This window comes from Salmo salar, chromosome 17 (genome assembly GCF_965601325.2).
Source record: "Salmo salar chromosome 17, fSalSal1, whole genome shotgun sequence".
Taxonomy (NCBI): domain Eukaryota; kingdom Metazoa; phylum Chordata; class Actinopteri; order Salmoniformes; family Salmonidae; genus Salmo; species Salmo salar.
Window position 1 is genome coordinate 86,105,260 of NC_138307.1, and position 68,606 is coordinate 86,173,865.

Below are 68,606 nucleotides of genomic sequence, written 5' to 3' on the forward strand. Positions count from 1 at the left end.
TTTTACTCCCCCGTACCTGCTTCGTCTCTCCAGCGTCATCCCATGTGACAGTAAGTTTATGTCCACCCAGCTCCTATGGAGTGTCAACGGCTAAATCAAATATGAGCGTGATGTTTTCAATAATCACTAACCCATGCTGTCAGTACATATCAGAACACATATATAACCTGCAGGAAAAGTCATGTTTGCGCTTTTTCATAATAGTGTAGGTTAACAGCAAGGACAAACAGACATGACGATATACCTTGTTCATATCGATATCAAACGATATCCATATCATACAGAAGGATCAATATTCGTGCCCACTAGTAACATCTCTGTAATATTATGTCATCGCTGTACATGATATCATGGATGATAGGAAACAACAGTGTTTAAAGTACCATGACTTTCTCAAGTAACCTGGTGGTCCTCTGGTCCTCTTCAGGTTGAAGAGGCAGAGACCATCGTCGACGCCCTGACAGCGGGGATGTTCAGCAGGTTTGGAGCTGCGGAGTCCATCCACAGCGACCAAGGTAGAAACTTTGAGTCCCGTGTGTTCGCCACCATGTGTGAGAGGCTGGGTATGCACAAGACCCGCACTACTCCTCTCCATCCTCAAAGTGATGACCTTGTAGAGCGCTTCAACAAAACGCTTGGACAGCAGCTGGCCATCGTCTCTGCCAAACACCAGCGTGACTGGGACAAGCACCTGCCTATGGTCCTCATGGCATGCCGTTCCGCTGTCCAAGACTCCACCTCCTGCACGCCTGCCCTCCTCATGCTGGGGAGAGTGATCCGCACCCCTGCGGAGATGGCGTTTGGTCGGCCCCTGGATAGCCCTCATGTTCCCCCGGGGCCGGAGTATGCCCGGAGACTCCAGGACCGCCTGGAGACAGCCCACAACTTCGCCAGAGAGCAGCTGGTGAATGCAGGTGTGAGGCAGAAGAGGAACTATGACGTGCACACCCGGGGAAGGCACTTTGTGGCTGGGGAGCTGGTCTGGGTCTACAGCCCCCTAAGGAAAAAAGGCAGATGCCCCAAGTTGGACAGTCACTGGGTGGGGCCCTGCAGCGTCCTGGAGAGGGTAGGGGAGGTTGCGTACCGGGTGCAGCTTCCTTCCAGGGGGAGAAAGGTGGCACTGCACCGTGACAGGTTAGCCCCATACAGAGGGGCCGCTTCTCCCCAAACCCCAGGGACCCCCACAATTTCCCTCTCTGGCAATGACATTCTCCAGGCACCCACCCCCATGTGCCGTTGACAAGGCTCCAGACGGCCCACTCCCCCTGTCTCCCTCCCTGTGTCACCGCGTGGTTCCCCGGAGCCACGGACTGTATTCCCCGTTCCCGCTTCCTTGTCCCCCATATCCCTTCCTTCATCCCCTGGGTCCCAGAGGGACAGCCCCCTGCCACGGATGGAGCCCCCTGTTTCACATCTGGACTGCAACCATCACGGCCACGCAGGCAAAGGAGACCTCCGGGTCGCTTCAGAGACTTTGTTTGTTTCCTCGGGGACGAGGGACTTTGTGGTGGGGGGGGGGGGGGCTGTGTAGCAACCCGCACAGACAGTTGTGGGTTATGTGTTAGGCTATTAGTGGGTTGTGTCGTACTTACCAGTGTTCGCGGGGTCATGCCAATCAACCTGCTAACACCACATATGAGGTGTTCTGGTCCACTGGACCCCCCTACACATTTATATTACATATGTGGTGTTCTGGTCCACTGGACCAGAGGGTAATAAAAGTGTGGAAGTGTGTGTGTGTGTGTGTGTGTGTGTGTGTGTGTGTGTGTGTGTGTGTGTGTGTGTGTGTGTGTGTGTGTGTGTGTGTGTGTAGGTGAAAACAATTAAAAATGAAACAAATGTTTGTTGTGTGACTACACTCTGTCTTCGTCTTCCCTGGGCCTGCTGTTTCAATATAGCACCAAAACCTGTTTGTCTCCCTGCCTTGTCTGCCCGTCTCCCGTTTATCTCATACTCTTAACCCTTTGTAGCGTGTGAAACTACACAATGTCTTGCAGGAACCTTTTCAATGTTATTACAATACATTACTTCAATACATTATTCCAATACATTGTAAAACTCTCTACCCCAGCCAGGTGCAACTTGGAGGAGGGAAACAACAAATAAATAGCTTTGCATGTGTGGCTCATTACCACAATCAATCAGTATGGCAAAAATAATCTCTGCTCAGAGGACCTTAGAAAGATTTTTGAAGATAGAGAAGCTAGTGTGGAAGGAGCGCCTTCCCACCTTGCAACATTAAGCATTTTATGAATATGATGATCATGTCTCTGTCAATTAAACGAGGGCACTCCGTTCATCCACCTCTGGCCTGCTCGCCTCCCTACCTCTGAGGAAGCACAGTTCACGCTCAGCCCAGTCAAAACTGTTCGCTGCTCTGGCACCCCAATGGGTGGAACAAGCTCCCTCACGACGCCAGGACAGCGGAGTCAATCACCACCTTCCGGAGACACCTGAAACCCCACCTCTTCAAGGAATACCTGGGATAGGATAAAGTAATCCTTCTAACCCCCCCCTTAAAAGATTTAGATGCACTATTGTAAAGTGGTTGTTCCACTGGATATTATAAGGTGAATGCACCAATTTGTAAGTCGCTCTAGGATAAGAGCGTCTGCTAAATGACTAAAATGTAAAAATGTAAAATGTAAATTCGGAGTCTGACAGTGAGTTGGACGAAGAGGATGAGATTGACCCTCAGCTAACTCCAGGACCAGCCCTTCAGCAGCCAGCCCCAGGACCAGCCCTTCAGCAGCCAGCCCCAGGACCAGCCCTTCAGGCGCCAGCCCCTGAACCTGCCCGTCAGCAACAAGCCCCAGGACCAGCCCGTCAGCAACCAGCCCCAGGACCAGCCCGTTAGCAGCCAGCCCCAGGACCAGCCCATCAGCCGCCATCCCCATGACCAGCCCATCAGCCGCCAGCCCCATGACCAGCCCATCAGCAGCCAGCCCCAGGACCAGCCCATCAGCAGCCAGCCCCAGGACCAGCCCGTCAGCAGCAAGCCCCAGGACCAGCCCGTCAGCAGCCAGCCCCAGGACCAAGCCCATCAGCAGCCAGCCCCAGGACCAGCCCGTCAGCAGCCAGCCCCAGGACTAGCCCATCAGGCTGGAGAAATATGGATGTTAAAAATGTTTGAAAATGAATGGTCTTCTTGGACAAGGCTTAAGACACCCCGGTTGCCAATGTGATAAGGATGTAACAAGGGCCGACATGGATGGAGGTTCCTTATGTACACAACATAAAGTCTTCTTTTGAACTGTTCATCCCAGACACCATCCAAAAAAATAATTCTGGACTGCACAAACTTGGAGGGGAAGGCGTGTTTTTGGAAAGAGATGGAAGGAGGATGGACCAAACTCATTTACATGCATACTTTGGGGGTCTTATCCTTGCTGGTGTTTTCAGATCCAATGTGAATCCACAGAATCCCTGTGGGATTCAGAAACTGACAGAGAACTTTTCTGTGCAACAATGTCTCTGGAAAATTTCCACATAGTTTCCAGGATTATCCGCTTCGATAACCGAGACACCAGACTAGCTCGGCGGCAGAGAGACAAGCTAGCTGCAATCAGGTCAGTGTGGGACAAGTAGGTGGACTGCTTTCCCCTGTTTTAAAAACCCTGGGCCCAACATTACTGTTGATGAGCAGTTTATGCCATTTAGGGTCCGCTGCCCCCTTCAGACAGTTCATTCTGTCTAAACCCGCAAAATATCGAATACAAGATCTGGGCTGCCTGTGATGCTGCTTCATCATATTGCGTGGAACTTGCAAGTGTATACAGGGAAGCCAGATGGAGGAGCCCCTGAGAAGAACCAAGGGATGCAGGTTGTCCTGGACGTGACACAGGGACACAGTGGCCCCAACATCACATGCAATAACTTCTTTATTTCCCAAAAGATGGGACAGGAGCTCCTCAAGAGGAAGCTGGACGATGGTAGGAAACAGTATGAAAAAACAAGCCAGAGCTCCCACCTCAGCAGTTGAATAAATGGAACAGGCCTATCAATTCCTCTAAGTTTGTGTTCACGGCCGACATGTCCCTAGTGTCCTACCGCCAAAGAAAAGCAAAAATGTGGTACTCGTGAGTACGCTGCATAGGGGTGGGAGAATTTTATGTAAAAAAATGTATTTAACCTTTATTTAAGAACAAACCCTTTTTACAATGATGGCATACCGGGGAACAGTGGCTAGGGGGCAGTATTTTCACGGCTGGATAAAAAAAACGTACCCGATTTAATCTGGTTTACTACTCCTGCCCAGTAACTACAATATGCACTATAATTGTTGGCTTTGGATAGAAAACACTCTCCAAAGATTTTCTAAAACTGTTTGAATGGTGTCTGTGAGTATAACAGAACTCAAATGGCAGGTCAAAATCCTGAGAGATTCCTTTACAGGAAGTGGCCTGTCTGACCATTTCTTGAACTTCTTTGCCATCTCTATCTTTTACTAAGGATCGTCTGCTCTAACGTGACACTTCCTACGTCTTCCATGGGCGCTCAGAGCCCGGGAAAAAAGCAGAATGTCGTCATCCAAGCCCCAGGCTGAAACACATTATCGCGCCTTTCTCAAGTGGCCGGATCAAGGGACTGTGGGCTTAGGGCGCGTGACCTGGCCACCCCCGTCTTTGTGATTTTTCCTCTGTTTGCCGAAAAAGGAGATTCCCCGGTCGGGAATATTACTCCCTTTTTTACGAGAAAAAATGGCATAAAAATGGATTTTAAACAGCGGTTGACATGCTTCGAAGTACGGTAATTGAATATTTTGATTTTTTTTGTCTCGAATTGCGCCATAGCGCACGACCCTGATTTACCATTTCGGATAGTGTCCTGGGACGCACGAACAAAACGCCGCTATTCGGATATAACGATGGATTATTTTGGACCAAACCAACATTTGTTATTGAAGTAGCAGTCCTGGGAGTGCATTCTGACGAAGACAACAAAAGGTAATCAAACTTTTACAATAGTAAATCTGATATTGGTGAGTGCTAAACTTGCCGGGGTGTCCTAAATAGCTAGCCCGTGATGGCTGGGCTATGTACTTAGAATATTGCAAAATGTGCTTTCACCAAAAAGCTATTTTAAAATCGGACATATCGAGTGCATAGAGGAGTTCTGTATCTATAATTCTTTAAATAATTGTTATGCTTTTTGTGAACGTTTATCGTGAGTAATTTAGTAAATTGTTAGCAAATTCCCAGGAAGTTTTGCGGGGGGTATGCTAGTTCTGAACGTCACATGCTAATGTAAAAAGCTGTTTTTTTTGATATAAATAATGAACTTGATTGAACAAAACATGCATGTATTGTATAACATAATGTCCTAGGGTTGTCATCTGATGAAGATCATCAAAGGTTAGTGCTGCATTTAGCTGTCTTCTGGGTTTTTGTGACATTATATGCTAGCTTGAAAAATGGGTGTCTGATTATTTCTGGCTTGGTACTCTGCTGACATAATCTAATGTTTTGCTTTCGCTGTAAAGCCTTTTTGAAATCGGACAGTGTGGTTAGATAAAGGAGGGTCTTGTCTGTAAAATGCTGTGAAATAGTCATATGTTTGAAAAATTGAAGTTTTTGTATTTTTGAGGAATTTGTAATTCGCGCCACGCCTATCATTGGATATTGGAGCAGGTGTTCCGCTAGCGGAAGGTCTAGATGTAAGAGGTTAACTGCCTTGTTCAGGGGCAGAATGACAGATTTTGTGTCCAGAAACATCAAAATCCCGAAATCATAATGGATCACAATGCCACAAAAGGAGGGGTGGAAAATTTGGACAAGTTGGTGACTGGCTACATCTGCAAAAGAAGAACCCTACGCTGGCCACTTGTGATATTCTCCAACATCTTGGACATCTCGGTGAACAACGCATTTGTCATCTGGATGGAGTTGAACCCATATTGGAACAGAGGGAAGCTCCAGAGGAGATGGCTCTTTCTCGAGGAGTTGGGCATGGCATTGGTAAGACCTCAAATCCAGAGGAGGCAACATATCCCAAGGACCCCAGCTTCTGCAGCCATCGTGAGGAGGATTCAGGAGGAAGATGCTGGTGTCACATCCGCCCAATCGATTATTAATGGATAATGATTTTACCATTATCCTTTACATGTGTTTAAATCAGTCATTTTGACTGTAAAAAGTCATGTTTTGTTAACCTCTACCCAACAGCCAGTGGAATCCCGTGGCGCGATATTCAAATACCTTAGAAATGATATTACTTCAATTTCTCAAACATATGACTATTTTACAGCTATTTAAAGACAAGACTCTCGTTAATCTAACCACACTGTCCGATTTCAAAAAGGCTTTACAACGAAAGCAAAACATTAGATTATGTCAGCAGAGTACCAAGCCAGAAATAATCAGACACCCATTTTTCAAGCTAGCATATAATGTCACAAAAACCCAGAAGACAGCTAAATGCAGCACTAACCTTTGATGATCTTCATCAGATGACAACCCTAGGACATTATGTTAAACAATAAATGCATGTTTTGTTCAATCAAGTTCATATTTATATCAAAAAACAGCTTTTTACATTAGCATGTGACGTTCAGAACTAGCATACCCCCCGCAAACCTCCGGTGAATTTACTAAATTACTCACGATAAACGTTCACAAAAAAACATAACAATTATTTTAAGAATTATAGATACAGAACTCCTTTGTGCAATCGAGGTGTCCGATTTTAAAATAGCTTTTCGGTGAAAGCACATTTTGCAATATTCTCAGTAGATAGCCCAGCCATCACGGCTAGCCATTTAGACACCGACCAAGTTTAGCCCTGAAAAAACTCCGATTTACTATTACAAAAGTTTGATTACCTTTGTTGTCTTCGTCAGAATGCACTCCCAGGACTGCTACTTCAATAACAAATGTTGGTTTGGTCCAAAATAATCCATCGTTATATCCAAATAGCGACGTTTTGTTCGTGCGTTCCAAGACACTATCCGAAGTGTAAATAAGGGTGACGAGCATGGCGCAATTCGTGACAAAAAAATTCTAAATATTCCATTACCGTACTTCGACGCATGTCAACCGCTGTTTAAAATCCATTTTTATTCCATTTTTCTCGTAAAAAAAGCGATAATATTCCGACCGGGAATCTGCGTTTAGGTAAACAGAGGAAAGAAAACAAGCATTCGGTCGACGCGGGCATGCGCCTGAGTCTCACAGTAATGTAACCAGCCACTACCCAAACGCGCTACTTTTTTTCAACCAGAGCCTGCAAAGTCACGATTCAGCTTTTTGCCGCCTTCTGAGAGCCCATTGGAGCCGTAGGAAGTATCACGTAACAGCAGAGATCCTTTGTTTTGGATAGAGATGACAAAGAAGGCCAAGAAATGGTCAGACAGGGTACTTCCTGTAAAGGAATCTTCTCAGGTTTTGACCTGCCATTTGAGTTCTGTTATACTCACAGACACCATTCAAACAGTTTTAGAAACTTTGGAGTGTTTTCTATCCAAAGCCAATAATTATATGCATATTCCAGTTACTGGGCAGGAGTAGTAACCAGATTAAATCGGGCACGTTTTTTATCCAGCCGTGTCAATACTGCCCCCTACCCCTAACAGGTTAAAAATGCTAACTTCAATTTCTCAAACATATGACTATTTTACACCATTTTATAGACAAGACTCTCGTTAATCTAACCACATTGTCCGATTTCAAAAAGGCTTTACAACGAAAGCAAAACATTAGATTATGTCAGGAGAGTACCCAGCCAGAAATAATCACACACCCCATTTTTCAAGCTAGCATATAATGTAAAAAAAAAAAAAAACACAGCTAAATGCAACACTAACCTTTGATGATCTTCATCAGATGAGTGTCATCTGTTTTGTTCAATCATGCATGTTTTGTTCAATCAAGTTCATATTTATATCAAAAACCAGCTTTTTACATTAGCATGTGACTTTCAGAACTAGCAAACATACCGAAAACTTCAGTTGAACTTATTAAATAACTCACGATAAACGTTCACAAAAAAAACATAACAATTATTTTAAGAATTATAGATACAGAACTCCTTTATGCAATCACGGTGTCATCACTGGCTAGCTAATTTGACACCCACCAAGTTTGGCGTTCACTAAACTCAGATTTACTATAAGAAAAAATTGGATTACCTTTGCTGTTCTTCGTCAGAATGCACTCCCAGGACTTCTACTTCAACCACAAATGTTGTTTTGGTTCAAAATAATCCATAGTTATGTTCAAATATCCTCTGTTTTGTTTGTGTGTTCAGATCCCTATCCGAACGGTGACGTGCGGACGCATGTCGTGACAAAAAAATTCTAAATATTCCATTACCGTACTTCGAAGCATGTCAAACCCTGTTTCAAATAAATTTTTATGCGATTTATTCTCGTAAAATAGCGATAATATTCCCGACCGGGAGACGTTGTTTTCGTTCAAAGACTCAAAGAAGAAAACGGACTCTTCATGTGCACGCGCGTATATTTCATTGTTCTCAGATCGACCACTTTCCAAATGCGCTACTGTTTTTCAGCCAGGGACTGCAGAGTCATCATTCGCCCATTCGTGCGCGCCTTCTGAGAGCCTATGGGAGCCTTAGAAAATGTCACGTTACAAGCAGAGATCCTCTGTTTTCGATAAAGAGGCTATAGAAGGCCAAGAACTGGTCAGAGAGGGCACTTCCTGTATAGAATCTTCTCAGGTTTTGGCCTGCCATATGAGTTCTGTTATACTCAGACACCATTCAAACAGTTTTAGAAACTTTAGGGTGTTTTCTATCCAAATCAAACAATTATATGCATATTCTAGTTTTTTGGGCAGGAGTAAATAACCAGATTAAATCGGGTACGTTTTTTATCACGGATGTGAAAATACTGCCTCCTACCCTAGAGAGGTTAACTACAGCATATGCAGCAGCTGTAGGTGGCTTGCGAAAGTATTCACCCCCCTTGGCATTTTTCCTATTTTGTTTCCTTACATCCTGGAATTAAAAGTTTGTGTCATTTGATTTACACAACATGCCTACCACTTTGAAGATGCAAAATATTTTTTATTGTGAAACAAACAAGAAATAAGACAGACAGAACTTGAGCGTGCATAACTATTCACCCCCCAAAAGTCAATACTTTGTTGAGCCTCCTTTTGCAGAAATTACAGCTGCAAGTCTCTTGGGGTATGTCTCTATAAGCTTGGTACATCTAGCCACTGGGATTTTTGCCCATTCTTCAAGGAAAAACTTCTCCAGCTCCTTCAAGTAGGATAGGTTCCGCTGTGGTACAGCAATCTTTAACCTCTTACATCTAGACGTTCTGCTAGCGGAACACCTGCTCCAATATCCAATGATAGGCGTGGCGCGAATTACAAATTCCTCAAAAGATACAAAAACTTCAATTTTTCAAACATATGACTATTTCACAGCATTTTAAAGACAAGACTCTCCTTTATCTAACCACACTGTCCGATTTCAAAAAGGCTTTACAGCGAAAGCAAAACATTAGATTATGTCAGCAGAGTACCAAGCCAGAAATAATCAGACAAGCTAGCATATAATGTCACAAAAACCCAGAAGACAGCTAAATGCAGCACTAACCTTTGATGATCTTCATCAGATGACACACCTAGGACATTATGTTATACAATACATGCGTGGTTTTGTTCAATCAAGTTCATATTTATATAAAAAAAACACCTTTTTACATTAGCATGTGACGTTCAGAACAAGCATACCCCCCGCAAACTTCCGGAGGAATTTGCTAACATTTTACTAAATTACTCACGATAAAAGTTCACAAAAAGCATAACAATTATTTTAAGAATTATAGATACAGAACTCCTCTATGCACTCGATATGTCCGATTTTAAAATAGCTTTTTGGTGAAAGCACATTTTGCAATATTCTAAGTACATAGCCCAGCCATCACAGGCTAGCTATTTAGACACCCGGCAAGTTTAGCACTCACCAATATCAGATTTACTATTATAAAAAGTTTGATTACCTTTTGTTGTCTTCGTCAGAATGCACTCCCAGGACTGCTACTTCAATAACAAAATGTTGGTTTGGTCCAAAATAATCCATCGTTATATCCGAATAGCGGCGTTTAGTGACAAAAAAAAATCTAAATATTCCATTTACCGTATCCTCGAAGCATGTCAACCGCTGTTTAAAATCCATTGTTTATGCCATTTTTTATCGTAAAAAAGCGATAATATTCCGACCGGAGAATGTCCATTTAGCTAAACAGAGGAAAGTAAACAAAGCTTTCGGATCGACGCGGGCACGAGCCTGAGTCTCACAGTACTGTAACCAGCCACTACCCAAACGCGCTACTTTGTTTCAGCCAGAGGCCTGCAAAGCCACGATTCATTATTTTGCCGCCTTCTGAGAGCCTATGGCAGCCGTAGGAAGTAAGGTCACGGGACAGCTAAGATCCTCACTCTTCAATAAACAGAGACAAGAAGAACGACACCTTGTCAGACAGGCCACTTCCTGCATGAAATCTTCTCAGGTTTTTGCCTGCCATATGAGTTCTGTTATACTCACAGACACCATTCAAACAGTTTTAGAAACTTTGGAGTGTTTTCTATCCAAAGCCAATAATTATATGCATATTCTAGTTACTGGGCAGGAGTAGTAACCAGATTAAATCGGGTACGTTTTTTTATCCAGCCGTGAAAATACTGCCCCCTAGCCATAACAGGTTAAGTCATACCACATATTCTCAATTGGATTGAGGTCTGGGCTTTGACTAGGCCATTCCAAGACATTTAAATTGTTTCCCCCTTAACTTCTATGGGCTAGGTGGGACGCTAGACCTGCGGGACACAGCCAGTGTAATATCAGGGCGGCAAATTCAAAAACAACAAAATGTCATAATTCAACTTTCTCAAACATACAACTATTTTACACCATTTTAAAGATACACTTCTCCTTGATGTAACCACATGTGTCCCGATTTCAAAAAGGCGTTACAGCGAAAGCAAAACATTAGATTATGTTAGGAGAGTACATAGACAAAAATAATCACAAAGCCATTTTCCAAGCAAGGACATGTGTCAATAAAACACAAAACACAGTTAAATGCAGCTACTAACCCTTTGATCTTCATCAGATGACACTCCTAGGACATTATGTTATACAATACATGCATGTTTTGTTCAATCAAGTTCATACTTATATCAAAAACCAGCTTTTTACATTAGCATGTGATGTTCAGAACTAGCATACCCACCGAAAACTTCCGGTGAATTTATTAAATTACTCATGATAAACGTTGACAAAAAACATAATTCTTAAAATAATTATAGATACAGAACTCCTTTATGGCAAATCGCGCGGTGTCAGATTTTAAAATAGCTTTTCGGTGAAAGCAGACATTTTGCAATATGCTGAGTACATAGCCCGGCCATCATGGGCTAGCTAATTTGACACCCACCAAGGTTGGGCCCTCACCAAACTCAGATTTACTATGAGAAATATTGGATTACCTTTGCTGTTCTTCATCAGAATGCACTCCCAGGACTTCTACTTCAACAACAAATGTTGTTTTTGGTTCGAAATAATCCATAGTTATATCCAAATAGCTCCGTTTTGTTCGTGCGTTTCAAGTCACTATCCGAAGGGTGACGCGCCTGCACCATTTCGTGACAATATTTTTTTAAATATTCCATTACCGTATTTTGAAGCATGTCAAACGCTGTTTAAAATAAATTTGTATGCTATTTTTTCTCGTAAAATAGCGATAATATTCCAACCGGGCGACGTTGTATTCGTTCAAATACTGAAAGAAAAAAAAGGAGGTACTCTCATGCACACGCGCTCCATTGTCATTGTTCTCAGCAGAACCACTCACAAAAAACTCCTGCTGTTTTTCGCCCTGAGACTGGAGAGCTCTCATTCCACTTTCTGGCGCCTTCTGAGAGCCAATGAAAGCCTTAGAAAATGTCACGTTACAGCAAAGATTCTGTATTTTTGATAGAGATGCCCTAGAAGGAGAACAAATTGACAGACAGGACACATCCTGTATAGCAATCTTCTCAGGTTTTGGCCTGCCATATGAGTTCTGTTATACTCACAGACACCATTCAAGAAACAGTTTTAGAAACTTTAGAGTGTTTTCTATCCAGATCTACTAATTATATGCATATTCTAGATTTCTGGGCAGGAGTAGTAACCAGATTAATTCGGGTACGTTTTTTATCCGGCCGTGAAAATACTGACCCCTATACCATAACAGGTTAACATGTTTTTATGAAAAAATATTAAATCCTACTATCACCAGTCTTGGAGAGAGAGAGAGAGATAGGGAAACAGAGAGGACTGTCCATCTACCACTCAGTAATACAGGAGCAGGTAAGAAGTCACTGGTAGAGCCACTCACTACGCACACACACACACACACACACAACACACACACACACACACACACACACACACACACACACACACACACACACACACACACAACACACACACACACACACACACACACACACAACACACACACACACAACACACACACACACACACACACAGCACACACACACACTACACACACACACACACACGTTTGGAGGTAGTGGTTGCGCTAACCAATAATTAATCATTGGAGCGAATTCGGGGCTCATGTTCTACCAACATTGACACACTCACAGACACAGACCTGGTATGGAATCCTGACATCAGCTGCTGTATTCACTCTAGACTCATTGATTTTCTGCTTATTTTTTCTTACCGTGCAAATTTTATGGGAGAAACCATCGGGCTTCTAACTATCCTCTGTCACGCCCTGACATGAGAGAGACGTTTTTCTCTGTTTGGTTAGGTCAGGGATGTGACATGGGGTGGGCATTCTATGTGTTATATTTCTATGTTGTCTTTTTCTTTGATTGGCCTAGTATGGTTTCCAATCAGAGGCAGCTGTCTATTGTTGTCTCTGATTGGGAATCACTACTTAAACAGCCTTTTTCCCCACCTGTGTTTGTGGGTAGTTTTCTGTTTAGTTTTCCTGTACATAACAGAACTGTTGGCTTGTTTTCTTTTTGTTCAAGTGTTTCATAGTGGAATAAATCATGAGCACTTACCACGCTGCGCTTTGGTCCTCTCGTTCTGAAGAAAGCCATGACAACAGCTTTGTGGAAGTTACTTGTGGCGCTGATGTTTAGGCCGAAGTATGTATAGTTTTTGTGTGCTCTAGAGCAACAGTGTCTAGATGGAATTTGTACTGGTTGTCTTGGCAACTGGACTTTTTTTGATCTACGTTTTGAATAGATAACTCTTCCTTTTGCTTGTTTAGTGTTTTTTTTTCCCCACAGTCAGTTGAGGGAGTCTTGTCTTGGTGTTACATGTGTTTACACGCATAGCTTTTCGTTCGTTGTATTGTTTGTTTTTGCTGGTTCACATTGAAAATAAAATAATGAACCCAACTCGCGCAGCGCCTTCGTCTACCCTTAATGACGAACGTCACATCCTCGCTCCTCGCCATGTAAATCTGTCATTGTCATCCAGACCATAAATTCTGATTTAAAACCCTCTATTTTTTCTCAATCCACTCGTCAGGATTGGAACTTCACACGTTATACCCAGAAGGGTGAAAGTGTTAACAGGAGTTACGTTTGGTACTTCCCAAAGAGAAAGGGTTTGATCTATTCATTTAAGAACAGGTTTACATAGAAACCATAATGTTAGCCAAGTTGTTTTGATTGTAAATCCAGGAAATAATTAAAGACACAGAAATTAGGCGTGATAAGGACAACTATTGTCTAATTTGTTTGAAATCAGTGGATCCAACATGAATATAAAAACATGAACACAGGAAAAATACAACAGTTTATATAATGGAGAATTCAAATATTGGCCAAGTGCCAGTCGGGCAACCTTAGCTTTTTCTGATTGGTCAATTCTTGGAAGAAATACCATCTGTTTATTGGCTAGCCAGAGCAATTCTTCTGATTGTGGAAGAGAACAGCAATGTGATTGGCTGATATAATATTCATATTGCAACACCCATAAGAAAATACCATTTTACAGTTCACACAGTTTCATTGATTTTATCTAAATGTTTTTTATTTTATTGTAGCTCCTTTGTTGACATTTATTAGATGTGTACATTCATTGTGTTATTGCATTAATACAGTTTAAACAGTAGTTGTTGGGGAGAAGTTTCAAACATAAAAGTGGAATATTGGGAATATGTCTGACAAGAGGAACAGTCCTGCCCAGTGTGAAAACCAACACACACAGCCAAACACACACAGCTCCCTGTATTATACAGCTGCACTGCTACAGCTTCACCTAGAGAAGAGAGACAGAAACAACCAGATTTAAGGGACAGGACAAACAAGACCAATGAACGATAACACATCTTATCTGAAAGGCTCTCCTGACATAGCTGTCCCTAGAGTCACTATAAACCAGAAACGAACTGGCCATAAGACAGTTTGGGGCCAGATGGGCCGGTCCATCTTTAAGCACAGTGGGCTGGTCTAAATTGGGAGTTTTTGCAAAGAATAACTGTTTTGGGAGGGGGGGAGGGGGGGTTGGGAGGGGGGGACCGTGTGTTAGAAAATAAATGTGAAAGTTAAAAAGAAAAACTCAGTCACATTATCAGTTGTACACAATCCTCGACTGATTTCAATTACAAGATAAACATGTCATAAGTAAATACGTCACTCACGCTAACGTCAGGTCCAGACTCCACAGGTTGGGTTGGTCTTCCACTTCCTCCTCGTCACCAGTGGGAAACCAACTAGGATAATATTACACAGACCGGATTAGATTACATCAGATATTAATTGATTTATAGAATTGATTTGATATTTAACCTCTTACACATCTAGACGTTCCGCTAGCGGAACTCCTGCTCCATTATCCAATGATGGGCGTGGCACGAATTACAAACTCCTCTAAAATACAAAAACTTCCATTTTTCAAACATATGACTATTTCACAGCATTTTAAAGATAAGAACTCTCCTTTATCTAACCACACTGTCCGATTTCAAAAAGGCTTTACAACGAAAGCAAAACATTAGTATTATGTCAGCAGAGTACCAAGCCAGAAATAATCAGACACCCATTTTTCAAGCTAGCATATAATGTCACAAAAACCTAGAAGACAGCTAAATGCAACACTAAACCTTTGATGATCTTCATCAGATGACAACCCATAGGACATTGTGTTATACAATACATGCATGTTTTTGTACAATCAAGTTCATATTTATATCAAAAACCAGCTTTTTACATTAGCATGTGACGTTCAGAAGCTAGCATACCCCCCGCAAACTTCCGGGGGAATTCGCTAACATTTTACTAAATTACTCACGATAAACGTTCACAAAAAAGCATAACAATTATTTTTAAGAATTATAGATACAGACCTCTATGCACTCGACATGTCCGATTTTAAAATAGCTTTTTGGTGAAAGCACATTTTGCAATATTCTAAGTACATAGCCCAGGCATCACGGGCTAGCTATTTAGACACCCGGCAAGTTTAGCACTCACCCAATATCAGCTTTACTATTATAAAAGTTTCATTACCTTTTGTTTGTCTTCGTCAGAATGCACTCCCAGGACTGCTACTTCAATAACAAATGTTGGTTTGGTCCAAAATAATCCATCGTTTATATCCGAATAGCGGCGTTTTGTTCGTGCGTCCCAGACACTATCTGAAATGGTAAATCAGGGTCGTGCGCATGGCGCAATTCGTGACAAAAAAAATCAAAATATTCCATTACCGTACTTCGAAGCATGTCAACCGCTGTTTAAAATCCATTTTTTATGCCATTTTTCTCGTAAAAAAGCGATAATATTGCGACCCAGGAATCTCCTTTTAGCTAAACTGAGGAAAGTAAACAAAGCTTTCGGTCGACGCGGGCACGAGCCTGAGTCTCACAGTACTGTATACCAGCCACTACCCCAAACACGCTACTTTTTTTCATCCAGAGCCTGCAAAGCCACGATTCAGCTTTTTACCCGCCTTCTGAGACCACTATGGCAGCCGTAGGAAGTGTCACGGGACAGCTAAGATCCTCACTCTTCAATAAACAGAGACAAGAAGAACGGACACCTTGTCATGACAGGCCACTTCCTGCCTGAAACCTTGTCAGGTTTTTTGCCTGCCAAATGAGTTCTGTTATACTCACAGACACCATTCAAACAGTTTTTAGAAACTTTGGAGTGTTTTCTATCCATATGTAATAAGTATATGCATATTCTAGTTACTGGGTAGGAGTGGTAACCAGATTAAATCGGGTATGTTTTTTATCCACGCCGTGAAAATACTGCCCCCTAGCCATAACAGGTTAAAAGTATTAGGACGCTCCAGCCAGAGACAACATTATATATGACCTCAGTTATATTACGCTGCCAGCTAGTAATACAGAGATGAACATCACAGAGATATTTAACATTAATACAGAGATCACGTGGTTAATGTGATACACATGTTCTACTGTAGTGTTTGACTGAGAGCCTGAAATCCAGACCTGTTTTGTGCTAACATCCCAGCTAGCGCATAAAGTTGCGGCCCTTGTCCTATTTGTGCTTGGACTTTAAAAAAGTTAAGCCAAAAAAAGCTACAACTTTTGTTAAAAGTATTATTGAAACATTCAGTGAACGTTTTAACGAACAAAAAAAAAAAATCAAAATAACCAATAATTCCGTTTCTCTGAGCATTAAAATAAAACCTCACAGGAAAATGTTCGGGGAACCATAGTAAGACATTCTCAGAAACCTCCCTGGAACCATAGTAAGACGTTCTCAGAAACCTCCCTGGAACCATAGTAAGACGTTCTCAGAAACCTCCCTGGAACCATAGTAAGACGTTCTCAGAAACCTCCCTGGAACCATAGTAAGACGTTCTCAGAACCTCCCTGGAACCATAGTAGAACATTCTCAGAACCTCCCTGGAACCATAGTAAGACGTTCTCAGAACCTCCCTGGAACCATAGTAAGACGTTCTCAGAAACCTCCCTGGAACCATAGTAAGACGTTCTCAGAAACCTCCCTGGAACCATAGTAAGACGTTCTCAGAAACGTCACTGGAACCATAGTAAGACGTTCTCAGAAACCTCCCTAGAACCATAGTAAGACGTTCTCAGAAACCTCCCTGGAACCTAAAACTTAACGTTCCCAGAACAGGCTTTCAGAATTCCGTTTTACCGTTCAGTAAAGTTATTGCTTCCTCCCCAGAACCAATGGTAAACCAAAAATGTACGTTCCCACAACTTCAACATCCAAATTCCCTGGTTGGGATTCCACTTCCTGTACTCCATGTCATATGCCAAATTATGTTGACAAGGAGTAGAATGATATCACAAATTAGACTGGCACCCAGGCTATGGAGATCCGTAGGGTTGAGAGCCTGTTTTGCGAGGGAGACCTGGCAAGACTTGTTTAGCAGGACCAAGCTAACTGTATACTTAGTAAGCAGGACCTGGCTAACTGTAGAATTAAATAGCAGGACCAGGCTAACTGTAGAATTAGATAGCAGGACCAGGCTAATTGTAGAATTAGATAGCAGGACCAGGCTAACTGTAGAATTAAATAGCAGGACCAGGCTAACTGTAGAATTAAATAGCAGGACCATGCTAATTGTAGACCTAAGTCGGGCTAATTGTAGACCTAAGTCGGGCTAACTGTAGACCTAAGTCGGGCTAACTGGAGACCTAAGTCGGGCTAACTGTAGACCTAAGTTGGGCTAACCGCACCTGGAGGTGAAGAGAGCCTTCTCGTTGATCATCTGGACTCTGAAGATGTTGACAGCCTTAAAGACATCTATCACATCCTGGTACTTCTCCAGTAGAAGCCTGGAGAGAGAAACAGGTTAGAAAAGAGTCACTCCACAATATCACCACACTTGACAAGATTAAACACAACAATGTTTTGTGAGTTGAGTTGAGACACTATAAACCTCCATAGGCTATAAACTTCAAGATACCTGTAATATGCCCCTGACTTGTCTTTCTGGTTCCTCTGGTCTGACTTCATGTCCTCTCCCCCCCACTGGTAGCAGGGGCAGGGGAAGAGGCTTAGCCAGGGGTAGAGGCAGGGCCTGGGGCCTGGTCTGGTCCTCTCTCCCAGGGGCAGGTTCTTTGCCAGGTAAGGTCTTAGCAGGGCTCTGGGCAGCAGAGACACCAGCCAGTAGATGGGCTCCTCATTCACAATGTCATGGAAGCTCTGGAGGTACTGACGCACGGCTGCAGAGGGCTGGATGGAGGACAGGTTCTGTAGGCAGGAGGAGGAGGAGGAAGAGAGACAGGGAGTTTACTATGTGGTTATGGAAGGTGTGAAGGTACTGAAACACAGCTGCAGAGGGCTGGATGGAGGACCAGTTCTGTAGGCAGACGGAGGAGGAGGAAAAGAGAATTACATTTATTTGTCACATGCGCTGAATACAACTGGTGTAGACTTTACTGTGAAATGCTTACGAGCCCTTCCAAACGATGCAGAGTTAAAAAATAATAACACAAATAAAAGTAACAGGAGGAATAAAATAAATGTGGAGCTATATACAGGAAGTACCAGTACCAGATCAATGTGGAGCTATATTCAGGAAGTAACAGTACCAGATCATTGTGGAGCTATATACAGGAAGTACCAGATCAATTTGGAGCTATATACAGGGAATACCAGCACCAGATCAATGTGGAGCTGTATACAGGGAACACCAGTACCAGATCAATGTGGAGCTATATACAGGGAGTACCAGTACCAGATCAATGTGCAGAGGTATAAGGCATTTGAGGTTGATACAGTATGTACATGGAGGCAGGGTAAAGTGACTATGCATCAGGACAGATAATAGTAAGGTATTTGAAGTAGATACAGTTGAAGTCGGAAGTTTACATACACTTAGGTTGGAGTCATTAAAACTCGTTTTTCAACCACTCCACAAATTTCTTGTCAACAAACTATAGTTTTGGCAGGTCGGTTAGGACATCTACTTTGTGCATGACACAAGTAATTTTTCCAACAATTGTTTACAAACAGATTTATTTCACTTATATCTATCTCACTGTATCACAATTCCAGTGGGTCAGAAGTTTACATACACTAAGTTGACTGTGCCTTTAAACACTTGGGAAAATTCCAGAAAATGATGTCATGGCTTTGGAAGCTTCTGATAGGCTAGTAGAAAGATGAGGAAGGGAAGCGCTACTAAGGTACACAATAGTACATTTTGGTAGACAGAAGGTGCTCTTTGGCAAAAGGGGTGAATTGGTCATCAAAAAGAAAGGAGGACCAAGGCACTCTTCATATAATTAATTAAAATACCTTTATTTGTATGGCATGTTCAATAGAAAAAGTTTTAAAAATCCGACGTGTTTCGCCTGCATGGCCTTCGTCAGGGAGTACAAAGAAATAATACAATGTCCTCTTTTGAACAGCTTTTCCAATTAGCCATAATTTGAAGAGGGAGTGGTTACAAAATTGATTGGACACACCTAGTAAGCAATACTATGCACATTAAAAAGTGAAATACTGTAGCTATGTTATCATAAAAATACAACTCCAAGCTAGAAGTATCAGAACACTTAGAAAGGTAGTTCTAACCTTAAATATGACTGGGAGAAGTGTGAAGAATAAGAAAGAAATATATTCCATAGTACACTAGACCACAGCCAAACATGAACAACAGTCTAAACATAGCTGAGGGCAATTGAGCAAATTGTCCACTAGATGACAGCAAATTGACTTATCACGACCCTACAGGAAGGGTGGGAAATCCATATCTTCATTTAAACCAGGGTACTTAGTGGCCTGTAGTTTATAAATCCCAAAACTTTCCCTTTGGTTTAACTGTTTAAGACGGTCCCCTTTTCTAATAGAGGCCGGAACATGATCAATACCCATAGCTTGTAGGGAGGCAGGGTTGCCATGGTGTAAGGACTTGTAGTGCCTTGCCATGGGGTAGTCTTTATTGCCTACCCGTATGGCATACTTGTGTTCCGCTAAGCGGTCTTGAAGGCGTCTCTTTGTCCGTCCAATTTAGAACACCTTGCACTGTGGACATTCCAATCTATAGATGACATGAGTGGTTTTGCAGTTAATGAAATGCTTGGCGTAATACTCCATTTTGGAAGCAGTCTCAACAAAACACTTTTTCTGTGCAATATTTCTGCAATGGTTGCACTGGTTACATTTAAAAGAGCCCTTGGGTTTGTGGTCGAACCAAGTTTTTTGAGAGTCATCCAGAAGATAACTGTGGACTGATAGGCTAATTTACATCATTTGAGTCAATTGGAGATATACTTGTGGATGTATTTCAAGGCCTCAAACTCAGTGCCTCTCCTGCAGCAAAGCACCCCCACAACATCATGCTGCCACCTTTTTTTATGGCGGTTTTGGAGCAGTGGCTTCTTCCTTGCTGAGTGGCCTTTCATGTTATGTCGATATAGGACTCGTTTTGCTGTGGATATAGATACTTTTCTACCCATTTTCTCCAGCATCTTCACCAGGTCCTTTGCTGTTGTTCTGGGGTTAATTTGCACTTCTCGCACCAAAGTAAGTTCATCTCTAGGAGACAGAACACATCTCCTTCCTTAGCAGTATGACGGATGCGTACCTTCAGGCGTTTGGAAATTGCTCCCAAGGATGAACCAGACTTGTGGAGGTCTCCAATTTGTTTTCTGAGGTCTTGACTGATTTCTTTTGATTTTCCCATGATGTCAAGCAAAGAGGCACTGAGTTTGAAGGTAGGCCTTTAAATACATCCACAGGTACACCTCCAATTGACTAAAATGATGTCAATTAGCCTATCAGATGCTTCTAAAGCCATGACATCATTTTCAGGAATTTTCCAAGCTGTTTAAATGCAGTCAACTTAGTGTATGTAAACTTCTGACCCACTGGAATTGTGATACAGTGAGTTATAAGTGAAATAATGTGTCTGTAAACAATTGTTGGAAAAATGACTTGTGTCATGCACAAAGTAGATGTCCTAACCATCTTGCAATAACTATAGTCTGTTAACATAACCTAAGTGTATGTAAACTTCCGACTTCAACTGTATATACACACACACACACACACACACACACAACAAGAGAGACAACACGACACTACATAAAATGAGACCGAAGACAGAAATTCTATGAATATTACCGCCGTTATTCCTTTTTCATCAATCAGAGAGGCATGTTTATTCTTGATCCTGCTGAACGCACCCGTAGGTAGTTAACTATTGCTAGCTAATGAGGTAACATGACTGATCAAGATGTAGCCTAAACAAATGGTTAACGGTCCGGTCCACAAGTAGCCTAGTTTTAGAACGGCCCGCGATATGCTTTATGAATGAATCATGATAAAAATTAAAAAACATAGCACCGGTGTTATGGGTCATGTCTTTTGAACAGTAGAATCAAGCCATTTTCTCTGAGGAAAAGAGGGAGACTTGGCTACAGAAACTGTATATGAAATGCAGTGGTGAAAGTGTGAGGGTTGAGTGAGACTACAAATTCAAAGACTACCTACTTTTCTATAGTCTATGGGACAGATCTACATTTACAGGTTGGGAGGGGGGGGTCCAAAATAGGGCAGGGTTGTCAATGTTTTTTTGCTTTGGGGAGGGTTGTATGGTATTTTATTGGGCACAGTGGAGGGAAGTGCATTTTTTCCCAGGTTTACATTCACTCTTCTGCTTGTATTTTCCCTATAAACAATGACTTGATTTACTTGAGATATTACCTTAATAAAGTTAAGAAATGTTTGTTAAGGTTTGGTATGGTGAGCTATTATTAAGCTTTAGTTACTGCGTAATTGTCACGGTTGTTGTCGGTGAATGAGGACCAAAACGCAGCAGGTACGTGAATGCTCATCTTGATTTTTAATTACTCTCAAAAATGAACATACCAAATAACGAAAAAACGAACACTCGACAAATAAACAGTCTGGTAAGGCACAAGGCTATACACAGAATAATCACCCACAAATAACACATACAAACACACCCTAATATATGGGACTCTCAATCAAAGGCAGATAGACAACACCTGCCTTCAACTGAGAGTCCCAACCCCAATCAACCAAACATAGAAACACACAACCTAGACTAACCATAGAATTACTAAACATAAACCAAAACCCGGAAATACTAAATCAAACACCCTTTACACAAACACAACACCCCGAACCACATAAAACAAATACCCTCTGCCACGTCCTGACCAAACTACAAAAACAATTAACCTTATACTGGCCAGGACGTGACAGTAATATACTGTATATTAAGATATATTCTCTTAAATTGTATATTAAGATATATTCTCTTAAATTGTATATTAAGAAATATTATCTTAAGTGGTATATTAAGAAATATTATCTTAAATTTCATATTATCTTAAATGGTATATTAAGGGTGATTGTTATAACAGCTTCTTACCAGGTGTGGTGGAGTTTGGTTCTGGGCCTCCTTCAGAGACTCCTGGTAGCGTTGATGTGTTCTCTGGAGAAACTGCATGATGTCTGGAGGACCCTGGACTGTTCTGATCAGCACCTGGCTCACACACACGCATACACACATTTACACACACAGAGCAACTTATCTTAAGATAGCTAGGGATGACAACCACGTATCACAGTCATAGTAAGTAAAACGTTACGGTATTTGTTTTATTTAATGTATTTTCTTTTCACCTGCAGCATGGTGATGACTCTGTCCAGGTATAGCATCTCCTGGTGGCAGAAGTCAGCATAGCAGTGGGCAGGCAGACGTCTGGAATACATCCCTCTGAGGAAGGCTGAGTAGAGGGTCTCATCTGCTACTCTCTTACTGGTCTCCCACAGGACGTCATAAATACTCACCTCTTCAACCAGCTCTGGGGGAGGGAGGGAGGAGAGAGAAAGAGATATATATATTTTTCATTGCTTTGGTGCAGTTTTCACAAGTATGTGGTACATTTTAGCAACGCTTTGTACGAAACTCAAAACAGTTTTAAAAAATACAGTTGTTTCAAAACTCGGAGAAATTTTTTTATTTGACAATTACAACACATACAATCATACAGTCACTTATTCACCAAACTTAATCAGTGTTTCATCTAAAAATACATGTTTCACATTGCTAGTTCTATAGCAGTTAATTCATCAGTGGGAAGTTAGCTACATTAAACTAGTTCTATAGCAGTTAATTCAACAGTGGGATGTTAGCTACATTAAACTAGTTCTATAGCAGTTAATTCAACAGTAGGAAGTTAGCTACATTAAACTAGTTCTATAGCAGTTAATTCAACAGTGGGAAGTTAGCTACATTAAACTAGTTCTATAGCAGTTAATTCAACAGTGGGAAGTTAGCTACATTAAACTAGTTCTATAGCAGTTAATTCAACAGTGGGAAGTTAGCTACATTAAACTAGTTCTATAGCAGTTAATTCAACAGTGGGAAGTTAGCTACATTAAACTAGTTCTATAGCAGTTAATTCAACAGTGGGAAGTTAGCTACATTAAACTAGTTCTATAGCAGTTAATTCAACAGTGGGAAGTTAGCTACATTAAACTAGTTATATAGCAGTTAATTCAACAGTGGGAAGTTAGCTACATTAAACTAGTTCTATAGCAGTTAATTCAACAGTGGGAAGTTAGCTACATTAAACTAGTTCTATAGCAGTTAATTCAACAGTGGGAAGTTAGCTACATTAAACTAGTTCTATAGCAGTTAATTCAACAGTGGGAAGTTAGCTACATTAAACTAGTTCTATAGCAGTTAATTCAACAGTGGGAAGTTAGCTACATTAAACTAGTTCTATAGCAGTTAATTCAACAGTGGGAAGTTAGCTACATTAAACTAGTTCTATAGCAGTTAATTCAACAGTGGGAAGTTAGCTACATTAAACTAGTTCTATAGCAGTTAATTCAACAGTAGGAAGTTAGCTACATTAAACTAGTTCTATAGCAGTTAATTCAACAGTGGGAAGTTAGCTACATTAAACTAGTTATATAGCAGTTAATTCAACAGTGGGAAGTTAGCTACATTAAACTAGTTCTATAGCAGTTAATTCAACAGTGGGAAGTTAGCTACATTAAACTAGTTCTATAGCAGTTAATTCAACAGTGGGAAGTTAGCTACATTAAACTAGTTCTATAGCAGTTAATTCAACAGTGGGAAGTTAGCTACATTAAACTAGTTCTATAGCAGTTAATTCAACAGTGGGAAGTTAGCTACATTAAACTAGTTCTATAGCAGTTAATTCAACAGTAGGAAGTTAGCTACATTAAACTAGTTCTATAGCAGTTAATTCAACAGTGGGAAGTTAGCTACATTAAACTAGTTCTATAGCAGTTAATTCAACAGTGGGAAGTTAGCTACATTAAACTAGTTATATAGCAGTTAATTCAACAGTGGGAAGTTAGCTACATTAAACTAGTTCTATAGCAGTTAATTCAACAGTGGGAAGTTAGCTACATTAAACTAGTTCTATAGCAGTTAATTCAACAGTGGGAAGTTAGCTACATTAAACTAGTTATATAGCAGTTAATTCAACAGTGGGAAGTTAGCTACATTAAACTAGTTCTATAGCAGTTAATTCAACAGTGGGAAGTTAGCTACATTAAACTAGTTCTATAGCAGTTAATTCAACAGTGGGAAGTTAGCTACATTAAACTAGTTCTATAGCAGTTAATTCAACAGTGGGAAGTTAGCTACATTAAACTAGTTCTATAGCAGTTAATTCAACAGTGGGAAGTTAGCTACATTAAACTAGTTCTATAGCAGTTAATTCAACAGTGGGAAGTTAGCTACATTAAACTAGTTCTATAGCAGTTAATTCAACAGTGGGAAGTTAGCTACATTAAACTAGTTCTATAGCAGTTAATTCAACAGTGGGAAGTTAGCTACATTAAACTAGTTCTATAGCAGTTAATTCAACAGTGGGAAGTTAGCTACATTAAACTAGTTCTATAGCAGTTAATTCAACAGTGGGAAGTTAGCTACATTAAACTAGTTATATAGCAGTTAATTCAACAGTAGGAAGTTAGCTACATTAAACTAGTTCTATAGCAGTTAATTCAACAGTGGGAAGTTAGCTACATTAAACTAGTTCTATAGCAGTTAATTCAACAGTAGGAAGTTAGCTACATTAAACTAGTTCTATAGCAGTTAATTCAACAGTGGGAAGTTAGCTACATTAAACTAGTTCTATAGCAGTTAATTCAACAGTAGGAAGTTAGCTACATTAAACTAGTTCTATAGCAGTTAATTCAACAGTAGGAAGTTAGCTACATTAAACTAGTTCTATAGCAGTTAATTCAACAGTGGGAAGTTAGCTACATTAAACTAGTTCTATAGCAGTTAATTCAACAGTGGGAAGTTAGCTACATTAAACTAGTTCTATAGCAGTTAATTCAACAGTGGGAAGTTAGCTACATTAAACTAGTTCTATAGCAGTTAATTCAACAGTGGGAAGTTAGCTACATTAAACTAGTTCTATAGCAGTTAATTCAACAGTGGGAAGTTAGCTACATTAAACTAGTTCTATAGCAGTTAATTCAACAGTGGGAAGTTAGCTACATTAAACTAGTTCTATAGCAGTTAATTCAACAGTGGGAAGTTAGCTACATTAAACTAGTTCTATAGCAGTTAATTCAACAGTGGGAAGTTAGCTACATTAAACTAGTTCTATAGCAGTTAATTCAACAGTGGGAAGTTAGCTACATTAAACTAGTTCTATAGCAGTTAATTCAACAGTGGGAAGTTAGCTACATTAAACTAGTTCTATAGCAGTTAATTCAACAGTGGGAAGTTAGCTACATTAAACTAGTTCTATAGCAGTTAATTCAACAGTGGGAAGTTAGCTACATTAAACTAGTTCTATAGCAGTTAATTCAACAGTGGGAAGTTAGCTACATTAAACTAGTTCTATAGCAGTTAATTCAACAGTGGGAAGTTAGCTACATTAAACTAGTTCTATAGCAGTTAATTCAACAGTGGGAAGTTAGCTACATTAAACTAGTTATATAGCAGTTAATTCAACAGTGGGAAGTTAGCTACATTAAACTAGTTCTATAGCAGTTAATTCAACAGTGGGAAGTTAGCTACATTAAACTAGTTCTATAGCAGTTAATTCAACAGTGGGAAGTTAGCTACATTAAACTAGTTCTATAGCAGTTAATTCAACAGTGGGAAGTTAGCTACATTAAACTAGTTCTATAGCAGTTAATTCAACAGTGGGAAGTTAGCTACATTAAACTAGTTCTATAGCAGTTAATTCAACAGTAGGAAGTTAGCTACATTAAACTAGTTCTATAGCAGTTAATTCAACAGTGGGAAGTTAGCTACATTAAACTAGTTCTATAGCAGTTAATTCAACAGTGGGAAGTTAGCTACATTAAACTAGTTATATAGCAGTTAATTCAACAGTGGGAAGTTAGCTACATTAAACTAGTTCTATAGCAGTTAATTCAACAGTGGGAAGTTAGCTACATTAAACTAGTTCTATAGCAGTTAATTCAACAGTGGGAAGTTAGCTACATTAAACTAGTTATATAGCAGTTAATTCAACAGTGGGAAGTTAGCTACATTAAACTAGTTCTATAGCAGTTAATTCAACAGTGGGAAGTTAGCTACATTAAACTAGTTCTATAGCAGTTAATTCAACAGTGGGAAGTTAGCTACATTAAACTAGTTCTATAGCAGTTAATTCAACAGTGGGAAGTTAGCTACATTAAACTAGTTCTATAGCAGTTAATTCAACAGTGGGAAGTTAGCTACATTAAACTAGTTCTATAGCAGTTAATTCAACAGTGGGAAGTTAGCAGTTAATTCAACAGTGGGAAGTTAGCTACGTTAAACTAGTTGATGCAGTTAATTCAACAGTGGGAAGTTAGCTACATTAAACTAGTTCTATAGCAGTTAATTCAACAGTAGGAAGTTAGCTACATTAAACTAGTTCTATAGCAGTTAATTCAACAGTGGGAAGTTAGCTACATTAAACTAGTTCTATAGCAGTTAATTCAACAGTGGGAAGTTAGCTACATTAAACTAGTTCTATAGCAGTTAATTCAACAGTGGGAAGTTAGCTACATTAAACTAGTTCTATAGCAGTTAATTCAACAGTAGGAAGTTAGCTACATTAAACTAGTTCTATAGCAGTTAATTCAACAGTGGGAAGTTAGCTACATTAAACTAGTTCTATAGCAGTTAATTCAACAGTGGGAAGTTAGCTACATTAAACTAGTTCTATAGCAGTTAATTCAACAGTGGGAAGTTAGCTACATTAAACTAGTTCTATAGCAGTTAATTCAACAGTGGGAAGTTAGCTACATTAAACTAGTTCTATAGCAGTTAATTCAACAGTGGGAAGTTAGCTACATTAAACTAGTTCTATAGCAGTTAATTCAACAGTGGGAAGTTAGCTACATTAAACTAGTTATATAGCAGTTAATTCAACAGTGGGAAGTTAGCTACATTAAACTAGTTCTATAGCAGTTAATTCAACAGTGGGAAGTTAGCTACATTAAACTAGTTCTATAGCAGTTAATTCAACAGTGGGAAGTTAGCTACATTAAACTAGTTATATAGCAGTTAATTCAACAGTAGGAAGTTAGCTACATTAAACTAGTTCTATAGCAGTTAATTCAACAGTGGGAAGTTAGCTACATTAAACTAGTTCTATAGCAGTTAATTCAACAGTGGGAAGTTAGCTACATTAAACTAGTTCTATAGCAGTTAATTCAACAGTGGGAAGTTAGCTACATTAAACTAGTTCTATAGCAGTTAATTCAACAGTAGGAAGTTAGCTACATTAAACTAGTTCTATAGCAGTTAATTCAACAGTGGGAAGTTAGCTACATTAAACTAGTTCTATAGCAGTTAATTCAACAGTGGGAAGTTAGCTACATTAAACTAGTTCTATAGCAGTTAATTCAACAGTGGGAAGTTAGCTACATTAAACTAGTTCTATAGCAGTTAATTCAACAGTGGGAAGTTAGCTACATTAAACTAGTTCTATAGCAGTTAATTCAACAGTGGGAAGTTAGCTACATTAAACTAGTTCTATAGCAGTTAATTCAACAGTGGGAAGTTAGCTACATTAAACTAGTTCTATAGCAGTTAATTCAACAGTGGGAAGTTAGCTACATTAAACTAGTTCTATAGCAGTTAATTCAACAGTGGGAAGTTAGCTACATTAAACTAGTTCTATAGCAGTTAATTCAACAGTGGGAAGTTAGCTACATTAAACTAGTTCTATAGCAGTTAATTCAACAGTGGGAAGTTAGCTACATTAAACTAGTTCTATAGCAGTTAATTCAACAGTGGGAAGTTAGCTACATTAAACTAGTTCTATAGCAGTTAATTCAACAGTGGGAAGTTAGCTACATTAAACTAGTTCTATAGCAGTTAATTCAACAGTGGGAAGTTAGCTACATTAAACTAGTTCTATAGCAGTTAATTCAACAGTGGGAAGTTAGCTACATTAAACTAGTTCTATAGCAGTTAATTCAACAGTGGGAAGTTAGCTACATTAAACTAGTTCTATAGCAGTTAATTCAACAGTGGGAAGTTAGCTACATTAAACTAGTTCTATAGCAGTTAATTCAACAGTGGGAAGTTAGCTACATTAAACTAGTTCTATAGCAGTTAATTCAACAGTGGGAAGTTAGCTACATTAAACTAGTTCTATAGCAGTTAATTCAACAGTGGGAAGTTAGCTACATTAAACTAGTTATATAGCAGTTAATTCAACAGTGGGAAGTTAGCTACATTAAACTAGTTATATAGCAGTTAATTCAACAGTGGGAAGTTAGCTACATTAAACTAGTTCTATAGCAGTTAATTCAACAGTGGGAAGTTAGCTACATTAAACTAGTTCTATAGCAGTTAATTCAACAGTAGGAAGTTAGCTACATTAAACTAGTTCTATAGCAGTTAATTCAACAGTGGGAAGTTAGCTACATTAAACTAGTTCTATAGCAGTTAATTCAACAGTGGGAAGTTAGCTACATTAAACTAGTTCTATAGCAGTTAATTCAACAGTGGGAAGTTAGCTACATTAAACTAGTTCTATAGCAGTTAATTCAACAGTGGGAAGTTAGCTACATTAAACTAGTTCTATAGCAGTTAATTCAACAGTGGGAAGTTAGCTACATTAAACTAGTTCTATAGCAGTTAATTCAACAGTGGGAAGTTAGCTACATTAAACTAGTTCTATAGCAGTTAATTCAACAGTGGGAAGTTAGCTACATTAAACTAGTTCTATAGCAGTTAATTCAACAGTGGGATGTTAGCTACATTAAACTAGTTCTATAGCAGTTAATTCAACAGTGGGAAGTTAGCTACATTAAACTAGTTCTATAGCAGTTAATTCAACAGTGGGAAGTTAGCTACATTAAACTAGTTCTATAGCAGTTAATTCAACAGTGGGAAGTTAGCTACATTAAACTAGTTCTATAGCAGTTAATTCAACAGTAGGAAGTTAGCTACATTAAACTAGTTATATAGCAGTTAATTCAACAGTGGGAAGTTAGCTACATTAAACTAGTTCTATAGCAGTTAATTCAACAGTGGGAAGTTAGCTACATTAAACTAGTTCTATAGCAGTTAATTCAACAGTGGGAAGTTAGCTACATTAAACTAGTTCTATAGCAGTTAATTCAACAGTGGGAAGTTAGCTACATTAAACTAGTTCTATAGCAGTTAATTCAACAGTGGGAAGTTAGCTACATTAAACTAGTTCTATAGCAGTTAATTCAACAGTGGGAAGTTAGCTACATTAAACTAGTTCTATAGCAGTTAATTCAACAGTGGGAAGTTAGCTACATTAAACTAGTTCTATAGCAGTTAATTCAACAGTGGGAAGTTAGCTACATTAAACTAGTTCTATAGCAGTTAATTCAACAGTGGGAAGTTAGCTACATTAAACTAGTTCTATAGCAGTTAATTCAACAGTGGGAAGTTAGCTACATTAAACTAGTTCTATAGCAGTTAATTCAACAGTGGGAAGTTAGCTACATTAAACTAGTTATATAGCAGTTAATTCAACAGTGGGAAGTTAGCTACATTAAACTAGTTATATAGCAGTTAATTCAACAGTGGGAAGTTAGCTACATTAAACTAGTTATATAGCAGTTAATTCAACAGTGGGAAGTTAGCTACATTAAACTAGTTCTATAGCAGTTAATTCAACAGTGGGAAGTTAGCTACATTAAACTAGTTATATAGCAGTTAATTCAACAGTGGGAAGTTAGCTACATTAAACTAGTTCTATAGCAGTTAATTCAACAGTGGGAAGTTAGCTACATTAAACTAGTTCTATAGCAGTTAATTCAACAGTGGGAAGTTAGCTACATTAAACTAGTTCTATAGCAGTTAATTCAACAGTGGGAAGTTAGCTACATTAAACTAGTTCTATAGCAGTTAATTCAACAGTGGGAAGTTAGCTACATTAAACTAGTTCTATAGCAGTTAATTCAACAGTGGGAAGTTAGCTACATTAAACTAGTTCTATAGCAGTTAATTCAACAGTGGGAAGTTAGCTACATTAAACTAGTTCTATAGCAGTTAATTCAACAGTGGGAAGTTAGCTACATTAAACTAGTTCTATAGCAGTTAATTCAACAGTGGGAAGTTAGCTACATTAAACTAGTTCTATAGCAGTTAATTCAACAGTGGGAAGTTAGCTACATTAAACTAGTTCTATAGCAGTTAATTCAACAGTGGGAAGTTAGCTACATTAAACTAGTTCTATAGCAGTTAATTCAACAGTGGGAAGTTAGCTACATTAAACTAGTTCTATAGCAGTTAATTCAACAGTGGGAAGTTAGCTACATTAAACTAGTTCTATAGCAGTTAATTCAACAGTGGGAAGTTAGCTACATTAAACTAGTTCTATAGCAGTTAATTCAACAGTGGGAAGTTAGCTACATTAAACTAGTTCTATAGCAGTTAATTCAACAGTGGGAAGTTAGCTACATTAAACTAGTTCTATAGCAGTTAATTCAACAGTGGGAAGTTAGCTACATTAAACTAGTTCTATAGCAGTTAATTCAACAGTGGGAAGTTAGCTACATTAAACTAGTTCTATAGCAGTTAATTCAACAGTGGGAAGTTAGCTACATTAAACTAGTTCTATAGCAGTTAATTCAACAGTGGGAAGTTAGCTACATTAAACTAGTTCTATAGCAGTTAATTCAACAGTGGGATGTTAGCTACATTAAACTAGTTATATAGCAGTTAATTCAACAGTAGGAAGTTAGCTACATTAAACTAGTTCTATAGCAGTTAATTCAACAGTGGGAAGTTAGCTACATTAAACTAGTTCTATAGCAGTTAATTCAACAGTGGGAAGTTAGCTACATTAAACTAGTTCTATAGCAGTTAATTCAACAGTGGGAAGTTAGCTACATTAAACTAGTTATATAGCAGTTAATTCAACAGTAGGAAGTTAGCTACATTAAACTAGTTCTATAGCAGTTAATTCAACAGTAGGAAGTTAGCTACATTAAACTAGTTATATAGCAGTTAATTCAACAGTGGGAAGTTAGCTACATTAAACTAGTTCTATAGCAGTTAATTCAACAGTGGGAAGTTAGCTACATTAAACTAGTTCTATAGCAGTTAATTCAACAGTGGGAAGTTAGCTACATTAAACTAGTTCTATAGCAGTTAATTCAACAGTAGGAAGTTAGCTACATTAAACTAGTTCTATAGCAGTTAATTCAACAGTGGGAAGTTAGCTACATTAAACTAGTTGATGCAGTTAATTCAACAGTGGGAAGTTAGCTACATTAAACTAGTTGATGCAGTTAATTCAACAGTGGGAAGTTAGCTACATTAAACTAGTTCTATAGCAGTTAATTCAACAGTGGGAAGTTAGCTACATTAAACTAGTTCTATAGCAGTTAATTCAACAGTGGGAAGTTAGCTACATTAAACTAGTTCTATAGCAGTTAATTCAACAGTAGGAAGTTAGCTACATTAAACTAGTTCTATAGCAGTTAATTCAACAGTGGGAAGTTAGCTACATTAAACTAGTTCTATAGCAGTTAATTCAACAGTAGGAAGTTAGCTACATTAAACTAGTTCTATAGCAGTTAATTCAACAGTAGGAAGTTAGCTACATTAAACTAGTTCTATAGCAGTTAATTCAACAGTAGGAAGTTAGCTACATTAAACTAGTTCTATAGCAGTTAATTCAACAGTGGGAAGTTAGCTACATTAAACTAGTTCTATAGCAGTTAATTCAACAGTGGGAAGTTAGCTACATTAAACTAGTTATATAGCAGTTAATTCAACAGTAGGAAGTTAGCTACATTAAACTAGTTCTATAGCAGTTAATTCAACAGTGGGAAGTTAGCTACATTAAACTAGTTCTATAGCAGTTAATTCAACAGTGGGAAGTTAGCTACATTAAACTAGTTGATGCAGTTAATTCATCAGTGGGAAGTTAGCTACATTAAACTAGTTCTATAGCAGTTAATTCAACAGTGGGATGTTAGCTACATTAAACTAGTTCTATAGCAGTTAATTCAACAGTAGGAAGTTAGCTACATTAAACTAGTTCTATAGCAGTTAATTCAACAGTAGGAAGTTAGCTACATTAAACTAGTTCTATAGCAGTTAATTCAACAGTGGGAAGTTAGCTACATTAAACTAGTTCTATAGCAGTTAATTCAACAGTAGGAAGTTAGCTACATTAAACTAGTTGATGCAGTTACCAAAACAGCTGTATAGTTTGACTGGTAAAAGTTATTTCTGTTCTAATTTTAGATTTGAATAGCAGAGTAGACTAATAATATGCTCTACGTTTTTGTCGAAGCTACTGGGTAAGGGGTCAAAATAGCTGATTCGTGTCAAAGGCACATTGTTTAGAGTGAACAGAATGTTGGAAGTCAGATTTAAAGTGGGAGATTTAAATAAAGGGAGCTTTATAATGTTGAAGATATCCCATTAAAGAGGAAGAGATTTTATAGGAGGACAAAAAGTGTCATAATTTAAAAACAATTCTAGCCAGATCAACATGTTTTAAAGTTTGAAATGGCATAGCATTCGCAAGCGTCATTAATCATCAGACAGCTGTCATCTTCTACATGTCAGAGTGCCATTCAACAAGGAACTGTACCTGTAACAAAATAAACGTTTTGTCTAGCCTAGGCAATGGGCCAAGACAATCCTACCTCTCTCGTCTGCTTCCTTCTGACTTGGCAATGCTGCTAAACTAGATCTAAAAGAAAAAATACATGAATGTAATTTAGTGTTAATATGGTCTCTGTAAGAACATGTCCAGATACAAGACAGTGTTATCCTGCTACCTTGTCTCCATAGAACACACATAGAACCTCAGCTCTCCACAGGACACGTCATTCCAACCCTGCCCACCTGTTGTCAAGGCAACAACAAATCACACTTCAGTTATTTCAATGTGCTCCGAGTGTGTGTGTGTGTGTGTGTGTGTGTACCTCCAGTGTGTAGCTCCATACAGTTCTCCCCCTGTCCAGAGTTACTGGGCTCATCCTCCTCCCAGTAAACATCGTCAACAGCTGAGCCGTCACTCCACAGCCACATCCCCTCCTTATCACAGAAAAACATTGATTGGTTGATTAATTGATTGAAACCACTTCTTTTTGTTTTTAAACCTGTAGACATTTGACAGATTGATTGACAGACTGACTGACTGATGAATTATTGACCCAGTTTACCAGAGCTGCGTCGTAGCCTCCTATCCAGACCGGCTGGTATGTGTGTCTCCTGACCAGATCCTGGACAAACATCTGTTGACCAGGGCTGTGAACCGACACCAGGTTCCCTCTGTGCTGGGAGCAGTACGACTAGAGGGACAGCCAGAAAACACTGTGTTAGCCCGCTGAGCTAAAGCCCAGGCAGTACCTCAGGGAGCAAAGATCAATGCAGGCTAGAAATTGACATTTCCTGAAGTAAATGTGTGCTTGCTAGTCTTGAAGTATCAATGGTTGTGAAATAGTAGTAGTAATTAGTAATTGTCTCTCTCTATTACAAGTATTACCTCTGCAGTGGCCCAGGTGGCCCAGACGGGGTAGAAGGAGAAGCAGCGATGCTCATTCTGATGCCACCCGGCTGGGCATGGTGACTGGGAGTCCACCCCTTCCACCTCCTCCTCTGTAGTGTTCACCACCCCCGAGGCAGCATCCACCCCTGGAACAACAACACACACCTACAGTATGTACTGTTCAAGAGCTGTGGTTGACTTAGTTTACCTGGTACATTGAAGCAATTAATGGAATAATCCCAAAAGTGCAAACTAAGCTAGACCAAGTAGCACCTCAAATACTTTATAGCATTTAGAGTTGTGTTTGACCAGATACAATGCAATTTTACAGTTAACAAATTGACAACAGACTTTCAGCATGCTTATAGAGGTGGACATTGAACATGTACGACGCTTACAAAAATGGTTGATGATTGGCTGAGTGAAAATCATGATAAAAAGATTGTGGGAGCTGTTTTGTTAGACTTCAGTGTGGCCTTTGACATTATCAATCAAAGTCTGATACTGGAAAAACGTATGTGTTATGGCTTTACACCACCTGCTATATTGTGGATAAAGAGTTACCTGACCTGCCTAGTTAAATAAAGGTTACATGGTTTTACAGAACACAGAGGGTGTTCTTTATCATTGAATTAAACTATTTACACACACACTGTTTCATTTCAAGTTTCAACTTTTATATTTGCCTGTTGCGAGGTGCAGAGCCATCACTGCCCAACAAAGCAGCAGAGACATCCTACCAACCGATCTACAGAGGAAACAATGATATTATATTACATAACATAACTTAACTTTACATTTAATAACCTTTAATAGTGTTAAAGGGATCATGAATACCATTTTAACGTCTCTGTGTGCATTATGAAGGAAGGTAGTGGTTGTTTCACGAGCAAATGCTATCTAGCATTAGCACAATGACTGGAAGTCTCCAGGTACGGTAGCATTGCTAATGTACCTGTAGACTTCCAGTCATTGCGCTAGAATCGTACATTATGCATTTAACATAACTTAATTTAATATGATATTGCGTAACATAACATGACAAAACATAACACAACTTTTAAGTGACATAAGTTAACATGACATAACAGAGCAGCTCCATCTGTAACGTAGTACATTACCTGTACATAGATCAGAGAATGTTGAAAGTACCTGAGCTAGCTAGTAACACAGTGACAGTAGTAGTAGCTCGGTCCTGGTAGGATACCTCAGAACATCTGCTCTTTTCTACCTGCTTCTGGCTTGGATTAGTCACTGTTGAGGAGCAGGAGGAGTGAAATGAGATGATGTGAGGGGAAGAGATGAGGAAAGCATAAGGTACTGCAGAACAGCGGCCAGCCCATATCGTCCTCTCTACACTAGTGGGTGTGTCCTAAAAGCATCAGCCCTGCCCACTCTCATTATCAGTCAGACTAGAATCACATCAACAACCTGCTAGTTCTAACAACACATCTCCTGTTCTGACAGACTAGAATCACATCAACATCCTGCTAGTTCTAACAACACATCTCCTGTTCTGACAGACTAGAATCACATCAACATCCTGCTAGTTCTAACAACACATCTCCTGTTCTGACAGACTAGAATCACATCAACATCCTGCTAGTTCTAACAACACATCTCCTGTTCTGACAGACTAGAATCACATCAACATCCTGCTAGTTCTAACAACACATCTCCTGTTCTGACAGACTAGAATCACATCAACATCCTGCTAGTTCTAACAACACATCTCCTGCTCTGACAGACTAGAATCACATCAACATCCTGCTAGTTCTAACAACACATCTCCTGTTCTGACAGACTAGAATCACATCAACATCCTGCTAGTTCTAACAACACATCTCCTGTTCTGACAGACTAGAATCACATCAACATCCTGCTAGTTCTAACAACACATCTCCTTTTCTGACAGACTAGAATCACATCAACATCCTGCTAGTTCTAACAACACATCTCCTGCTCTGACAGAAGACACAGAGCGTACCCCTCAGTTTCTTGGCAATTTCTCACATGGAATAGACTGATGAGTTTCAGAAGAAAGTTATTTGTTTCTGGCCATTTTAAGCCTGTAGTCCAACCCACAAATGCTGATGCTCCAGATACTCAACTAGTCTAAAGAAGGCCAGTTTTATTGCTTCTTTAATCAACATGACAGTTTTTCAGCTGTGCTAACATAATTGCAAAAGGGTTTTCTAATGATCAATTAGCCTTTTAAAATGATAAACTTGGATTAGCGAACACAACGTGCCATTGGAACACAGGAGTGATGGTTGCTGATAATGGGCCTCAATTCGCCTATGTATATATTCCATAAATAATAACATGTTTCCAGCTACAATAGTAATTTACAACATTAACAATGTCTACACAGTATTTCTGATCAATTTCATGTTATTGTAATGGACCAAAAATGAGCTTTTCTTCCAAAAACAAGGACATTTCTACGTGACCCCAAACTTTTGAACGGTAGTGAATATGAAAATAAAGGTAAATACATATTTCAATGTCCAGATGTAGAAAGTTATGATTTACCAATAATTTACCAATTTATTCATTAATTTAGTAACACCATCCTCATAAGTTATACTATTAAAGATATTCTGCAACGTAAACCTATGTAAGCTGCCTATCAATAGGCTACTGATGCTCTACTGGCAGATTTTGCATTGCAATTGTCCAGTAATGCAACAACACCAATGAATAACAGATTCCTCAAAATTGTTGAGTGTTTTTAGCTGAAAGACCGAGCTAACAGTTTCTTATTTTGTTGCAGATACTGTGTGAGGGCTTGGCTCCTCTAGTGCCTCACAGAGGTGGACGAAAATAGGGTGTAGTCCTCCCTGAGGCAGGAGAGTTTCAGGGGAGTGGCGGACCGGTTCAAGCTGCCGCAGCTGAGCTAACATTCCGAGAATGTCCACCCAAAATTTTGGGCAGATTATCCCCCGGGCAATCGATCAATTTCACCCTTTCTCCCTCCTCTTGCGTGTAAATCGTCTTGCACCTATCGTATTCGGGCCCAGCTATGAATAAAAACATAATTTGACTAACACTATTAGCTTGCGGTCCAGTAGGATCTCTCTCTCTCTCTCTCTCTCTCTCTCTCTCTCTCTCGTGCCTGTCAGTAATAGCTGCACCATAGACCTACAGTACCTAGTGAAAGTGTACACACCACAGTTGTCAGATTTTGCTGCCGTGAAATTAAATCTAAAAAGGGATTAAATTAGATTTTTTTCCCTACAGAGCCACACAAAATAACAAATTTAAAATGAAGATGTCTTGATTGTGTTTGTCTTCACACCTCAAGAGTGAATACTTGGTAGAAGACCCTTTGGCAGCTATTACAGCTGTAAAGCATTCTGAGTAAGAAGTCTACACCAGTCTTAGGGCAACATACAGTATGTCATGTATTGTTATAAAGAATTGAATCATGCAATATTAAATTAGGCTCAAACTTGGTGAAGGCTACAGGACTGAAAGCCTTTGAATGCAAACACACTCATGGGTGGTACTGGTAACACAAACATGTACTTGAAAGGCACCCTGGGAAATCTGCAAATGACCCACTCGGCAAAAAACTGGTTGAATCAATGTTGTTTCCATGTCAATTCAACAAATAACCCACTGGGCAAAAAAAACGGGTTAAATCAACGTTGTTTCCACGTCAATTCAACAAAATAAATAAATGTGATGACGTTGAATCAATGTGGAAACCTGATTGGATTTGTAAAAAGTTAAGGAATGTTGTAACCTTTTAACCTATATCCAATAATATAAATCAATATTAGACGTTGAACTGATGCCTGTGCCCAGTGGGAAGGCTTTTCATCCTACAGTGTTAAACAAAATCCAAAACCTTTTCAGACTGCAGTGGTTCCTCAGAAGGAGGAAGGAGAGAACCGTCCTCCTCAGTGAATTTCATGATTTTTTAAAAACATTTATAAAAGTTATCATTTTTAGATAAACTATAGTAAATGCATTCACATGTCACCAAATAATTTATTAAAACACACTGTTTTGCAATGAAGGTCTACAGTAGCCTCAACAGCACTCTGTAGGGTAGCACAATGGTGGGTACATTGACTTCAATACAAAACCTAGGAGACTCATGGTTCTAACCCCCTTCCATAGACTTACACAGTAATTATGAAAACTTCCGGAAGACGTCCTCCAACCCTTCAGAGCTCTTGCAGCATGAAATGACATGTTGTCCACCCAATCCAAGGGTCAGATAATTAATCTTGTACTGAACACATAAGCTACAGCTAGCTAGCACTACAGTGCATAAAATATGGTGAGTAGTTGACTCAAAGAGAGAGAAAGACAATAGTTTCAACAAATACATTTCTTCCAAAATTAAGGAGAAGCATGAGAGAGAGACTTTCAGTTCCACTTACTAAGATAGCAAATGTAGCTAGCTAGTTTAACGTACTCAGACACCCTGCTCAAAAAGAGGGATGCTATGTTAGCTAGCTGGCTATGACTATTCAACACAACACTGGAACTCAAGGTAAGCTTTTTGTTTTCCAAATGTATTGCACAGGGGCCTGCCGGTGTAAGTGCTAAACTTCTTACTGACTGTACACTGTAATGCTACTGCATGATTGTTGCAAGATTACTAAGTCGTTAGTTATATTAGATGTGTTGACTATGACGTTACGTTAGCTAATAAGGTGACAACGATGTGGGCTGTGTGTAGCGATTATCATATTGTCTGGTTTGGAAAGTTTTTTTCACCTTATCATATACAGCTGATGTCCACAAGTGAAGGGAGAAGATGAGAGGAGGTTAGCACATAGATGCGAGAATGAATACAATGTGGCTGCTATGAAAGTGAACTTTGTTTAGGGGTGTATTCATTTCTCCGATTCTGTTGAAAAAGATTCTTAAATAGAAGCAAACGGAACGGGGATAAACATACCTGAATTCGACCAATACAAACTTTAATTTGCAACTGTTGGACTAATGATTACACCCTAGATCAGCTTCAACTAGATGCAGGAAAGAGTGTGCAAAGCGATATTGAATGTGTCACTGTCTGTCACCTTGGTTACTCCAAATTCTCTCGACCTCTTCACCTACATTGTAAACTTTCATTCATAGGCTAGGTTGTAGCAACCTTATGATGTGTGCAGGGACAATTTGAGTGTAACATATACGCAGGGAGTCAGGAAGCAGGTGCAGAAGATGAGATAAATGAAGAAAATACAAAACAGGAGAAGTGTACTGAACGTAACCTAAACCAAGTCTGTCTGATGACTGAGGCTACAGAGGGCTATACATATGAGTAATCAGGGTGGCGATGAAGTCCAGGTGTGCTTAACGATGGTTGCCAGGTGTGCGCAATGTGGGTTGCCAGGACCGGTGGTCGGTAGACCGGCGACGTCACATGCTGGAGGGAGGGAGGAGTAGGTGTGACATGGAGTATCACGTAGTAGCCTAAACCTATCCATGTTACATTGAGCTGAGTGAATGGAATATGAATGACAGTAATCCAATATACTGTTATAGAAACAAGGCCATGCTCATAAAACAAATGATCATCCTCCCTCGTCTTAAACGGCGCCGACCGCCACTGTTTCCGCCACTGTTTAAGAGGTATATTTTTGCCACTGAAAGGAACAAACGGCTTTGTCACTGTGGTGGTACCATAAACGAGCATTTGTGTACAGACTTGAAATCATTGGCCGCTTTAGTAAATGGATCACGAGTCACTTTAATAATGTCAATTTAAGAATGCTTACATATCTTGCATTACATTTACATTTACATTTAAGTCATTTAGCAGACGCTCTTATCCAGAGCGACTTACAAATTGGTGCATTCACCTTATGATATCCAGTGGAACAACCACTTTACAATAGTGCATCTAAATCTTTTAAGGGGGGGGGGGGGTAGAAGGATTACTTTATCCTATCCTAGGTATTCCTTAAAGAGGTGGGGTTCCAGGTGTCTCCGGAAGGTGGTGATTGACTCCACTGTCCTGGCGTCGTGAGGGAGCTTGTTCCACCATTGGGGTGCCAGAGCAGCGAACAGTTTTGCCTGGGCTGAGCGGGAACTGTGCTTCCTCAGAGGTAGGGGGGCCAGCAGGCCAGAGGTGGATGAACGCAGTGCCCTTGTTTGGGTGTAGGGCCTGATCAGAGCCTGAAGTTATGGAGGTGCCGTTCCCTTCACAGCTCCGTAGGCAATCACCATGGTCTTGTAGCGGATGCGAGCTTCAACTGGAAGCCAGTGGAGAGAGCGGAGGAGCGGGGTGACGTGAGAGAACTTGGGAAGGTTGAACACCAGATGGGCTGCGGCGTTCTGGATGAGTTGTAGGGGTTTAATGGCACAGGCAGGGAGCCCAGCCAACAGCGAGTTGCAGTAATCCAGACGGGAGATGACAAGTGCCTGCGCCGCTTCCTGTGTGAGGCAGGGTCGTACTCTGCGAATGTTGTAGAGCATGAACCTACAGGATCGGGTCACCGCCTTGATGTTAGTGGAGAACGACAGGGTGTTTTCCAGGATCACGCCAAGGTTCTTAGCACTCTGGGAGGAGGACACAAGGGAGTTGTCAACCGTGATGGCGAGATCATGGAACGGGCAGTCCTTCCCCGGGAGGAAGAGCAGCTCCGTCTTGCCGAGGTTCAGCTTGAGCTGGTGATCCGTCATCCACACTGATATGTCTGACAGACATGCAGAGATGTGATTCGCCGCCTGGTTATCAGAAGGGGGAAAGGAGAAGATTAATTGTGTGTCGTCTGCATAGCAATGATAGGATAGACCATGTGAGGATATGACAGAGCCAAGTGACTTGGTGTATAGCGAGAATAGGAGAGGGCCTAGAACAGAGCCCTGGGGGACACCAGTGGTGAGAGCGCATGGTGCGGAGACAGATTCTCGCCACGCCACCTGGTAGGAGCGACCTGTCAGGTAGGACGCAATCCAAGCGTGGGCCGCGCCGGAGATGCCCAACTCGGAGAGGGTGGAGAGGAGGATCTGATGGTTCACAGTATCAAAGGCAGCAGATAGGTCTAGAAGGATGAGAGCAGAGGAGAGAGAGTTAGCTTTAGCAGTGCGGAGAGCCTCCGTGACACAGAGAAGAGCAGTCTCAGTTGAATGCCCAGTCTTGAAACCTGACTGATTAGGATCAAGAAGGTCATTCTGAGAGAGATAGCAGGAGAGCTGGCCAAGAACGGCATGTTCAAGAGTTTTGGAGAGAAAAGAAAGAAGGGATACTGGTCTGTAGTTGTTGACATCGGAGGGATCGAGTGTAGGTTTTTTCAGAAGGGGTGCAACTCTCGCTCTCTTGAAGACGGAAGGGACGTAGCCAGCGGTCAAGGATGAGTTGATGAGCGAGGTGAGGAAGGGGAGAAGGTCTCCGGAAATGGTCTGGAGAAGAGAGGAGGGGATAGGGTCAAGTGGGCAGGTTGTTGGGCGGCCGGCCGTCACAAGACGCGAGATTTCATCTGGAGAGAGAGGGGAGAAAGAGGTCAAAGCACAGGGTAGGGCAGTGTGAGCAGGACAAGCAGTGTCGTTTGACTTAGCAAACGAGGATCGGATATCGTCAACCTTCTTTTCAAAATGGTTGACGAAGTCATCCGCAGAGAGGGAGGAGGGGGGGGGGGAGGGGGAGGAGGATTCAGGAGGGAGGAGAAGGTAGCAAAGAGCTTCCTAGGGTTAGAGGCAGATGCTTGGAATTTAGAGTGGTAGAAAGTGGCTTTAGCAGCAGAGACAGAAGAGGAGAATGTTGAGAGGAGGGAGTGAAAGGATGCCAGGTCCGCAGGGAGGCGAGTTTTCCTCCATTTCCGCTCGGCTGCCCGGAGCCCTGTTCTGTGAGCTCGTAGTGAGTCGTCGAGCCACGGAGCAGGAGGGGAGGACCGAGCCGGCCTGGAGGATAGGGGACAGAGAAAATCAAAGGATGCAGAAAGGGAGGAGAGGAGGGTTGAGGAGGCAGAATCAGGAGATTGTTGGAGAAGGTTTGAGCAGAGGGAAGAGATGATAGGATGGAAGAGGAGAGAGTAGCGGGAGAGAGAGAGCGAAGGTTTGGACGGCGCAATACCATCCGAGTAGGGGCAGAGTGAGAAGTGTTGGATGAGAGCAAGAGGGAAAAGGATACAAGGTAGTGGTCGGAGATTTGGAGGGGAGTTGCAATGAGATTAGTGGAAGAACAGCATCTAGTAAAGATGAGGTCAAGCGTATTGCCTGCCTTGTGAGTAGGGGGGGAAGGTGAGAGGGTGAGGTCAAAAGAGGAGAGGAGTGGAAAGAAGGAGGCAGAGAGGAATGAGTCAAAGGTAGACGTGGGGAGGTTAAAGTCACCCAGAACTGTGAGAGGTGAGCCATCCTCAGGAAAGGAACTTATCAAGGCGTCAAGCTCATTGATGAACTCTCCAAGGGAACCTGGAGGGCGATAAATGATAAGGATGTTAAGATTACATTATAAGCATTACTCATCTCATATGTATATACTGTATTCTATTCTTGCCGCTGGGTCATTGCTCATCCATATTTTTATATGTGTATATATTCTTATTCCATTCCTTTACTTAGATTTGTGTGTATTAGGTAGTTGTTGTGGAATTGTTATATTACTTGTTAGATATTGCTGCACTGTCGCAACTAAAAGCACAAGCATTTTGCTACACTCGCATTAACATCTGCTAACCATGTGTATGCGTTTGATTTGATGTGTACCTTTTCAAAATATATGCTTATGTATCTGTACTAAGGCAAACATATCTTAAAACCAGTTTTTTCTTTGTCATTATGCGGTATTATGTGAAGATTGATGAGGGGGAAAAAACGATTTAAATCCTTTTTAGAATAAGTCTGTAACGTAACAAAATGTGGAAAAAGTCAAGGGGTCTGCATACTTTCCAATGCACTATATATAGTGTATTTGTATTTATTATAGATCTCCATTAGTTCCTATCAAGGCAGCAGCTACTCTTCCTGGGGTTTATTATGGATCCCCATTAGTTCCTGCCAAGGCAGCAGCTACTCTTCCTGGGGTTTATTATGGATCCCCATTAGTTCCTGCCAAGGCAGCAGCTACCCTTCCTGGGGTTTATTATGGATCCCCATTAGTTGCTGCCAAGGCAGCAGCTACTCTTCCTGGGGTTTATTATGGATCCCCATTAGTTCCTGCCAAGGCAGCAGCTACTCTTCCTGGGGTTTATTATGGATCCCAGTTAGTTGCTGCCAAGGAAGCAGCTACTCTTCCTGGGGTTTATTATGGATCCCCATTAGTTCCTGCCAGGGCAGCAGCTACTCTTCCTGGGGTTTATTATGGATCCCCATTAGTTGCTGCCAAGGCAGCGGCTACTCTTCCTGGGGTTTATTATGGATTCCCATTAGTTGCTGCCAAGGAAGCAGCTACTCTTCCTGGGGTTTATTATGGATCCCCATTAGTTCCTGCCAAGGCAGCAGCTACTCTTCCTGGGGTTTATTATGGATCCCCATTAGTTCTTGCCAAGGCAGCAGCTACTCTTCCTGGGGTTTATTATGGATCCCCATTAGTTGCTGCCAAGGAAGCGGCTACTCTTCCTGGGGTTTATTATGGATCCCCATTAGTTCCTGCCAAGGCAGCAGCTACTCTTCCTGGGGTTTATTATGGATCCCCATTAGTTCCTGCCAAGGCAGCGGCTACTCTTCCTGGGGTTTATTATGGATCCCCATTAGTTCCTGCCAAGGCAGCAGCTACTCTTCCTGGGGTTTATTATGGATCCCCATTAGTTGCTGCCAAGGCAGCAACTACGCTTCCTGGGGTCCAGCAAATTTCAGGCAGTTTATACAATTTCAAAAACATTACCACAAAATCCATTATGTACATGTGTGTATAGTGCATATGCTAACGAGTGTGTGTGTATGCATGTGTCTGTGCCTATGTTTGTGTTGCTTCACAGTCCCCACTGTTCCATATGGTGTTTGTTTTTCTGTTTTTTAAATCTAATTTTACTGCTTCCATTAGTTACTTGATGTGGAATGTAGTCATGGCTCTATTTAGTACTGTGTGCCTTCCATAGTCTGTTCTGGACTTGGGGACTGTGAAGAGACCTCTTGTGGCAAGTCGTGTGGGGTATACATGGGTGTCCGAGCTGTGAGCCAGTACTTCAAACAGACAGCTCGGCGCATTCAACATGTCAATACCTCTCATAAATACAAGCAGTGACAAAGTCAATCTCTCCTCCACTTTGAGCCAGGAGAGATTGACATGCATATTAGTAATATTAGCTCTCTGTGTACATCCAAGGGCCAGCCATGCTGCCCTGTTCTGAACGAATTGCAATTTTCCTAAGTCCTTTTTTGTGGCACCTGACCATAAGACTGAACAGTAGTCCAGGTACAACACAACTAGAGCCTGTAGGACCTGCCTTGATGATAGTGCTGTTAAAACTACTTCAGGATTGGTGGGTCCCCTGAGGGATGTTTGAGCTAACGTAGGCTAATGTGATTAGCATGAGGTTGTAATTAACAAGAACATTTCCCAGGACACAGACATATCTGATATTGGCAGAAAGCTTAAATTCTTGTTAATCTAACTGCGCTGTCCAATTTACAGAAGCTATTACAGTGAAATAATACCATGCTATTGTTTGAGAAGACTGCACAGTTTTGAACATAGTTATTAATAAACACATTAGGCACATTTGGGCAGTCTTGATACAAAATTTCAACATATGCAATGGTTCATTGGATCAGACTAAAACTTTGCACATACACTGCTGCCATCTAGTGGGCAATATCTAAATTGCGCCTGGGCTGGAATAATACATTATGGCCTTTCTCTTGCATTTCAAAGATGACGGTACCAAAAAAATACAAAAAAATGTTGTTGTTTTTTTCTTTGTATTATCTTTTACCAGATCTAATGTGTTATATTCTCCTACATTCCTTTCACATTTCCACAAACTTCAGTGTTTCCTTTCAAATGGTACCAAGAGTATGCATATCCTTGCTTCATTTTAGGCTAAAATTTAAAAAGGGGCGGATCCTTAAGAGGTTTTAATCATACACCTCATATCCTTGTCAAAGGGGAAAAGTTGTTTTTAGTTAGGTGATAGAAAATATAACATGTAGGGAAATACACAAACATTCTGAAAGTGGTTAAATATTTATTTCAAGAAAAATACACAATCGTAATATTTTTAAAAATATATATATTTATTGAGATTGTTCCCAGTAATCAACATACACAGTAGATAGGCTACAGAATACAGGATGAAAAAGGTAATGAAAAAACAAATATTTTCTTATAAGGGAAGAACGTTTTTATCCCAAAACTACAACAAACTAACTGATACAATTTAAAATAATAGTTTTATGGCAGAAAATGAGTGGCGCCAGGCAGCTGTACAGATACCCAATGTCACCTTTTATGCCTTTCCCTAACCTTAACCCAAACCTCAGTGAAACTATACCTGAACTTAACCTTAACCTAACATTAACCATAATCAATTAATTTCAAGCACTATGCCTAAATTACGTTTTTCTTCTGCCGGTCGAATATCCACTTCCAAGTCCTATTCATTGGGACGAATTTCAGCATAGTTTTTAACGATGGAAGAGAAGCGAATGACTTTGACCTCATTGGTTTTGGTCTTCTTGTCATCCCACTGGTACTCTGGAGACAACAGCTTGCTGGGCTTGTTGTAAAGCAGGTACCTGTTGAGGTGACTCTCCTCCTGCCAGGCAGCCTCGATGGAATTCCTCGCGTCCTCTTCAAGCTGGTTCCGACATACCTTTGTTAGTGTGTACACATCCTCCACGGACCCTCCGAACACAGCCCCGGCGTAGTAGTAGTCTCCCTCATCCATGGGGATGTAGGCTGTCGAGGCTGGGCGCCGTTCGGATGTGAAGTGGTCACGGGTCTGCTGGTAAAACCATGGGTGAATCACAGCAACCAGCCTGCCCAGAGACTCGGCCCCCCAGCGAGCGTGGAACTTGCTGTCCACGTCCAGACAGAAGATGTAGTCGGCCTCCCTGCTGATCTGACGTTCGATGGCTGTCTGGATGATCTCCATCCTCCGGGCTGATATCTCCTGCCAGCGGTTTGAACCTGGGACCTGGATCACACTCAAATGTCTCCCCTGGGACAGGTTCACTGATGGAACATCATCGGGACGATCAGTGAAAACGTAGTAGCGCACGTTGAAGTCGACCATGAAGTGCTTCTCTGCTGTCTCCAGGAAATCTTGGAGAAAGCGGACGTATCTGTCAGAATTTAAAGACACACAGGTAACTGACAAAATATAGGAAACATCAACATAAAGGGTACTTAATAAGAGAGTTGGGCCACCACCAGCAGCCTTGGGCCACCACGAGCCACCTTGGGCCACCACGAGCAACCTTGGGCCACCACCACCAGCCACCTTGGGCCCCACCAGCAACCTTGGGCCACCACGAGCCACCTTTGGCCACCACCAGCCACCTTTGACCACCACCAGCCACCTTGGGCCACCACCACCAGCAACCTTGGGCCACCACCAGCAACCTTGGGCCACCACGAGCCACCTTTGGCCACCACCAGCCACCTTTGGCCACAACCAGCCACATTGGGCCGCCACAACCAGCCACCTGGGGCCGCCACCACCAGCCACCTGGGGCCACCACCAGCCACCTGGGGCCACCACCAGCCACCAACAGCCACCAGAACAGCTCTAATGCACCTTGGCAAAGATTCTACAAGTGTCTGAAACTCTATCGGAGGGATAATTTGGTGTTTTGTTGATGGTGGTGGAAACACTATCTCAGGCTCATTTGGATTGAGATCTGGTGACTGGCATATGGTTTACATCGTTTTCATGCTCATCAAACCATTAGATGACCACTTGTGCCCTGTAAATTGTTGATCTGGGGGCATAGCCATGGTAGCAAAAAGAATGACTGAAATAATGGTCAGCCCAGCCTTTTTATACATGACCGTTAGCATAATGGGATGTTCATTGCTTAATTAACTCAGAAACCACACCTGTGTGGAAGCACCTACATTCAATATACTTTGTATCCCTCATTTACTAGTGTTTTCCACTATTTTGTCAGTTACCTGTACATAACATAAGGGTTTAAGGTGCCTTGCTCAAGTGCACAATGGCAGTATCAGGCTCCTGCTATTCTGATGCCAGAAACCCTCTGTAACTGTATGGTCATTCTCATAGGACTGTATAGGACCTACTTAACCGTTTCTGAACAGAAATTACAGTCTACCAGGAAATAAACAAAGTACAGTTATTCAAATCTTAGCCAAGCTGTGAATCATGACATCATGATATTGTATTACCTGCCATGTGACATTAGCTGGTTAGGTCCTCATACACTGAGTGGTTTTTTGTTGTCTTGCCCATTCACCATCGGAATGGCACACATACACAATCCATGTCTCAATTGTGTCGAGGCTTAACAATCCTTCTTTAACCTGTCTCCTCCCCTTCGTCTACACTGATTGAAGTGGATTTAACAAGTGACATCAATAAGGGATCATAGCTTTCACCTGGATCACCTAGTCAATCTGTTATGGAGAAAGCACGTGTTCATAATGTTTGTACACTCAGTGTAGTTTCAATGTTGTAAAAATAATGATAGTTTAACTTCCCTTTTGAATATTTGGGAAAAGTTGTAGGCTACTCACTTTCCAACGGCAAACACTGTGGTTGCTATGGTGAGGTTCATGGACTTGTAGATTATGTCAACGAGGTCAGGGTCAAAGGTTCCTTCCCAGACGATGGGTGCCAACCATGGGGTGACTGCCACCACATCAGTACGACTAAAGAAACAGAACAAGATCAAGCCTGACTGTGTTGTACTGATTATGATCTCAATGTTTACAGATATTCAGATCAAGCCTGACTGTGTGTTACTGATTATGATCTCAATGTTTACAGATATTCAGATCAAGCTGGAATGTGTTGTACTGATTATGATCTCAATGTTTACAGATATATAGATCAAGCTGGAATGTGTTGTACTGATTATGATCTCAATGTTTTTGCAAATAAAGGTCCTTGAAAAGATGTGTGGTATACTAGGCTACACGCTGATGTGGAAGTTAACAATGATAAGTAACTAACATAAGATAACACTACTCACCCCACCAAGACACTGGGCTGCTTGTACAATAGCCTGGGAGAACAAAACGTAATTCAGTAGTTAATGAAGATATGGGCTGATGTTATTGCTCTCTCAAAAAAAGGTGCTAGTACCAAAAAGGGGTTTTAACTTCACTGTAAGGGAAACCTTTTTTGGGCTGTGGAGAACCTTTTTATTCTTTCTTTGGATAATAATTCATTAAAAAATGCTATAATAGGATAGTAGTTCATTTTTTTTATTTTATTTTGTTTCACCTTTATTTAACCAGGTAGGCAAGTTGAGAACAAGTTCTCATTTACAATTGCGACCTGGCCAAGATAAAGCAAAGCAGTTCGACAACATACAACAACACAGAGTTACACATGGAGTAAAACAAACATACAGTCAATAATACAGTAGGAAAATAAGTCTATATACAATGTGAGAAAATGAGGTGAGATAAGGGAGGTAAAGGCAAAAAAGGCCATGGTGGCAAAGTAAATACAATATAGCAAGTAAAACACTGGAATGGTAGATTTGTAGTAGAAGAAAGTGCAAAGTAGAAATATAAATAATTGGGTGCAAAGGAGCAAAATAAAATAAATAAAATAAATAATTACAGTAGGGGAAGGGGTAGTTGTTTGGGCTAAATTATAGATGGGCTATGTACAGGTTCAGTGATCTGTGAGCTGCTCTGACAGCTGGTGCTTAAAGCCAGTGAGGGAGATAAGTGTTTCCAGTTTCAGAGATTTTTGTAGTTCGTTCCAGTCAACCCAGTCTAATCTAGGTTGCTTTTAAAAAAAATGTATAAGGGTGGTTGCGATAATAACATTTGTATAATTTCCGTGTAGTTTTTTAATCCACGTGGTTTCACCCTTGGATGTAAACATGAGGTTTGTGGAGAACTGATTTGGGGGGTTGGTAATTAGGTAGTGGTGTGTTCTCCAGAGGCTGTGAGATTTAGTTACGTTAAGACCCTTTAAGTTAGAGTGATTGAGGTTTGTAAAGTTAACATGAGCACTCAACCCACTGCGCCTTGGTCCCTTTCATACGACGACCGTTACACCTGCATCGAAATCGCTAAGCAGTTTATTTTGAAGCAGTGTGCCGATGCTTGTATCGCTTTATCGTAAACATGTGTTCAATGACATCCAAAGCTTCGAAAACAACCACCTGATTGGTTTGGTATTGGTTTTGGTGGAAGACAAAAAGTCTACACTACGGCGTGTGCCACGTCATTTATAATCATTTGACGATTAAACGATGAAATGTTTGTGGAGGACTGACATGGGGTTGGTAACTTTTGAATTAGTAATTCATTTGATTAATATTACGGTGTTTTCTATTCCATGAAAAATGAAAAAACCTCTGGGTTTCTGTTAGGATGGAACGGAAAATGTGGCGCTGTACAACGTGACGGTCGGCAGTACAGTACTGGGCTATTTAGCTAAAGAAACCCTGTGTAGTGCGGACAGGAGACCGGGGTTCAATTCCCTGACGGGGAAGAAGGAGTAGGATGTCCTTGTAAATAATCTTTTGTTCTTAACTGATTCCATATGTGTTATTTCATAGTTGTGATGTCTTCACTATTATTCTACAATGTAGAAAATAGTAAAAATAAAGAAAAATCCTGGAATGAGTAGGTGTGTCCAAACTGGTACTCTACGTAACTCAACATTTGTATTATGTATCTCGACAGAATAGACAGATCAGAGCAAATGGCTGTCACACTATCTAATGTCACATAAGACAATTTTTTTTATTTTTTTATTTAACCTTTATTTAACTGGGCAAGTCAGTTAAGAACAAATTGTTATTTACAATAACAGCCTAGGAACAGCCTAGGAACTGCCTTGTTCAGGGGCAGAATGACTAAACTTTACATTGTCAGCTCAGGGATTAGATCTAGCAACATTTTCGGTTACTGGCCCAACGCTCTAACCACTACCTGTCGCCACAAAATGTATGTATCTTTCCAAGATTGACGAAGTGTAACATGAAAAAGGAATTTGAAGTAAATGGCAACCAAAGTCAAAGTCAAAGTCATTGTGGAAAAAGAGGATCTTAACAGTGACCTCCAGGCTCTTCCACATCAGGGAACACATAAATATGGAGAGGTTGAAAATGTCAGTGAAGATACTTGCCAGCTGGTCAGCGCATGCTCTGAGTACATGTCGTGGTTATCCATCCCGGTCCTGCAGCCTTGTGAATGTTAACCTGTTTAAAGGTCTTACTCACATTGGCTATGGAGAGTGTAATCACACAGTTGTCCGTAACAGCTGGTGCTCTCATTCATGGTTCAGTGTTGCTTGCCTCGAAGCGAGCATAGAAGGCATTTAGCTTGGTTGTTAGGCTCGCGTCACTGGTGCAGCTTGCGTCTGGGTTTCCCTTTGTAATCCGTAATAGTTTCCAAGCCCTGACACATCTGACGAGCAACAGAGCCGGTGTAGTACGATTCAATCTTAATCCTGTATTGATGCTTTGCCTGTTTGATGGTTCGTCTGAGGGCTTTGTGAGATTTACGGATTAGTGTCCCACTCTTTGAAAGCGGTAGCTCTAGCCTTTAGCTTACTGCAGATGTTGCCTTTAATCCATGACTGTTGTTTAGGATATGTACGTACGGTCACTGTGGGGACGACGTTGTCGATGCATAATCCAATCAGTGCAAAACAGTCCTGAAACTTACTGTTTGCTATGGACAACTTCCGTATCGCTGGTACATCCTGTTTGAGTTTTTGCTTATAAACAGAAATTAAGAGGATGGTGTTATGGCCAGATTTGCCAAATGCAAGGTGAGGAAGAGCTTTGTATGTGTCTCTGTGTGTAGAATAGCGGTGATCTAGAGTTTTTTTTTTTGCATGTTGTTTGTTGATAAATGGATTTTGTCTGCTTGAGATTGGAGTCTGCGGTTTGATGGCTGGTCTGGTGGAATATTTAACTGTTTGTCTGTGTCCTTGTGTTTGGGGAGGGGAAGGGGTTTGGTCTGGGTTGGCAGTTAAATGTGCAAGAGATTTTCATCCATGTGGATAAAAAAAACTACATTTAAATTCCACTAATTGTTTTGTTCTAGAAATTGTTGCTGATGTACTCAGAGCCAGATTCATTGCGGTGAAGAAACTAACGCCCATGGGCGTGGCGTAGAGTTTGGCCAGGAGCATGGAGTTTGGGTTGCCAGCCAAATGGTGAATGATGGGACAGTAAAATACTGATACACACCTTTCTGGAGAGACGATGTTCTGTACTCTGCTCCTGAATATGGGCTTACTCAGGCTGTATGAGTAGAAAGACATAGTACAATGATTAATGACAGCTATGGCTGTACAGTATACATAATACACATACAGTATCTGTGTAGCTCTTAGTGATGGGCACCGATATGGAAACTCTATATCGATGTCAGTTGCATTTTTTTCAAACTGATATCAATGTCATATCGATTTTATGAAGTCCAGACAACTGCATGCTGATTTCCCATTAGGACAACTGGGAATTTTCTGTCGGCATAACTTTATTTCAACAAACATAATTGTTAATGGATAGTTCATGGATAGCCTACTCACAGACACAATGAGAGAACCAATACATGATGGTTTAACCTTAATACACATTGGAAACTGTTGAGCATGAAAAACCCAGCAACGTTGCAATTCTTGACACAAACCGGTGAGCCTCTCACCTACTACCAAACCCCGTTCAAAGACACTTAAATCTTTTGTTTTTTCCATTCACCCTTTGAATGGCACACATATGCAATCCATGTCTCAATTCTCTCGAGTCATAAATCCTTCTTTAACCTGTCTCCTCCCTTTCATCTACACTGATTGAAGTGGATGTAGTAAGTGACATCAGTAAGGGATCATAGCTTTCACCTGGATTCACCTGTCAGTTTATGTCATGGAAAGACAGTGTCCTTAATGTTTTGTACACTCAGTGAGTAAACGCAGCATGTAAAGTGTTGGTCCCATGTTTCATGAGCTGAAATAAAACATCTCAGAAATGTTATTTCTCTCAAATGTTGTGCACAAATGTGTTTACATCCCTGTTGGTGAGCATTTCTCATTTGCCAAGATATCCATCCACCTGACAGGTGTGTCATATCAAGAAGCTGATTAAAGATCATTACACAGGTGCGCCTTCTGCTGGGGACAATAAAAGGCCACTCTAAAATGTGTAGTTTTGTCACACAACACAATGCTACAGATGTCTCATGTTTTGAGGGAGTGTGCAATTGGCATGCTGACTCCACCAGAGCTACTGCCAGAGAATTGAATGTTCATTTCTCTAACATAAGCCGCCTCCAATGTTGTTTTAAAGAATTTGGTAGTACGTCCAACAGGCTCCAAGTGTGAGCCAAGTCAGGAAGAACTGGTACTCACTAAGCAAGTAGTGTGACGTCCGATACACACATATGGTTTTGATTAAGTATTGTAGTTTGTTAAACCATTTTTTCACAAAGTGAAAACAACCAAAACAAATGGAAAAAATACTATGGAACAAATAATCAAACCTTGATTTCACTATAGCAAACAAACTGTAAGAAAATGCCCCTTTTTTATGCATGCCATTGTGATAACAACAGACTGATCCAAATTGCTAGTTGGGTCATGGGGTTGGGATTTTCTGATGGGTCTGGGTTTGTTGGAACCAAAGCTAATGGTTGTTGGTTTGCTCTTAGTGGGACTATAATTTGTTGGTTTTATCCAGTTGAACCTCTGAACCAGTTTGAAAGCAATGGGAAGCTTGTTGATGGCCCATCAGCAGGCCGTTAAGTATGCTACGTTGAAGGCCTATGAGATGGTTTTGTTCCTCCAGGAACAGTCATGTATGCTCTCTTTCATAATAGTGTAGGGTAACAGCAACGATGAACCAATATCACAATGTGACTTGTTCACATCCTTATTGGTGCTCACCATTAGTAACTGTGTACAGTACATCTCTGTTATCCTGTCTGGGCTAGGGGGCAGTATTTTCACGGCCGGATGAAAAACGTACCCAATTTAAACAGGTTACTACTCTGGCTCAGAGACTAGAATATGCATATTATTAGTAGATTTGGATAGAAAACACTCTGAAGTTTCTTATACTGTTTGAATGTTGTCTGTGAGTATAACAGAACTCATATGGCAGGCAAAAACCTGAAAAAAAATCCAACCAGGAAGTGGATTGTAGTTTTTCAAGACTGGGCCTATTCAGTATACAGTGACTTAGGGTTCAGTTTGCACTTCCTAAGGCTTCCACTAGATGTCAACAGTCTTTAGAACATGTTTCAGGCTTTTGCAGTCAACAGAGAGCGATCAAGACCTCCTGGAGTCTGATGACCGAGAGAATGACAGGCCACAATTACGCTCATTCACGTGAGGAGGTAGCTGTGTTCCAAAACGTTTTTCAAGACACTGGAATCGTCCGGTTGGAATATTATTGAAGTTCTAAGTTAACCTCTATGGGCTAGGCGGGACGTAATCGTCCCACCTACGTAACAGCCAGTGTGAGATTTTCAAATACCTTAAAAATCCTATTACTTCAATTTCTCAAACATATGACTATTTTACAGCATTTTAAAGACAAGACTCTCTTTAATCTAACCACACTGTCCGATTTCAAAAAGGCTTTACAACGAAAGCAAAACATTAGATTAGGTCAGCAGAGTACCCAGCCAGAAATAATCAGACACCCATTTTTCAAGCAAGCATATAATGTCACAAAAACCCAGAAGACAGCTAAATGCAGCACTAACCTTTGATGATCTTCATCAGATGACAACCCTAGGACATTATGTTATACAATACATGCATGTTTAGTTCAATCAAGTTCATATTTATATCAAAAAACAGCTTTTTACATTAGCATGTGATGTTCAGAACTAGCAAACTTCCGGGGAATTTACTAACAATTTACTAAATTACTCACGATAAACGTTCACAAAAAGCATAACAATTATTTTAAGTATTATAGATACAGAACTCCTCTATGCACTCGATATGTCCGATTTTGAAATAGCTTTTTGGTGAAAGCACATTTTGCAATATTCTAAGTACATAGCCCAGCCATCACGGGCTAGCTATTTAGACACCCGGTAAGTTTAGCCTTCACCAAAATCAGATTTACTATTACAAAAGTTTGATTACCTTTTGTTGTCTTCGTCAGAATGCACTCCCAGGACTTCTACTTCAATAGCAAATGTTGGTTTGGTCCAAAATAATCCATCGTTATATCCGAATAGCGGCGTTTTGTTCGTGCGTTCCAGAAACTATCCGAAATGGTAAATCAGGGTCGTGCGCATGGCGCATTTCGTGACAAAAAAATTCTAAATATTCCATTACCGTACTTCGAAGCATGTCAACCGCTGTTTAAAATCAATTTTTATGCAATTTATCTCGTAAAAAAGCGATAATATTCCGACCGGGAATCTCCTTTTCGGCAAACAGAGGAAAAAACACAAAGACGGGGGCGGCCAGTGCACGCGCCTAAGCCCACAGTCCCTTGATCGGCCACTTGAGAAAGGCGATAATGTGTTTCAGCCTGGGGCTGGAATGACGACATTCAGGTTTTTCCCGGGCTCTGAGAGCCTATTGGAGCCGTGGGAAGTGTCACGTTACCGCAGAGATCCTTTGTAATGGAATGAGATGTCAAAGAAAGACAATAAATGGTCAGACAGGCCACTTCCTGTGAAGGAATCTCTCAGGTTTTGACCTGCCATTTGAGTTCTGTTATACTCACAGACACCATTCAAACAGTTTTAGAAACTTTGGAGTGTTTTCTATCCAAAGCCAATAATTATATGCATATTCTAGTTACTGGGCAGGAGTAGTAACCAGATTAAATCGGGTACGTTTTTTTATCCAGCCGTGTCAATACTGCCCCCTAGCCCTAACAGGTTAAAAAGGCCCTAAAGATTGATGTTTTACAACGTTTGACATGTTTCAACGAACGTAAATATAACTTTTTGTCGTGAAATTTTCAGTGCGCTTCCTACATTTGGAATAGCTTACTGAACGCACAAACAACAAGGAGTTATTTGGACATAAATTATGGACTTTATCGAACAAAACAACATTCATTGTGGACCTGGGATTCCTGGAAGTGCCTTCTGATGAAGATCAAAGGTAAGTGAATATTTCTAATGCTATTTATGATTTTAAATGACTCCAAAATGGCGGGTATCTGTATAGCCTGGTGTATTTTTCTGAGCGCAGTACTCAGATTATTGCAAAGTGTGCTTTCCCATAGAAGCCTTTTTGAAATCTGTCACAGCGGTTGCATAAAGGAGATGTTCATCTATAATTCTTTGAATAACAGTTTAATATTTTATCAACGTTTATGATAAGAATTTTTGTAAATTGCTGTGCTGATTCACAGGCAGTATTGGAGGCAAAATATTTTCTGAATGTCACGCGCCAATGCAAAATGCTGTTTTTTTATATAAATATGAACTTTATGGAACAAAACATACATGTATTGTGTAACATAATGTCCTAGGAGTGTCATCTGATGAGGATCGTCAAAGGTTAGTGCTTCATTTCACTGTGTTTTGGGTTTTATTGACACATGTCCTTGCTTGGAAAATGGCTGTGATTATTTTTGTCTATGTACTCTCCTAACATAATCTAATGTTTTGCTTTCGCTGTAAAGCCTTTTTGAAATCGGACAATGTGGTTACATCAAGGAGACGTGTATCTTTAAAATGGTTTAAAATAGTCGTATGTTTGAGAAAGCTGAATTATTACATTTTGTTGTTTTTCAATTTGCCGCCCTGATATTTCACTGGCTGTGTCCCGCAGGTGGGACGCTACCGTCCCACCTAGCCCATAGAAGTGATGTCATCTCTGAAAATGATCTAACGGGTAACATTAAGGAAATAGAAAGGAGTGTTTATTAAAAGTATCAAGTACCATGACTTGTTGCGAGAATTTCTCAGTTTATATCAAATCAAATTTATTTATATAGCCCTTCGTACATCAGCTGATATCTCCAAGTGCTGTACAGAAACCCAGCCTAAAACCCCAAACAGCAAGCAAAGCATGTGAAAGAAGCACGGTGGCTAGGAAAAACTCCCTAGGAAAAACTCCCTAGAAAGGCCAAAAACCTAGGAAGAAACCTAGAGAGGAACCAGGCTATGAGGGGTGGCCAGTCCTCTTCTGGCTGTGCAGGGTGGATATTATAACAGAACATGGTCAAGACGTTAAAATGTTCATAAATGACCAGCATGGTCAAATAATAATAATCATAGTAGTTGTCGAGGGTGCAACAAGCACGTCCGGTGAACGGGTCAGGGTTCCATAGCCGCAGGCAGAACAGTTGAAACTGGAGCAGCAGCACAGCCAGGTGGACTGGGGACAGCAAGGAGTCATCATACCAGGTAGTCCTGAGGCATGGTCCTAGGGCTCAGGTCCTCTGAGAGAAAGACAGAAAGAGAGAAAGATAGAATTAGAGAGAGCATATTTAAATTCACTCAGGACACCGGATAAGACAAGAGAAATACTCCAGATGTAACAGACTGACCCTAGCCCCCCGACACATAAACTACTGCAGCATAAATACTGGAGGCTGAGACAGGAGGGATCAGAAGACACTGTGGCCCCATCCGATGATACCCCCGGACAGGGCCAAACAGGCAGGATATAACCCCACCCACTTTGCCAAAGCACAGCCCCCACACCACTAGAGGGATGTCTCCAACCACCAACTTACCGTCCTAAGACAAGGCCGAGTATAGCCCACAACGATCTCCGCCATGGCACAACCCAAGACAGGAAGACCACGTCAGTGACTACACCCACTCAAGTGACGCACCCCTCCCATGGACGGCATGGAAGAACACCAGTAAGCCAGTGACTCAGCCCCTGTAAAAGGGTTAGAGGCAGAGAATCCCAGTGGAAAGAGGGGAACCGGCAAGGCAGAGACAGCAAGGGCGGTTCGTTGCTCCAGCCTTTCCGTTCACCTTCACACTCCTGGGCCAGACTATACTTAATCATAGGACCTACTGAAGAGATAAGTCTTCAGTAAAGACTTAAAGGTTGAGACTGAGTCTGCGTCTCTCACATTGGTAGGCAGACCATTCCATAAAAATGGAGCTCTATAGGAGAAAGCCCTACCTCCAGCCGTTTGCTTAGAAATTCTAGGGACAATTAGGAGGCCTGCGTCTTGTGACCGTAGCGTACGTGTAGGTATGTACGGCAGGACCAAATCGGAAAGATAGGTAGGAGCAAGCCCATGTAATGCTTTGTAGGTTAGCAGTAAAACCTTGAAATCAGCCCTTGCCTTAACAGGAAGCCAGTGTAGGGAGGCTAGCACTGGAGTAATATGATCAAATTTTTTGGTTCTAGTCAGGATTCTAGCAGCCGTATTTAGCACTAACTGAAGTTTATTTAGTGCTTTATCCGGGTAGCCGGAAAGTAGAGCATTGCAGTAGTCCAGCCTAGAAGTAACAAAAGCATGGATACATTTTTCTGCGTCATTTTTGGACAGAAAGTTTCTGATTTTTGCAATGTTACGTAGATGGAAAAAAGCTGTCCTTGAAACAGTCTTGATATGTTCTTCAAAAGAGAGATCAGGGTCCAGAGTAACGCCGAGGTCCTTCACAGTTTTATTTGAGACGACTGTACAACCATCCAGATTAATTGTCAGATTCAACAGAAGATCTCTTTGTTTCTTGGGACCTAGAACAAGCATCTCTGTTTTGTCCGAGTTTAAAAGTAGAAAGTTTGCAGCCATCCACTTCTTTATGTCTGAAACACAGGCTTCTAGCGAGGGCAATTTTGGGGCTTCACCATGTTTCATTGAAATGTACAGCTGTGTGTCGTCCGCATAGCAGTGAAATTTAACATTATGTTTTCGAATGACATCCCCAAGAGGTAAAATATATAGTGAAAATAATAGTGGTCCTAAAACGGAACCTTGAGGAACACCGAAATTTACAATTGATTTGTCAGAGGACAAACCATTCACAGAGACAAACTGATATCTTTCCGACAGATAAGATCTAAACCAGGCCAGAACTTGTCCATGTAGACCAATTTGGGTTTCCAATCTCTCCAAAAGAATGTGGTGATCGATGGTATCAAAAGCGGCACTAAGATCTAGGAGCACGAGGACAGATGCAGAGCCTCGGTCTGACGTCATTAAAAGGTCATTTACCACCTTCACAAGTGCAGTCTCAGTGCTATGATGGGGTCTAAAACCAGACTGAAGCGTTTCGTATACATTGTTTGTCTTCAGGAAGGCAGTGAGTTGCTGTGCAACAGCTTTTTCAAAAAATTTTGAGAGGAATGGAAGATTCGATATAGGCCGATAGTTTTTTATAATTTATGGATCAAGATTCGGCTTTTTCAAGAGAGGCTTTATTACTGCCACTTTTAGTGAGCTTGGTACACATCCGGTGGATAGAGAGCCGTTTATTATGTTCAACATAGGAGGGCCAAGCACAGGAAGCAGCTTTTTCAGTAGTTTAGTTGGAATTGGGTCCAGTATGCAGCTTGAGGGTTTGGAGGCCATGATTATTTTCATCATTGTGTCAAGAGATATAGCACTAAAACACTTTAGTATCTCCCTTGATCCTAGGTCCTGGCAGAGTTGTGTAGACTCAGGACAATGGAGCTTTGGAGGAATACCCAGATTTAAAGAGGAGTCTGTAATTTGCTTTCTAATGATCATGATCTTTTCCTCAAAGAAGTTCATAAATGTATTACTGCTGAAGTGAAAGCCATCCTCCATTTGCGAAGGCTGCTTTTTAGTTAGCTTTGCGACAGTATCAAAAAGAAATTTCGGATTGTTCTTATTTTCCTCAATTAAGTTGGAAAAATAGGATGATCGAGCAGCAGTGAGGGCTCTTCGATACTGCACGGTACTGTCTTTCCAAGCTAGTCGGAAGACTTCCAGTTTGGTGTGGCGCCATTTCCGTTCCAATTTTCTGGAAGCTTGCTTCAGAGCTCGTGTATTTTCTGTATACCAGGGAGCTAGTTTCTTATGACAGATGTTTTTAGTTTAGGGGTGCAACTGCATCTAGGGTATTGCGCAAGGTTAAATTGAGTTCCTCAGTTAGGTGGTTAACTGATTTTTGTCCTCTGACGTCCTTGGGTAGGCAGTCTGAGAATTTATAGCATGACTTTTAATGCTCCTTGGTTGGGGTCTGAGCAGATTATTTGTTGCGATTGCAAACGCAATAAAATGGTGGTCCGATAGTCCAGGATTATGAGGAAAAACATTAAGATCCACAACATTTATTCCATGGGACAAAACTAGGTCCAGAGTATGACTGTGGCAGTGAGTAGGTCCAGAGACATGTTGGACAAAACCCACTGAGTCGATGATGGCTCCGAAAGCCTTTTGGAGTGGGTCTGTGGACTTTTCCATGTGAATGTTAAAGTCACCAAAAATTAGAATATTATCTGCTGTGACTACAAGATCTGATAGGAATTCAGGGAACTCAGTGAGGAACACTGCATATGGCCCAGGAGGCCTGTAAACAGTAGCTATAAAAAGTGAGTGAGTAGGCTGCATAGATTTCATGACTAGAAGCTCAAAAGATGAAAACGTCATTTTTTTTTTTTTGGTAAATTGAAATTTGCTATCGTAAATGTTAGCAACACCTCCGCCTTTGCCGGATGCACGGGGGGTATGGTCACTAGTGTAACCAGGGGGTGAGGCCTCATTTAACACAGTAAATTCATCAGGCTTAAGCCATGTTTCAGTCAGGCCAATCACATCAAGATTATGATCAGTGATTAGTTCATTGACTATAACTGCCTTGGAAGTGAGGGATCTAACATTAAGTAACCCAATTTTGAGATGTGAGGTATCACAATCTCTTTCAATAATGGCAGGAATGGAGGAGGTCTTTACACTAGTGAGATTGCTAAAGCGAACACCGCCATTTTTAATTTTGCCCAACCTAGATCGAGGCACAGACATCAACTAACCTGGTGTTCCTCTGGTCCTCATCAACTGGGATATGTATTTTGGAAGTGTCAAACCAAACCCTGTGAATAAGAATCAATCAGAAAATCCATATCACATTATAGCTTCATTAGGGTGTAATAAATTAACAGAAACTTAAGCTTACATGTTTTGCCTTTCATTGAAGTGGTTGAAGACCATATACCTTTGGGGAGAGAGGAGAGAATCAGTTCAAGTCTGTCATGAAAACATTTCAGCCCACTACGCTATGAAACCACACGCTATTACAGAGACTGACATTACCTGCCACAATTGATATGGTGAAAATAATGTGTAGAAAGGAACAGAAACTCACATCAATACCTTTGTCAGATACAGTGAGGGGAAAAAAGTATTTGATCCCCTGCTGATTTTGTACGTTTGCCCACTGACAAAGAAATGATCAGTCTATAATTTTAATGGTAGGTTTATTTGAACAGTGAGAGACAGAATAACAAATAAATCCAGAAAAACGCATGTCAAAAATGTTATAAATTGATTTGCATTTTAATGAGGGAAATAAGTATTTGACCCCCTCTCAATCAGAAAGATTTCTGGCTCCCAGGTGTCTTTTATACAGGTAACGAGCTGAGATTAGGAGCACACTCTTAAAGGGAGTGATTGGATTGAATGCACTTAGCTGTTTCTCTGTGCATGACAATTCTCCCTAGTTGTTACCGCCCCTTGTTAGTGGGCAAGACTGGCCATGATTGAAAATTTAAACCCAACCCTAAAATATCCAAGGATTTAGGAACATCATAGTTTTCCCTAAATATTGCAAATCTTTGGAAGATACTATCTTTATTAAGACCAGAATTATGCTATTTACACTTTGTAGTCAACTTTGGCCCTTGAATCAGTGTTTGACTAATATTGATGCCACGGGATGATTTCAACCAGTGAAGTTGTTTTTCTGGTTCAGATCCTCTATGAGGTGGGTATTGCAAGTATACTTTAAGGTGGGACAAATTAGCACGCAAAGTACACTTAGTTGACATGAAATAGTACAAAAACACTACTTGAATTCTACTTTAAATGTAGGTGTCCCAAAGTAACACCATTTAAGTAACATTAAATACATGCATAGTATATAAAAATACAACCATGAAAAGTATACTGACATAGTACACCAAAGCTAGATAAAGTGCACCTTTAGTATACATGGGATATGCTAGCAACATTACTATTTGCAATTATCTTTCAGTGCCACTACAAATTCACCGACTGTATATAGAGAACACTCAAATAAAATCTTTCAAGTACAGTTTAAGGTGGGTAGATAAGGTGGGTATTACAAACACTTTTAGGTGGGTCAGTATACTTTACTCAGTACACTTAGTTGACATGAAATTGTACTATAACATCACTTTAATTCAACTTCAATTTATTTAGTACAGATTTAGCTGTTCCAAAATAACACCATTTACATACACACATAGCACATGCATAGTAATTACATAAAATATAGAAAAACACATACCCCAGAAGCAAGAAGATTCCAACAATGATAAGGAGAACAAACTGCTTTACATTTGAACTGAAACGCATTGTTCCTCCAATAGTGACAGCAAATATTTAGCTTATGCTACACTAGAAGCAATGTCCAATCAAATGAAGATATCTCAAATGAAACTAGTGGATCTAATCAGCACGCCTAGTCAAATGAGGAGGAGGAGCCTCAGTCCTTTGAACTGTACCTCCATGGACATATACACACATCACCACGGTAACCCACACCCAAACCAGAAATAACCTGAAAATAGAGTCCTTTACCAACCAACCCTAACCACTTGTACATGTAGTATCCATCCAAATAAGAAAGTAGAGTCAAATAAGGTCAAATATGACCAAATAAGGTCAAATAAGGCCTCATATTTAGCATTAATTAGGATTCCTAATGATCTACTCTTCTCGGGGACCAAACAGGAAACAACACAACAAATACATAACCTACATAATATACATAGCACTAAATTTACATTACAATGTAGTCATTTAGCAGATGCTCCCATGGATTGGCAACAAGTGTAATATTAAATAACTCTTTCACCAGTAAGTAAATCCTTGGCGAGAACTTAGGTCCTAGTTAAAGTTATTTGTTGTAAGTTAAAAAGTCAGATATCAAATGTACATTCTGTCCTTTGTTTGCAAATACAGGTTTCTCTATCTGGTCATCTCTCCCTTATCCCAGTCTTAGGGGCTCTTAAAAGGGGCAGACACCCATTTAACATGAACATCACATCCCTCCTAACTTCTCAAAGACAAAAACCTTTTGGACATTTGTTCAACAGCAGTAATAATAATAATAATAGTAAATAGATGGTAAAATGTACATGAGGTACAATTTATGAGACTTGCTTTAACTCTAAAAGTATTTCGTGGTAATGGTAGAAGTTTTTAAAATGTTTTAAATAACTATTTAAAGCGAAGCAGTTTTAAGTATGTTTGGTTTTGTGTCTGCAGTATTAATGCTGGTGACTGGTTATAGTTGAAAAGGTAGGTAGATTAACATTATAGTAGTATTAGTGTCTGCAGTAGTAATTCTGGTGACTGGCTATAGTTGAAAAAGTAGGTAGATGAAAAGTTAAAATAGCCGGAACATATGAAAGCTGTTTCGGTGTTTCTAGCTTGAACAGTTTAAGACTTCCTGCTGGTGAGTTATTTCATGGAAATGTATGCACATATACAGTACCAATCAAACCATTTGGACAGACCTACTCATTCCAGGTACATTTTTTATTTTTACTATTATCTTCTTTGTAGAATAGTAGTGAAGACATCAAAACTATGAAATAACACATATGGAATCATGTAGTAATTAAACAAATCAAAATATATTTTATATTTGAGATTCTTCAAAGTAGCCACCTTAGCCACCAGTAGTTTGCCTTGATGACAGCTTTGCTCACTCTTGACAGGGGAAAAACCCTTGAATGAGTATACATTCATTCATACAGCCAGAAGAAGACTGGCCACCCCTCATAGCCTGGTTCCTCTCTTGGTTTCTTCCTAGGTTTTGATTTGATTTGAGTAGGTGTGTCCAAACTTGATTGGTAATGTATATAGTTATGTTTGATACAAGTTTTAAAGAATTTAAAGTTAGGATAGCCTGAACCTGTGAACGTTGTTTTAGTGTATCTAACTTGAACAGTTCAAGAGTTACAATTATTGTTGGTAGGTAATATATGCTGATTTATGCACATTTATGAACTTATAATTTATAGCGCAGACTAGAGCTAGTGTGAGCCAGACCTAGCTAGCTACACCCAGGACCAGAGCTAGTGCGAGCCAGACCCAGCTAGCTACGCCCAGGACCAGAGCTAGTGTGAGCCAAACCTAGATAGCGATGCACAGGACCAGAGCTAGTGTGAGCCAGACCCAGCTAGCTATGCCCAGGACCAGAGCTAGTGTGAGCCAAACCTAGCTAGCTTTGCCCAGGACCAGAGCTAGCACAGAACAGAGCAGTACAGTGCATTTGGGAAGTATACTGTTCAAAAAAATAAAGGGAACACTAAAATAACATCCTAGATCTGAATGAATGAAATAATCTTATTAAATACTTTTTTCTTTACATAGTTGAATGTGCTGACAACAAAATCACACAAAAATAATCAATGGAAATCCAATTTATCAACCCATGGAGGTCTGGATTTGGAGTCACACTCAAAATTAAAGTGGAAAACCACACTACAGGCTGATCCAACTTTGATGTAATGTCCTTAAAACAAGTCAAAATGAGGCTCAGTAGTGTGTGTGGCCTCCACGTGCCTGTATGACCTCCCTACAACGCCTGGGCATGCTCCTGATGAGGTGGCGGATGGTCTCCTGAGGGATCTCCTCCCAGACCTGGACTAAAGCATCCGCCAACTCCTGGACAGTCTGTGGTGCAACGTGGCGTTGGTGGATGGAGCGAGACATGATGTCCCAGATGTGCTCAATTGGATTCTGGTCTGGGGAACGGGCGGGCCAGTCCATAGCATCAATGCCTTCCTCTTGCAGGAACTGCTGACACACTCCAGCCACATGAGGTCTAGCATTGTCTTGCATTAGGAGGAACCCAGGGCCAACCACACCAGCATATGGTCTCACAAGGGGTCTGAGGATCTCATCTCGGTACCTAATGGCAGTCAGGCTACCTCTGGCGAGCACATGGAGGGCTGTGCGGCCCCCCAAAAAATGCCACCCCACACCATGACTGACCCACCGCCAAACAGGTCATGCTGGAGGATGTTGCAGGCAGCAGAAAGTTCTCCACGGCGTCTCCAGGCTCTGTCACATCTGTCACGTGCTCAGTGTGAACCTGCTTTCATCGGTGAAGAGCACAGGGCGCCAGTGGCGAATTTGCCAATCTTGGTGTTCTCTGGCAAATGCCAAACGTCCTGCACGGTGTTGGGCTGTAAGCACAACCCCCACCTGTGGACGTCGGGCCCTCATACCACCCTCATGGAGTCTGTTTCTGACCGTTTGAGCAGACACGTGCACATTTGTGGCCTGCTGGAGGTCATTTTGCAGGGCTCTTGCAGTGCTCCTCCTGCTCCTCCTTGCACAAAGGCGGAGGTAGCTTTTTGTGCGTATAGAACATTTCTGGGATCTTTTATTTCAGCTCATGGAACCAACACCTTACATGTTGTGTTTATATTTTTGTTCAGTGTACAAGGGCTGCATCTCCTCATCTCTCCTTTGAGCCTACGACACACCATTCTGAGTGCACACCAGGGGGGGACATAGTCAAAAACAACACATCTTACAAGTCCTACATTCACGGACTGAAACCTATCATTGGGGTTATGTTAATTAACCTCTTACATCTAGACGTTCCGCTAGCGGAACACCTGCTCCAATATCCAATGATAGGCGTGGCGCGAATTACAAATTCCTCAAAAATACAAAAACTTCAATTTTTCAAACATATGACTATTTCACAGCATTTTAAAGACAAGACTCTCCTTTATCTAAGCACACTGTCCGATTTCAAAAAGGCTGTACAGCGAAAGCAAAACATTAGATTATGTCAGCAGAGTACCAAGCCAGAAATAATCAGACACCCATTTTTCAAGCTAGCATATAATGTCACAAAAACCCAGAAGACAGCTAAATGCAGCACTAACCTTTGATGATCTTCATCAGATGACACACCTAGGACATTATGTTATACAATACATGCATGTTTTGTTCAATCAAGTTCATATTTATATCAAAAAACAGCTTTTTACATTAGCATGTGACGTTCAGAACTAGCATACCCCCCGCAAACTTCCGGGGAATTTGCTAACAATTTACTAAATTACTCACGATAAACGTTCACAAAAAGCATAACAATTATTTTAAGAATTATAGATACAGAACTCCTCTATGCACTCGATATGTCCGATTTTAAAATAGCTTTTTGGTGAAAGCACATTTTGCAATATTCTAAGTACATAGCCCAGCCATCACGGGCTAGCTATTTAGACACCCGGCAAGTTTAGCCTTCACCAAAATCAGATTTACTATTATAAAAGTTTGATTACCTTTTGTTGTCTTCGTCAGAATGCACTCCCAGGACTGCTACTTCAATAACAAATGTTGGTTTGGTCCAAAATAATCCATCGTTATATCCGAATAGCGGCGTTTTGTTCGTGCGTACCAGACACTATCCGAAATGGTAAATCAGGGTCGGGCGCATGGCGCAATTCGTGACAAAAAAATTCTAAATATTCCATTACCGTACTTCGAAGCATGTCAACCGCTGTTTAAAATAAATTTTTATGCAATTTATCTCGCAAAAAAGCGATAATATTCCGACCGGGAATCTCCTTTTCGGCAAACAGAGGAAAAAATCACAAAGACGGGGGCGGCCAGGGCACGCGCCTAAGCCCACAGTCCCTTGATCGGCCACTTGAGAAAGGCGATAATGTGTTTCAGCCTGGGGCTGGGATGACGACATTCAGGTTTTTCCCGGGCTCTGAGCGCCCATGGAAGACGTAGGAAGTGTCACGTTAGAGCAGAGATCCTTTGTAAAAGATAGAGATGGCAAAGAAGTTCAAGAAATGGTCAGACAGGCCACTTCCTGTAAAGGAATCTCTCAGGTTTTGACCTGCCATTTGAGTTCTGTTATACTCAGACACCATTCAAACAGTTTTAGAAACTTTGGAGTGTTTTCTATCCAAAGCCAATAATTATATGCATATTCTAGTTACTGGGCAGGAGTAGTAACCAGATTAAATCGGGTACGTTTTTTATCCAGCCGTGAAAATACTGCCCCCTAGCCATAACAGGTTAAATGTATTATCGTGGACATAATAATCAATAAATATTTTTGTTCCTGCCACCTTTGGGCACTTTTTTCACAACGTGCTAATCTGTTCCAAGCAGAAACAGTCTCACATACATTTACACAACAGTTATATGGTTTCAGGGTGGAATACTTTAGTCATTATCTTTGAACATATAAATTCCTTTATCACATATGAGCGCTGAGACGTGTCATACGCACAGCATAGTTGGACAGGCTGGCCATAGCTAGCTGAAATACAAGAGGAAAGAGGAGCAGCAAACATCGGTCAAATAGTTAGGGTTAGTTGACAACGTCACGAAAACCACACGCTCGCTTCAATGGGGAAATAAATCTGTATTGTCGTATTTCTGGATGGCCAGATATCGTTTCTATTGGCTTATATTGGACCTAAGCTTGTCGCCTTTGTGACAACGATTCCCAATGGTAGAGCAGAGGCATGAGCATCTCGTAATTAAAGAAGATCTCAGTTTTATCACCTACAACAGTGTAGGAACATAACATCTAATCAGTTAATTCACCAGGTCTACCCAGAACGTAATAATATTCCACCTGCTCTACCCAGAACGTAATAATATTCCACCTGCTCTACCCAGAACGTAATAATATTCCACCTGCTCTACCCAGAACGTAATAATATTCCACCTGCTCTACCCAGAGCGTAATATTCCACCTGCCCTACCCAGAACGTAATAATATTCCACCTGCCCTACCCAGAACGTAATAATATTCCACCTGCTCTACCCAGAACGTAATAATATTCCACCTGCCCTACCCAGAACGAAATAATATTCCACCTGCTCTACCCAGAATGAAATAATATTCCACCTGCTCTACCCAGAATGAAATAATATTCCGCCTGCTCTACCCAGAACGAAATAATATTCCACCTGCTCTACCCAGAACGAAATAATATTCCACCTGCTCTACCCAGAACGAAATAATATTCCACCTGCTCTACCCAGAATGTAATAATATTCCACCTGCTCTACCCAGAATGTAATATAGATTCTTTCCAGACAAGGCATTTTTTCAGTTGCTTGCATCTTTTTATTCAGACCTTATTTGGAAGTACATAAAGGTCGTGACGGCAGTAATGACGATAGTTGCTCAGAGAAACTCCATTCTTTGGTAGCTAATTCCCAAATATATTTTGACAGTATTAAGCTTGAAAAGCTGGTGAATGTCAAATTGAAAGGCTGCTTCCTGGGTTTAAAGTGGAACTGACTGCGTTTTAGAAACATGAAATCATATTAAAATCTGTTCATTTACAACCCAGGAATTTCTGACAAGAGAGCACTTAGATTTGGTAATTTTCACGGTTTCATAAATTCATAGAATGTTTGGGAATTATGTATAGTAAGTCATTTGTGAAAATTCCATAGCAATATAGAGTGGGAAAGTGGACTTGCGTTTGGACAATTTATTAGACACTGCAGTAAATAAACCATATTTCTTGTCCAGGACCAGAGTCTATGCAGACTGGTGCACCATAGCCAATCAGAACTACAGTAGGACTATATACAAACATGCCATTTGCACACAGGCCTGTCATCATTCACTATGAACTGGACTGTGTTTACAGGCAGTAGGGCCTGCCATCATTCACTATGAACTGGACTGTGTGTTTACAGGAAGTAGGGCCTGTCATCATTCACTATGAACTGGACTGTGTGTTTACAGGAAGTAGCAACAGAGCGACTTTAGGTCAATAGAACACATTCACCAAAAGCCACAAAATACACCTGAATGGATTTCTGTAAATATGTAAATACCATGGGAGTCCTCTTACATTTGGGAACTTTTATAGTCCTGTTGATCAAACAATCATGACAAGGTAGGCTATCTTTTCCTATATGCACATCGACAACAAGATCAACAACTAATGCTAGTCAGAGCAAGATTATCTCAAATCTAATGGAGGAACATTAGATAAACCCTCTCAAACTGTTTCAGCGAGTTGGTCGTCAAACCTGCACTGATAAGCGACGGGGAATTGTAGCCTCCTCGTCCTTCTGCTGCTTGCCTGCCAATGCATGCTTGTCCCAACCAAGCACCCAGGCTAACTGGCTAAAGTTGGGCGGCAGGTAACCTAGTGGTTAGAGTGTTGGGCCAGTAACCGAAAGGTTGGTGGATCAAGTCCCTGAGCTGACAAGGTTAAAAATCTGTTGACAAGGTAAAAATCTGCCCCTGAACAAGGCAGTTAAAACCTGTTAGGGCTAGGGGGCAGTATTGACACAGCTGGATAAAAAAACGTACCCGATTTAATCTGGTTACTACTCCTGCCCAGTAACTAGAATATGCATATAATTATTGGCTTTGCATAGAAAACACCCTAAAGTTTCTAAAACTGTTTGAATGGTGTCTGTGAGTATAACAGAACTCCTATGGCAGGCCAAAACCTGAGAAGATTTCAAGCAGGAA

At 40.7% G+C, this 68,606-nt stretch overlaps 2 protein-coding genes and 1 long non-coding RNA gene across 4 annotated transcripts; all 3 read right to left on the reverse strand.

The window, feature by feature from the left end:
• Positions 1–14,162: 14,162 nt before the first annotated feature.
• On the reverse strand, positions 14,163–35,265 carry LOC145861447 (uncharacterized). 2 transcript variants are annotated; one of them, XM_082964334.1, is made up of 13 exons: positions 35,087–35,265; positions 34,621–34,682; positions 33,932–34,080; positions 33,609–33,737; positions 33,369–33,480; positions 33,222–33,288; positions 33,087–33,133; positions 22,614–22,795; positions 22,360–22,473; positions 17,917–18,203; positions 17,687–17,785; positions 14,648–14,719; positions 14,163–14,265 (listed from the first exon to the last, which is right to left on the reverse strand). In XM_082964334.1, the coding sequence occupies exons 2-13, from the start codon at positions 34,667–34,669 to the stop codon at positions 14,262–14,264; spliced, it is 1,311 nt and encodes a 436-aa protein (XP_082820460.1). In that variant the 5' UTR covers positions 34,670–34,682; positions 35,087–35,265; the 3' UTR covers positions 14,163–14,261. The 2 variants fall into 2 exon arrangements, with proteins under 2 accessions (XP_082820460.1, XP_082820459.1); XM_082964333.1 differs by having other exon boundaries at positions 35,056–35,265.
• Positions 35,266–45,061: 9,796 nt separating this feature from the next.
• Positions 45,062–53,189, reverse strand: LOC145861448 (globoside alpha-1,3-N-acetylgalactosaminyltransferase 1-like). The gene is made up of 4 exons (XM_082964335.1): positions 51,194–53,189; positions 47,999–48,031; positions 47,541–47,675; positions 45,062–46,126 (listed from the first exon to the last, which is right to left on the reverse strand). Exons 1-4 carry the CDS (start codon positions 51,265–51,267, stop codon positions 45,436–45,438), a joined length of 933 nt encoding a protein of 310 aa, XP_082820461.1. The 5' UTR covers positions 51,268–53,189; the 3' UTR covers positions 45,062–45,435.
• A 2,640-nt stretch (positions 53,190–55,829) lies between these two features.
• Positions 55,830–60,139, reverse strand: LOC145861449 (uncharacterized). The gene is made up of 3 exons (XR_014381258.1): positions 60,036–60,139; positions 59,893–59,952; positions 55,830–56,368 (listed from the first exon to the last, which is right to left on the reverse strand). It is a non-coding gene; the product is annotated as an uncharacterized LOC145861449 (long non-coding RNA).
• Between the last annotated feature and the right edge of the window lie 8,467 nt (positions 60,140–68,606).

Bases quoted from the DNA above. Each gene is read 5' to 3' on its own strand.
- LOC145861447 (XM_082964333.1), bottom strand. The intron at 33,738-33,931 runs GTAATACTTGTA...CTGTCCCTCTAG, and splicing joins CCACCTGGGCCACTGCAGAG to TCGTACTGCTCCCAGCACAG. The intron at 17,786-17,916 runs GTATCTTGAAGT...TTCTCTCTCCAG, and splicing joins AAGTCAGGGGCATATTACAG to GCTTCTACTGGAGAAGTACC.
- LOC145861448 (XM_082964335.1), bottom strand. From the start codon at position 51,267: ATGTCTTTCTACTCATACAGCCTGAGTAAGCCCATATTCAGGAGCAGA. The intron at 48,032-51,193 runs GTGTGTATCAGT...TTGTTCTCCCAG, and splicing joins AACATCGTCTCTCCAGAAAG to GCTATTGTACAAGCAGCCCA. The intron at 47,676-47,998 runs GTGAGTAGTGTT...CTGTTTCTTTAG, and splicing joins CAGCCCAGTGTCTTGGTGGG to TCGTACTGATGTGGTGGCAG.